The sequence below is a fragment of the Motacilla alba genome, chromosome 3 (genome assembly GCF_015832195.1).
Source record: "Motacilla alba alba isolate MOTALB_02 chromosome 3, Motacilla_alba_V1.0_pri, whole genome shotgun sequence".
NCBI lineage: Eukaryota > Metazoa > Chordata > Aves > Passeriformes > Motacillidae > Motacilla > Motacilla alba.
Window position 1 is genome coordinate 55,460,920 of NC_052018.1, and position 69,576 is coordinate 55,530,495.

General features: G+C 39.7%; 1 protein-coding gene across 2 annotated transcripts; it reads right to left on the bottom strand.

The window, feature by feature from the left end:
• Window positions 1-5,997: 5,997 nt before the first annotated feature.
• MOXD1 (monooxygenase DBH like 1) lies at window positions 5,998-56,026 on the bottom strand. 2 transcript variants are annotated; one of them, XM_038133812.1, is made up of 12 exons: window positions 55,929-56,026; window positions 42,644-42,790; window positions 41,079-41,246; window positions 40,641-40,724; window positions 23,103-23,282; window positions 20,753-20,855; window positions 17,886-18,052; window positions 16,278-16,469; window positions 13,580-13,639; window positions 11,699-11,841; window positions 9,065-9,233; window positions 5,998-6,487 (listed from the first exon to the last, which is right to left on the bottom strand). In XM_038133812.1, the coding sequence occupies exons 2-12, from the start codon at window positions 42,719-42,721 to the stop codon at window positions 6,323-6,325; spliced, it is 1,509 nt and encodes a 502-aa protein (XP_037989740.1). In that variant the 5' UTR covers window positions 42,722-42,790; window positions 55,929-56,026; the 3' UTR covers window positions 5,998-6,322. The 2 variants fall into 2 exon arrangements, with proteins under 2 accessions (XP_037989740.1, XP_037989737.1); XM_038133809.1 differs by lacking the exon at window positions 55,929-56,026 and adding an exon at window positions 55,350-55,886.
• Window positions 56,027-69,576: the final 13,550 nt, after the last annotated feature.

Genomic DNA, 69,576 nt, shown 5'->3' on the forward strand with positions numbered 1-69,576 from the left:
GATTTTTTGCCAAATCTAAGATTACCTGTCTCAGATAAAAAATTGCTAGGACTTCATATAGGAGAAGAGCAACAAGATGGACAGATTTCATAATCTGAAACTCTTTGCTACTTGTCTTTTCCAGCCTTACATAATTTTGTTTTGCCTAATTCTCCTCCCAAAAAAATCTCTTTAAGAATTTCTTCACTTCAGCACCAATACAGTCTCTGTACATTTCTGACAGTTCTCTGTCTCCCTGTGGTGTCCATTTTCACAGATTTATCCATCATCACCCTGTCTTGAATGGTTTGGAGACATATTTCTGGTAATGGCATGGATACACTACTGAACTTGGGACTCCTAAGCTCTGTTCAGCACCTTAGCTATGAACTCAGTTGTTCTTTCCATCCATCATGCTTTTCAAAAATACCTAAAAATTTCATATTCAGTGATCATCTCTTTTCTCTCTGTAGTTCGGTTCTTTCACACCCTAGCTAAAAAGCACTAACCTTTGGAGGAATGTTCAGTTGGACACATCTATCTGTATTTTTTCCCCTATGGTCTGGTTCCTGAGATGCCTTTCTCAACTTTCTGACCTACTTTTCTCTGTCTTGCTAACCTTATAACACTAAGTCTTCTACTGCTGAAGGAGGAGGTAGATTCATATAGCTCTATAATGGATTTGTGTCACCTTACATCAGCAGCGAATCCAACCTGTCAAGTCTAAAATGTGTCCAGGTTCAGTATTTCACTCAGAGTCTCCCAGAGAGGCACAGTCTGGGAATAGCTTCCCCCAGATTTATTACATGATGCTACAAATAATGGCCAACACTCGAGCAGCTTCTATGGTTTGCACAGAAAAGTGCAGAGTTGTTATATATAAGTTTACTGTATTCCCCAGAAATGCTTTGCAAGGTTTTGCACAGGTTATGAAAAAGTTTTCATCTTAAATATCCTCTTAAATACCTTAAGATATCTTCTAGAGACAAGCTAGTCATGCAATCTCAAGTCAGCCTGGGAGAAAGAAAAATATACTGCACAACATCCTCTTTTAAACCTAAGGGCATAAACTCTCCATGAAACCAACAGGAGACCCACATAAATTCTATTTGTCTTAACAAAGTAGGCATTTTTAATGTATTTTCTCTTGTACTGAGAATGTGTACTTATAGGCATTTCAAATTGTCACATTATTTTTATTTTTTCATAATGCAGAATGTTTCACAGTATTGTGTCAAGCCGTAAGAACCTTTTATTCTCTAGTTCACAGGTTAGAGCAGGGGAAGGAGTTAGCAGCTTGGATTTTGCCAAGTTTTCTCTCAAGAGATTAGAAATTTTTAGTGAAAAAAACACAGTTATGTTTCTTAAAAATCATTGCAAAGAGGGAAGTTTCAATCATTAAATAATGGCAATGTGCTTAGGAAACACTTGCTCAAGCCTCTAAAACTAAAAGAGAGAGCAACATTTTTTTTTTTCTTTGCCATAATTTTGTAACAGAGTTGTAAACTACAGCTAGTCTGGTCTGATGTCTCCAGTGAGAGAGGCACATTCAGCTCCCAGCTGGTTTCTTGCTTGCTAGGATGCAAGAAGTTAAGAAGCATTTACAAGGTAATGTGTATGCAACCCATGGGAAGCATCCATAGGAAAGGAGAGAGCAGCCTCACAAAAGGCAATTTACTTTGCCAATAACTCTCTGAGTCTCCAGGAGTATTTACACAATCTGTTTGTGTTTCACAAGCAGAGCTTTCTGTCTCTCAGAGCTCTCCTCCACACCACAGTGTTAGCTGCCATTGGTAGTGCAATTGCAATATGTTGCCCTAGAGCAGATGTGAAGCCCCTGTGAAGATTTCCTGTTACAGGAGTCTGTTGCATGCAGAGCAAAAAGACATTTGCTTGAAGTAAATATTTTTCTAGTTTGCCCAGAAGCAGACTGTAAGTCACATTTTTAGTCATCTTAAATTTCCTAATCTTTGCCGGATACCTTACCATTTTCCTGTAAACTGGAGACACCACAAAACTAAAAATTCAATCTAGGTGACTAGCCTCCTTTGCTTGATTTGATGTGCCAACATAAATTGTGCTTACATTTTTTTCCTAGGTTTGTACCCTAAGCACCAGGCCTTAGGTTTTGGTAGATGGGCCAACTGCACCTGCACCACCAGCACTTTGCAGGGGCTGAAATAGGGAAACTTCATGGCTGTACCCACCCCCTTTGGCACCCTGTTCCTGCCTCAGTGCACCTGCAGGACACTGGTGAGGGCATGGAAATTGCTTGTGAGTGCACCTATGACTTAGGGGGTGGGGGAAGTGGGCCAGAAGAGCTCTCTGTGTCACAGCTGTCATTTTCTTTTCCCAGCTTTAACCTCTGCTAAAAGGTTGAGGATGTTTGCTCTCTTTATCTCTCTCACCCTCATGGAAGACACAGATGTACCAAAAATCAGAAATAAGAGGCAAAGGGCAGAAGGAATGAAAATTCTTAAACATTCCAGTAGTAATAATTGGTCTGAAAATAGTCACTTACTGCTTGATGGGAGGAAAGAGGAGAATGAGGCCAGTGTTTCTGCTGGATTTTGTTTATTAAATTTGTGCCCCTATGGCATCTGGGATAATATGGCCAAACAGGCCTCTTTTCAACAAGCCAGACCTCCCCAGTGAAAGGAATTAAGCCGAATTCAGTTGCGCTCCCACCAGCTGGGATTTAGCCTTTCCCCCTTGCACTGGTCCACACTTGCACCCAGCCTTGATGTCACGCTATGCAGCCAAGGATGGGCTGACATGAGGTTGTATAGATGGGCCTCCAGGATAGCAAGTGAGATCAGAGAATGAGATTCTCCTCTACAGGGACAAATATTATAGCTATGTAAACTCCAATGTTCCTGTCTCAAACGTCCTGCGTCCTGTTTTTACTACTCACTGGCAAAATCCCAAATGGTTGTCAATATAGATGAGAGGAATATTTGAGGAGAGCCACATGTTTAAATGGAAGATCTGTAATGGATAAAAAATAGACCCAAAAGGGATTAAATACTATAAATAGTACATCTATAGATAGTCTGCAGGTGACAGGCAACTGGACCATTTTGTGAGGAAAATTATTAAAACAGAATGGGATTTTCAGCAACTATTGGAGAATGCAATCCACCAAATATTTAATCTCACTAAAATATTTGTGTATCTGGCTTCTCACCAGAAACTTTTAGCACATTTTTTCACACAAAAAAAAAGCATGAATGACATAATTGTTAAAATAATGTACTATGCGTAGTCATTTTTGGGCTCATCATCTACAAATCATAGATTTTCCAGTGCGTACACATCTTCTCGTCCACCATGGTTTGCTTGCTAATAGTATTTAATGTATATGCTTTTAACTATAACTATTATGAATGCTTTGGGTAGAAACACAAGGAACATATGCTTTACTAGAGCTCAATGATGAGAGAGAACCACAGAGACCTGTGTCTGAGAGCTTTTTCCTGTGCAGTGTGACTAGGTGTGTGCTTGCTACGTTTTTCTTCAGTGACATTGAGTTAGCTCATGGCATTTCTCACTTTTATCCTTGTTTGAATTTTCAACAATTTCAGACTGCTTTTTATTTGTTTTCTGGTTTTAAGTTTCTGTAATAATGTGCTCACATCTGTCTTGGATTCTTTTATTTGGAAATATCCCAGAACTCTATCACCGGTTTCTCTTTTTATTTACCTGTGAAGCAAAATTTTCCTTTCCATTCCTCCAGAAATCATAAAACACTTGTGGGTTAAACAAAAATGAGTGTTTAGTGTATATGACAGGTCTGCCTGATATGCTGGCAGCTATCTCTCACAGACATCCTTTCTGAGCTGGCTTTGCTTTACATCATCTCGTGCCATACTGGATAGCAGAAACAAACACCCATCTGTTCACGTGTTCTTGGGGTGGGTGTCCACGGAAAGGAAATCCCTGTTGATAAGAAACTGCATCAAATCAGCAAACAGACAGAATGGAAATTAACCCTAGATCTGATTTATATTTTTTTGCAAATCAAGTCAACCTAGGATGGATGCCAGTAGTAGCAGATGAGACACAACACTGCATGTGAAAGGGCTCCCCTATCCAACACAAAAGCTCTTTTCTCATTTCATTGCCTGTTATTTTTCCCCTTGCTCCCTGAAGAAAAGCTGTTAAAACATGCCCAAATTAGGGATGGGTTTGAGCATAAGAAAGGCCAAGGTCTCTGCCGACTCTTGTTAGAATAGGATGCATCCTGGACTTTATGATATCTTAGGTGGAGGATGGCCCTCACTTTTTTTACATTCAGAACAGATCTGTAAAAATAATCACTCAGAAGACTTTTCTGCCTATAATTCACCATGACTACTCTTTTCAACCAGTTCTATTTGGGACTACAACACAGAATAACATCGTTCTTCTGGCAGGAAGAAGACACCTACATAATTACATTTCTTTATTGAAACTTCTGGAGCTTAATCCCCCAAAAAACATATGCTCTTTGGCATACACTATTTCCTTACCTCATACAGGACCACAGGGAAGAATGACAGACTGTATCACAGTCCAGGTATATTTAGAGCAAAGAACTGCCCAACAATGATAAAGAATTTTAACTCCTACTCCATGTAGGAGTTTTTTCTAGCCAAGTACGGATACAGCATCAGGATAAAGCTGGCTCTATGAACTTTTACCTTCATGGCTCGTTTTAAACTCCCTCTATGCATAAGTTCTCTAATGAGATTGTTATTACTCCTAGAAAACTAATCTATCCTTGATTAAATCTTTCATCTCTACTTGAGACATCTAGCTGCTTCAGTGCCTCTCTCCTGTCAACTATCACATGCATTGTAATTTTGGCTGCATGCAGAGGAGCCCTACCAGTCTGTGATGCTTTCCTTTTTACTTCTCAAATTCAGAGAAGACAGCTGCTAGATCCTCTCCTCATCTTCCTTCTTATGTGATATTTTTTTGCACAAAACATCCCGCCCTGCTTAAGCAGAGGAGCTGCACAGGGGAGCTGATATCTGTTGTTAGCAGTTAATGAACAAAAATGGAAAAAGCAGAAAACCATTTTATCTCAGCTCAGGTTCTTGATCTGCTCTGGACTCACCACACTGCACAGAAGCGCCTAATGTCATAAAATGTACATAACAAAACCTGTGTGTAACTAAGCCTACAGAAGTTAGTTGTAGAGCAGGTGTTGGAGCAATCAGGGAAACACTCTCAGCATCCAGACTAACTTATTTTTACAGATACACTCCAAAAATGTTTATACAATACTGAAAAAAATTATAGCTAACTGTAACTGCAGTGTGGCTACAAAAATTAATGGCTTTTTTAAAATGTTCAGCCCTTTTCTACTGTGTGATGTAATTTTACTGGGGAGCAATAAATTTTGTCTCTTTCAGGAATCTTCCCTACCCAATACCTTCTGAGTTGAAAAGTTGCCAATTTCTGAATATAAATAAAACTTTGTACATATGAGACAGAAAAACAACCTCTTAATCAGCACTTTGGCCTATTGCAATGCTCAGCATGTGCTAACAAATAGCTCCTGGCAGGCTCAGTTCCCTGTGCATGGCAGAGCCTAAATGTGAGATAAATCTTTATTGCTCTGCAGTCCAGGTCAAATCCAGGAAAGGAGTGCCTGCTTCTCACCAAAGATTTATTCACTGTGCAAATATCTTAGGACGCAAGGAACACCCTGAACTACCTGGGATGGGAAAAAAAAAAAGCCAACCAAACCAAAGAATTTGGACAGGATTCACTATGAGGAGATTTGGGGTTCAGCCTGTGTTTTTCATCCCTTTCGCACCCATAGCTCCCATGTCTCAGGAGCTGAGGTGGTTTTGCAGTGTCTTGCTCCCAGAAATACCCGGACTGAAGGAATCCTTCCCATAGCTTTATGGCACATGTCAGCCAGACATGCCCAAATTTATGTTTGCAAGGCCTGTCCATACAGCAGCAATTTCATTACCTGCACATAGCAACAACCAAGGCAAAATAATACAACACAGGCCAGGCTGATTGTGGTTAACTAAGTTGCTTTTAGTTTATTAATTTTACCAATATACATAGATGACTTTGAAAGCACCACGTGAAAGAGGCAGGACAAAGTATAAGAAAATGGTACAGGGAAGATTTCAATATCCAATGTGTCAGTGTACCTACTGTATTTCATACATATTTTACACTGAAAACCAAAAACCCCACAGTTTCCAGAGGATGTACACGTTTTATTTTGATCCAGCAAATTTAGTTCATTAATAAGTAAAAAAATAAATCTACAATAGCAACAGTGCAAACACATCAGAACTCGCATGGCATACAGAACACAGATGAATAAAAATTATTATACAAAGGGCTCAGTGTTTCCCATGGTACTGGCTGTGATATATACAATACACAACAGGGTAAGGAATAAACTGCAACTTAAACAGGAAGATGAACTGCATATTACTGGCTCTGTCTTGTATGGTCGCTCTATTTCAGGAGGTAAAGCTGTCATGCCTTGGATCTGAAATTAAAATAGCAAAAAATTATGAGAGTTTCGTCACATAAGATTAGAAAATTCTTTTTGCTCTCAAGATAATTGGCAGCTTGCCTGATTGTCTATTGATAGTTTTGTACTTGGGCTGTGACTCTCACTGTAGAAACATCAAGCTCAGTAAAAATATGAATATATTGCATGCCAAATGATCAGCCAGTGTGCATATCCAACATTCTCAGCTCGAGAGCAGCAGTACACACTGGCATCCTCTCCAGTAAAGAAAGGTTAGACTTTGGTTGGTTGATTTGAATAACCTTATTTTGCTTTTTGGGGTTGTCTGGCAGGTTTGGTTGTTGTTTCCCTGTTTCTGTCAAATAAAAACAAAAGCTGGCAGTGTCACTCTGCTGTGGGGATGTAGGATGATATTTGAATGTGTTCATTTCTGAGCGCAAGGCTCACACTTGCACGTACAAAACAGCTAAAACTGTGTACACAGTTTTTGTTCCATGGAACCACAGAATGGTTGTGGTTGGAAGGGATCTCTGAAGGTCATTGGGTCCCATGTCCCTGCTCAAGCAAGGTCACATACAGCAGTGTCATATTGCTGTATACTGAGCATTTTTCACTCTTCCCATGGAACTCAGTGACATTTTATGGGATTTGATGTAACTATGTGTTTGCTATAGTTTTGACATGAAATTGGAGACATTTGTGTACACTGCTCAGCTTGCTTTTCCTAAATTTACTCTCTACATGTAAAGAAAATAAGCTCTGCAGAAAGTAAGCTCCGGGGCACATTTTTGAAAGTTTGAATGCCCACCTGTACAGCATATGCTTGCTTTGGGGATTTCATCTATGGTGTGATTATTCTGTAATGTAGAAAGAAACCCCAACTGAATATTGACTTGATCTTAGCAAACACAACACAAAACTGAAACTGAAATAGGGACCAGTTCTATAGAAAGATGAAGGTATTTTCAGCTCAGTTCCTCTGCTTTAATTTTTTCAGTCTTGTAACAACTCAGGGATTGTTTGGCCATTCAGGTTAAATCTGTCCCTGATTTTGATGAGGATGGTCATTTAAGTGTAATATCACTAATAAGGGAAGGGAAAGGAAAGAGTCCTAATCTTAGCTTTGAAGAATATGCCCATGTCATTTGAAAAAGGAAACTATGATTAAGGAAGAGCTAAGAACTCCCAGTTCCAGTGAGCTCATTCTTTGAGTTGTGTTGTTCCTTCATCCTGTAAGATAAAGAGCAACAGCATTTTCCAGAAAGTATACCATTAAAAAAATCTCAGCCTATCCCCTCTTCATAAAATTTCTGTGCTTTTCATCATCTTAACTTGTCCTCTGACAAATAATCAGTGAAAAGGTGGCTGTGCAATTGCTACCAGCCAGCAAAAGGCCAAGAAGTTTAACCAAAACTGGTGAACAATCACATGTACTGTCTGTCTACAACTACTTTTCACAGAAGGTCTACAATGGGACAAATAATACTAGAAAAAAACCAGAACCTGCATTCTGCACAACAGAATTTATAGCACACAGTATTCCTTTGACATGCAATGGCCAAAACCATCTGACCTATGCTGGAAAAACCCAAGAACGCTGCTGTAGGAGGGGCAATTTCTTCACCATCTGAAAGGACTGTGTGACACACTATGAGGAAGCATGGGCTATCTTCTAGAGTGAGAAGAATGAGGCAGAAGTCCTATCCTAGGAATTACTTCATCAGCAGAATTTCACAGCAGCTCTGCCACCCTGGACTGAAATCACAATAGGAAATAAGCCAGTACAATGAGACTGCCTCTCATTCTGAACAGAAAATCTCAAAAAAGTAAAAGCCTCCAATCTGGAGTCTGTAAAGGAGTTCAAAGAGGAATACATATTTTAAAGCATCCCTTTTAGGGATGATATGACATGCACTAGCCATTCTTTTTAGACACACATCAACATTAAAGATGATAACTTTTCTCAGAAGTGTCCTGGTAAAAGGACACAAAGGGAACAGACTATCCAGGTTTTTTTTTTGTGGCCCAATACTATTGACAATTCTAGGATCACTAAAAAAGCAAGACTTATTGCAAGAGTATTCATACAACTTTTGGTTGTCCAGATGCCCAAATTAAGAAGGCAGATTCTTGAGGCTTCCTTATGCAGCCAATAAGCTTCCCCTAGAAGGTGTCTCAGAGAGGAAACCTGATTTAGGGATTTCAAATCACCCATTGCACGACCCTAACATAAGTCTCTGAGCATGGAGGCAGCCAAGGTAGAACAGCTTCCTGGCATGGTCACTTCACCTGGACATACACGGCTGCTCTCTGATCAGCCCCAGCCTCACTGAAAGACTCCATCTTCCTATTACTGAGCCCAAGAGTTGATCAAAGTTTCAACATTTCTATTATTTTTAAACGCTTCTAGAACTCAAGTTAGATGAAAGCACTGGTAAAACATTCTCATCATTTGTTATTGTATGTAAATGAAATATAGCTGTGTAAACATCCTGAAGATGTGTTATCAGATGGTTATTCACATGCATTGAAACACAGTAAATCAAATTAGTTTCATGGCATCGTTGCCTCCTTTTCAGCACACAGACTTACCGACCATTCTGCATTGTCTGTTTTTGAGCATCTCACATTCACAGGTAGTTTAAGCACAAGTTGATTATAGGAGAGACCCTCTGATCTGGACCACTTGAATTTGTTCATTGCATCCATAAAAGACAGGTTTTTATATTGCTTAGGGCTCTTGATAATGAAAGGCCAAGTCCTAAAGAAAAACAAACAATTAATTAAAAAAAAAATAGATAAAAACTATCAAACTGAAATGAATGAGGAAAACTTTTGGGGAACCTATTCAGAAAAACAAATGCACTACAACTATGTATACTATGCCCAGCTCACTAAGTTCTCTCCTACTGAAAACTGATGCAGTTTCATTGATTTAGACAGACTTATGAAAGGCTGTCAGCAGTTTAGCACTTGCTGCCAGATGCTTTTAGAAATGAAGGACTTCAAGAGTTACATTGCTCTTTTCTGACCCACAAACTCAATGCACAAGCAATACAAAGCAGATCTTCTGCTGTAACTTCTGAAGAAAACAAAAACAAAAGAAAGCCACACCCTCTCCTAGGTTTGGCAGGCCAGGTTGCCAAGGAATCTTTGCCATTAGAAAACTGCTTCCAGCAGGTTTGAACTGAGCCTAGCACAGGAGTTGCTCTGTTATGCACTGGTGGGCAGCAGATAATAACCAGTGTTGTGGATATTCCCTTTGGCATATTCCTCCAAGCTGGCTGCAAGGGCACTTTTGGCCAGAGGTGGTTTAGAGACCTGCTGCACTGCTCGGAAAGATCTATGTGACCAAGTGTGGGAATCCTTCCCATGAACAAATGGGGACAACCTCATTTGCCACCAGCCACGTGGGAAGGGAAGGAATGAGATTTCATTTAGTAAAGAAAACTAAAAAAGTAACATAAGAAAATAAGAACATAAGAAAATAAGTAACATAAGAAAATAAGTAACATAAGAAAATTTAAATAAGTAACATAAGAAAATTTAAAAAAACCCAAATAAACAAAACAAAAAACCAAACCCACACACTTTTCAATAGGTTCTGCTATCTCCTTGTTTGACTTTATTGAGATGAATGGAAAAAACATGGTGGAGGAATCAAACTTTTACAAACACAAAATCAATACAGCTAGAGGAAGAACAGAAGTATCTAACCTTTATCAAGTAACCTAATTAATACTGTGATTGGAGCATGACTTATTTTTTCAGAACACATTAAACAGATCTGTGTTATCTTTTAGTAGGCTGTCTCCCACTTGCTTTGGGGAAATTGCCTATGCCAGAGTTCTGCTCCACTCAACATCTAGGCATAGAGACTGTGATTTTAACCAAGTATTTTGGTACTCAGGCCACTATTATGGCCCAATTGCTTTTATCTCTGTTCCTCATGATTTAAACTATTGTCTGTGCCACCAGACAGAGGAAAAATGTTTTAAAGTGAGCCACAATGCCTTGATCTTACTCCCAGTTTGCATTTGTAAGTCAAGAAAGACTTTGGAAGAGTCAGTGAAGCAATTCTAGTGTTAGACTGACACAAGAGAGATGAGGATCAGGTCACATATCCTTAGGCTGACAGAGTTTAATGAAACAAGAATTGTGGATTAGGTCATAAATACTAGAGGCATTAATAATCTCCTCTTCTAATTACTATTCCATTTGTGGCAGACAGTCTGCATACTTACTCTATTCAGAACATCTTTATTTCCCCAGGCCAAATGTGCATTTTTTTCCTTAAGTACAGTTATCATGAATGAACACTCAAGAGAGCATACATTTGTTAGACTATTTTCTTTCTAAGCTCAGAAAGACTCTTTTAGATAGGACTAATTTAGAAGCTCTGTTCTCCCTGTATTAAAAGAGGTTGTAAATGGAAATAGTGTGGAAAATTATGTAGACATTGATTGCACTGTGACTTCCTTCAAACTCTTCTTGAATATAAATGTCAGAACTAAGACCACTAAGCCTCTATGTCAAATTATTTTGCAATAATAGCTTTATATGGGTTGTTAAGATAAATGGTATAAGCAAAGACAACTTTTAAAATTTGTGATGACACACTATTAGACTATCCATTTGATTTTAAAATCTTTCTTTTAAATTCACCACAAAATGTTCGTTCAACTTTTTATTGTTTGATTATTTTTCTGCATTTCATTCATTTGGGAACATTCCACTTTTGACTGTTCTCACTGTTTACAATCTCCTGTTGAGTTGCTTTAACTTTAAGCACTATAAGGAACACATTTTTGTCCTCAGAATTCCTGTCAACAAAATTACCTGGGGAAATTCAATAACATGATCACAAACTCTTTTTCAAAATTACTTCTCAATATATGAAACATTGGCATGTTTTAATAAATTGATAGATTTAAAATATTGATATATAGCCTCTTTACAGATGTGTGTAGTGAAAAAAAAAAACCAAAACAATGTGAACAGTATATTTCCTTAAAAGACAAAACTGCTTTTCTATCAGAAGAAAAAAAGAAGCAAAATAATTTGGCAGGAGAAATGGCAGCACAGCATATTGACCAAAAGAAGTGGCCCAAGTGACTATGTCTCTTTTCTTTCTACCAGAAAGAAAGAAAAGTTGTATAAAAATGATCCAAGAATCCCACAGACAGAAAGAGAGGTGCTGCACATATTCATAAAGATTTTACATACCTGACTGGTCGATAGATTTCCTTAACGCCAATGAACTGGAGCTGTTCCATGATATCTGGAATACTCGCACAGCGGGTGAGGTTGATTCTCGGGTAATAGAGCAGGTATGACAGGCACATTTCATTCCTGGTGCTCAGACCACCCTGAAAATGGGATTTTTCTTTAATCAGGGTAGCACTGGAATCCCACAGATTAAACCACTGATTAGCATTTATATGCTAATGAAAGGTGTATCAGGAGGCCAAATTTGACAAGTTTATCTCGTACATGAGGTTATCAAGCAACAAGAGGTTATTACATAATTAATTACAAAATACTCTGGAAGCTCAAGCAATAGCTTCTGAGTTAAAAGACATCAGAAAGAACACCTGTGAGTAAAGTAAGGCTCATATTATATTGAAGTGTACTATCTGAGAAGTTCAGGTTTGCTTTCAGTTGCCCCCGAGGTACTTATATTTACCACATTTCAGAAAATTGGAACAGATAAAGAAAAAAAAATCTTGTAGAACAATTAATCTGTTTAATAAGAAATTAAGTGAGCTTTGCCTAGTAAAATGGAGGCTGGGATGGATATATGAATCTCTATGAACTTAGGTTGTAAGTACATATGCCAGTAAAAAACAAGAAGGAAAAGAATTATTTCTATAACAGATAATGTTGACTCAAGAAAAAATAAATATGCATTATAAAATCAATTATTAGAATAATATTTCTAGCTAACAGAAGAAACAGACTCCTAAACAGTCTTCCATTGAGAACCATGGGGCAAACAACTAACTTAAAATTAATCTTGGTAAACATGGACAAGATTATAAATTGCATGTTCCTAAATCCTGAGTGGGAACAGTTCCACAAGTCTCATGGAACCACTGGAATAGGAAAGGAGAAAACAAAACACATAAGCCAAGAGTTAGTGTGGTCACCACACAGGAAAACAGGACAAAAACCTCAAAAGCCTTAATTCTTGCTCTTTTTCTTTTCATTAAATAACTACTGCATATGCCTACATGCAATCCATTATTCAGGGAGAAGTATCCCTTTGCTCTCTGGATGCCAGGAACAGTTCTTCCCTGCAAAACAGACAGCCTTCAGGTCTCACTTCCCAGAGGTCTGGATCCAGCAGCTCCCCAGGAAGCAGCATCAGACCCTGGCACAGGCAGCTCTATCCCTCCCACAGACATGGTGGGTTTGGCATCACTCTGTGTGTTCCTAGACAACTGGCACAGTCCAGCCCATGTCCAAGTACCCAAATTTACTTCACCTCCAAAACCCAGTGACTGCATTGCAGTGGCCAGTGCCTCTGTTAACCTATCAAGCTGCCTCTGGGACACTGTGCCAAACCAGAGCTGGACGCCCTCAGTAGGGAGGAGTGGTTTCTGAACACCTCTTCTCAACCCAAAGGACCTTCATTCTGCCTGGATTCTGTGTTAGGCACAAAACTAAATGGTTAAAAAACCTCCTGATCACAGCTTATCTAAAAATCAATACAAAAGAACTGGCAATTACAACTCCAGGGAAAAATGCGTAACAAGTTCATAAAAATAATTCCTTAGAGTATGCAAAATTTGCATGTTAATACATGTTGTGAAGAAAGCACTCTTTATACCAGAAAAGTTTGACTTCCAAGGTTTTTTTATGAGCTGACGTTCTTATTTTTACAAACTAGTCATATGAATGCCTTAAGTAAAAGATCAGACTAAGATCACAATAGCTCAGATGGCTTTAAAACCTAAGAATCTATGAAAGGAAAAACAATAAGTAATTATGTGCACACAGGCATTAGCAAGTGAATTCACTTTTTTAAAACAGTGTTCTGTGAAAAAGGTTTTAGTCCCCAATATTATCTGTGTACTTATTTTGATCCACCAAAATATTGCTTACCCACGTCATGCGAATTCGGTCCACAGTACTGTAGTGGCATTCTGTGACTAAATTATCCCCCTGAAATACAAAATTTAGGAAATTCACAGTTCTGAACTTTATCAACACCAGTTTCAGGTAACCACAGATGACAGCAAGCATTTAAGTAATAAATATCAGAGCAGTGGATATGACTTTTTGAAAGAGTGAAGGATTAGGTAATTGCCATATGTTAAGGCCTTGGCACTTAGCATTCAGATTATCCCCGATCCTCAGGGATCCCTGTGGATTTAAACAGAGTCTTATTAAGAGTGTTTTCTGTATTTCTTTTAAAATAGCAACAAAGGTACCCAGTTATCATCCAATTTTCTGGGAAATTATATAGTAGACAATGTAAACAAATGATTCTTGCTCCAAAACTCATCCAGTGCTACTTTACCCAGGCTAATTTACACTGCCAACTTCAATAGAAATATTTGGCAAATGAGGAAAAGAAGGCTTTCCACATCACAAAAACAACTATACCTCTGCCAAGCCTGGGAGTAGAGGAGTGGCAGGCAAAGACTTCACTACATTGACAGATACATATGGGAAAGGCTGAATATTTACCTTCTTAAGCACATACAATTAACTTTTTGGTGTCTTGACAAACCGATCTACAATTTGGTAATAGTTTCACTCCCTGTACCTAGTCAAGTACAAATCTGAAAATCACCATGGTAATTGAGTGGATTTTTTTTTTTTTTGTATCATCATCTTCCCTTATCAACCATTATACTTCCCTAAAAAAAAACCAGATCACCCATCAAAGGCTGAGAATTTCTCCTTTCCTACAGGCTGTTTCTCCATATCAAGGCTAGCACAATTTGTGCTCCAGACAGCTGGAAGAAGGTGCATCAGCCTCATGTCAGCCAAATGGAGGCAGAGGTTTCTGAAGCAGTGTGAGCTGGCACAGTGTCACTGTTTCCAGTGGGAATACTCTGTTCCTGTCAGTGAGGTCTCTGGCTCTCGTATCTTACAGACTGGATAACATTCACTAAATTGTTCCTTCTGTGAGGCTAGACCTGCTGCTTCCAAATGGAGAAGAGTGCTACTATGTGAAGAAAAAAAAAACAACATGGACTCCACAAGCTGAAAGGAGGTTACACTCTTGGGAGAGCTTATAGAAAGAGAGAATAACAAGAACTTACATGAAAAATCATACTATTAGTTAATTGATTAAACTGTTCTCTGAATTACACCAGATGATGTATGTAAAGCTGCCCTGGTAGTTTTGCATAAGATGAAAATGAAAGGCATAAAAAAAGGTTCTCTTCAGAGAAAAAATTCCATCTTCTACTTCAGCTGGCTTTTTTTGTCAAGTTGTTGTTACTATCAAATACTCTTTATAGTTTTTCTGTTGTCTATTCCCTTATGTTACTGAATTTTAAGAGGCTTTCTGTTATAATTGCATGAATTTTCCTAAAAATATTACAGGTTTTCTCCGCAAACCTGTCATCTTCTGCCAGCCCTCTTCCTAAACCCTTCAACTTTCTTTCCTGAAGGAGGTAACTTTGTCTTTGAAGCCCCTAGACTACAAGCAATTTGACTTCAAAGAGTAAATTCTGCACTTGAACATCCAGATTTTGCTGTAGAAATTAAACTATAAAGTTAGTATTTTAGCTTCTTGTCTTTAAAGTACAAATATCAAAGTCTCACAGTGTGGGAGAAGAGACATAAGAGAGAAAGGGGCTTGAAGAGAAGCTCCTGAAGTTTAAACCATGGTGCTCCTGACCATACTTGAAGTTCAGTCATTTCAATGTTCATTTCACATCCGTCTCCCTTAGTGATTCCAGTTGTAAACAAATTCAATTTTTGACATTTTGCAACTAGCAATTTAAAAACATGCACGTTCACATGCACCAGGACAAGCTGCTCTCCTGGCCAGATCTGGAGCGCCCAGACTTTGCAGCACTAAAATTTCTGTCATCATGACAAAACTTAAAAATAGATACTGGGTGGAACAAAAGAAGAGTGAATAATTTTTAAATGAGTGACACACTAAAAATACAGATGCTTTTCTTGCAATACCTATGCATAGCTATTGCTTGGAATATTTCTACAAGTTCTGTTCCATTATTTTCAGGAATACAGTAAATAGAGTTGTATGTTTTTTCTTTCAAAGGGTTTTGTTTACTGAAAAACATCAGGTAGAACATGAGCATGGAGTTTTATTCCCAACAGGAAAAAGTGTGAAACAAACAGAAGACGTGACTAATTTTTAGACATGTTTGTAAGGCTGAATACTTGCTGTGTACAAATACCAAAGATATGCTACTTGGTCCCACAGCTCTGTAAAACTATACAGAGGCATTTCCATTATTCATCTTTCTGGATGCAGGTAGATGGTACAGCCAGGCACACAAGGGATTTTCTAATCTGCTTTGTTCAAACATTTGTGATAGTAAAGTTCAAGTTATTATGGATATCAAACATACCCAAAGAATAGCTTGATTTGCTGAACCAAGCCAGTTCTGTGGTGACTCATGTGGACACTTCTGAAACACTGAAACTTTAATGCACGAGTGACTCTGCGATAAGTGGAAAAATTAACAGAACATCCAAGAATTCTATGATGCTAGGCTAAGAAATTCTGTGGCAAATTTAATCCTAAAGGTGAGAAAATGTTAGGCACATGATCTCTTAGGCGCTTTCAGGAAAAGAACTAAGAGTGTCGTACTGGCAAGATGGTTCTTTCTTCATTCAGGTACTGAAACTCCTGGAAGTTGAAGTCAAACTCGTCGTCATAAGCAAGCAGCTTCTGCTCCTCGCCATTGTGGAAGTGGCGCATCCTGATAGCTCTGCCAGCAAGGTGAGCATGGAGAAGTACTGCAAACACTTGAATCCCAGCAGGTCTCTCAGCGCCCAGAGCCTGGCCAAGAGAAACCAACACCATCAGCATTCCCAAATGCAAAGTAATGCAATGTAATGCCATCTACAAACAGAGTGAAAATACATTCATTAATGCATTTTGAATTCACTCAGTTTACTGAAAAATGCAATCTGGAGCAAAACCAGAACTTTAAATGAAATTCAGGGTTTATGTATAAAAAAGGCTAGGGTTTTTTCTATGATTATTTTTTTATAACAAAAACATGTTTTTACTCCTAACGCACACATTTTTTAAAATGAAAATCAACTGGACTGCAAATAATTCTCAATAATTTTAAGACTTTCAAGGGAATCGTACTAAAACCTGCACATTATTTTGGTACAAATGGCTGACACTAATGAATGTGGATGTTTATTGTGAAAATGAATTTCTGTGCAGTTATGAATGATGCCAAGAGATACACTTTAAATTGAGAGGCTGTAGTTGTAACATCCTTTACTTTCCATCTTCAAGTGAACCAGTAGGGAAATACTGTAAGTTTACATCTAAAAGTTTTTTTCCAGGTCAAAAACATTTGCAAATTAACTTTTCCAAATTGACACAAATCTGACATCACTCCCATTGTAGCTGACATCTACTGATCTAAACTTTATGTTGAGTATGCTCAACTTTAATTCTTCTTCAGAGCTCAAGGTAGAAATAATCTGTCATCACAATACTTTTCAAGAACAGCCCTACGGTAAGAAGCCTCATGATAATGGATTACTCAAGAGTTTTAAGGCTGAAAATGCCAGGACAATACACAACATTTAAGACCACCAAGAACAAATCTAAATTTTGTATCTAATTTAGCCTTCATTGTCAACCATGTTATTAATTCAACCTTTCCCTATAGATGACAAAGTATATGAGAATCTCCCATTATACAGTTGCCACAGATTTTAGACAATGCTTCCATTGCCTGCAAAGATATTTAAGTTATCTTAATGAAACCAAGAACTTAATAAACGCAAAACTCCTTCAGGTCTTCAGTTCCTGTGGCTGGTGTAAGAATACCTTTCAGGCTTTCGTTTCATCATTAGAAGTCTTTTGCACATGCCTAGGTCTAAATTAGTCTAAACTAGGTCTAATTAGGTCTAAACTTTTTTCTAGGCTAGGTACTCTGAGTTATTAATAGCTTTGGCATGAAAAGCAGTGTATGCTTACATATTGAACACAAAATAAAAACATTGCAAGCCCTGTGCCATCCATTATTACTCAAATAAATAAAGCAGCCTGAGTAGTGAGCATGCCAAGTACCCAGTTCAAAAAGACAACATTTTGGAGGACAATATGTACCACCAGATGCCTTTGCTCACATCTTTTAACTGTAACTATCAGTCTTCCAAGAAGTTCAAGTGACTTTTCCAATTATTTCCATGAATGAAAACCAGTGGATTCAGGCAAGGGACATACCTCTTCCAGACATTCCAGTGTGCAGTGACCCTCTGACACAAATTCAGGCATGCCCGGTGGGATATTGTGGAAGAGGCTAACCCAAAGACCAGCTTCAATAACCCCAGCATCGTATTTCCTCAAAACTGGAGTATAAATTAGCCTCAAACCAGAGTTATCTATCAAGCCTGCAACAAAAGAACACACTTAGCCATGGCTAAAAATCAGGTTTTTAAAGAGAAAAGAACCAAACCATATTGCTTCATGTTTTTCATGCTATGTCGTAAGTTTTCTACATGAAAATCAAGTAATCAATCTCAATATTATGGAAATGAGTGAAACCATATGCAGGAAGTGGTTTTTCCTCTTTAAAATTTTCAATTTCATGTGGATACATGTTGTCTTCTAGTTGAGAAGTTTGTCTATTTCTTCATCTTGAGTTCTACCATTAATTATATTTTCCCTTTGCTTTGGATTGCCTGTTACATTACGGACTACCTGAGATGAAAAAATACATCCCTTTTACAATCTCTCCAATTAAGAGAGTGTCAATTAAACATGAAAATTGCCTTACTAAATCCCAGACTTGTAGACAATACCCCCACCTTGAGTGAAGTAGACAAGAGAATTACAGAGTACTTTAATGTTTCTCTGACTCGAGGACTAATCTTGATTTCAAAAACTGGTTTAAAGAACCAAAGCCTGCTGTTTGGAGGCTGTGTTTTGAAGAGTCAAAATAACACAAATCTATTTTGTTCACCCACATATGTTTAGCCATATTTTTGTTTGTGCAGCTATTGATAATTTATGTTGCCTTTATCAACTAAAAGCTTAGAATACTTGCCTTCTTTTAGTCATTTTTATTTGTAAAGATAGACACAAAAAATGATTAATATGAGTTTGCACAGGAAGTAAATTCTGTTAGTTCATCTGTTCATCTCTGTATTTTTGAATAGTAACTGAAATAATTTCAATTTTGAAAATAAAAACATGCAAAAAGTATCAAATATCTCAGAGAAGGTAAGATGCTTCCTGGTGACCTATATTAGTCTTCAGAAAAACAAAACAGACATAGCAGTGCCTGAAGCCAAATTTTACATCAATATGATATCAGCAGTCTATTTTAAGATAAACAAATGGCAGAGGGACAGAGTAGAGACTGTTACACAGTCACAAAAATACCTAAGATGGAGTAGTGCACATAATTATTAAGGAACAAAGGATATGAACTGTGCATAGCCAATTAAGAATGGTAATCAGCCATGAGACCTTCTGCAACATACAAATCACATTTAAGGTGATACATTGTGTCCCACAACATCCCAACTTTAGCATTTGGGAACCCCTACTCACTCCCTTCCTGGAGAAATTTGTACCACCTCATAAACCTGACTTCTTTCTTTTGGTATTTCTGGTTCAGAAATTGTTAGATGTTGTTAATGTCTAAATGTCAGACACTCTTCTGTATGACATAACACTGGTATGTCAGAGTTTCTGATAAACAATCTCTAAAGAGGCCACCTTTCAAATGAGAAATGAATGCTAAGGACTACAAAACCAGAAACAGTGAAACCCATCCATGTTAAAGTAAAAAATGTTTCAACTCCTCCTAATTGGGAGCCAAAAGCCACTACCAATCTGAGTCACTTAGGAAAACATTACCCCAGGTCACAATGTGAGGCAAACAGTGCAGCATTTCACCACAGGACCCAAACTGGGAAAATGCAGGTGCCAAAACACACAAATGAAGGTGACCCAGTGGCAGGTTTGCTGTTGTGTCAGGAGAACTCATTTGTCCCCACCTGAAGCAGATGGAGCACCCAGGTCTGCTCTCTTGCACTCCTGGCACAATCTTACACTGTGTATTTTGCCAGGGAGGAGGAGAAGCATGACCTGGATTACAAACACTCTGCTCTGCTTGTGCTGTCTGAATTTTCCCAGGTCTTTTGGGACTGTCCCAGCAAGGCACAATTGTTCCTACTGCTTAAAAGGAAACAAAACATTACCAGTTTCCCAGTTTTTTGTATGTGCCAGTTCAGCTAAACCAAGACTATCATACAGCACAGTCAATTAAAATGATGGATTAAGGAACACAACCAAATCAAAGAGACAAACCAAAGGGACACAGTTTTTCATCATGTGACTTCCTGGACTTTCATGCAACATTTGATCAAATGCATACAATATCAAGGATGCAAATGAAGTTTATTGTATCCCACATGCTTAAAGCACAGAATCTGTCGCTAAATTAAAAAAAAAACAAACTTAATTTAAAAGATGAAGATGTCAAATGACAGTAAGGCAGAGTGCCATAGCCCACATTGCAAATTTTATTTTAACACATGGGGGTGTAAAGAAAGGCCAGTATACTATGATGCATTGGATTTTACTCAATTCACATGTAGCAACCACCACAATATTCTCAGGTATAGTAGGTTAGTAATCTTCTGTTTCAGAACAAAATAGTATCTTTCCCATAGGCATCTTCAAAGTTCTCCTGATTTTCCTGAGATTTTTTGTTTCTTCCTTTTACTTCTTCTAAATATAAATTAAATTCAGGAAGAACAATTTAAAAACACTATTGTAAATTAAAAGCTTATCTTTTAAGATAAACTGATTTTACCCAGTGAATGGCCTAGACACCTGAGTCTATACTTCTACTGCATAAACTATCCCTGTTCAGGTAGATGTAGATCTAAAATAATACAGCAAAAATAAAAAAAAATCAATGGCAGTGGGAAAAACACTGTGCACCAGGAACTATTGATCAGGAAAAAAATAACCTTCAGCTTTTTATTTGCTCTGCTTGCCATGCAGTGCAGGGATGAGCACTTGTGTGTAGTACATTTTCCAGTCTGGCATGCTTTAAAGCCTGTGAGGCTACAAACCTTCTGTCTCTGATGGATTGTCATAATGCACCTCCATAAGGACAAACAGAGGGTCGGCTGCTGTGCCGATGGATAAGCCAACATGAGGAGGGTAGGTGAAGCCCTGGAAACCAATACACACACAAATCAATACAGAATTAAGGTATTTTTTGCCATAGTTAAGAGTTAATTTCTCTTTGTATGTACATTGACTCCTTCTTGCAATGATATCATCATACTAATGATGAAATTTACAAATATAACTTCTTTTACAGCTTTCTGAACATGGCATTGTAATAAAATATACCTACTCTGTGCTCAATAAACTTAATAACTATGTCAATATAAAATAGTAGATCTAATGCTTCCCAGTGGACAAGGCTCTGGGCAAACTAGTCTAATTTCACCTCTGACCCTGCTTTGAGTAGGAGGCTGGATTAGAGACTTCCTGAGGTCCTTTCCAACCTGCATTATCCTGTGATCTTATGATTATTTATTCTGTATTTATTTGAGCAGAAAAGGAAAATTCCATTTTAAACTTATAAACATTGCATCATCAAGCACTTAGTCTGACAATAAAACCCTTATGAAGAAGTGAATCAACATTTTAAATGTTCCCAGCTTCTAAAAGCAGGAATTTCCAGGGAATACTGAGGTTGCATGTAATTAACCTGCTTTTTGTGCACAAGCAACTGTATTCTAAGTAAAATTATTTGAAGAATAAAGGTGATCTTTATGGCTGTGTTTCCACTAGGAAGCCGATAAAGAAGTAGCTCTGCATGGTGAAACAGCTTGTGCTGGACCCACTGCCCCCAAATGATGCTCCTCTGGACAAGCTCTGGTCATGTCCCATTTATTGCAAAAGGTGCTGGGTTCACCCCTGCATGTTTATTTTAACTTCATCCCAGAGAAGCCTCTGCAAATTCTCAAACCACTCATGATGATAAACAAAGCTTTGTAAATGGGGATAACTGGGAGATTCACTTCAAAAGCTCACTCCTGATTCAGCCCAAAATACCAGTATCTGCTAAGTGAGCTCATTTACCAAATTCACTTTAATTGGAAATAATTTGCGCCATTTTATAGTATATAGCTAACATTTTAATATGCAATTTGACATTCTAACTTTCTGAAATGTGCCATTTGAGATTTCAGCTTTCTGATACTTGATAGACATTAATGAATTAATTGTAGCATATATATAAATTACTATCACCTTTATTCTACATAAGGGTAAGCTAAACTTACTGAAATGGGTACTTGGGCAAACTAGAATGTAACCCAGATCTGTCAGATTCCTCTCTACAGATCTTTAACAGCAGGATCATTCTTGCAAAAACTTCCATAGGGCTTGTCAAATTATAACTTATTTATATGAGTTTTTAATTTCACTTAGATTAAGACAGTTAAAAGTACAAATACTAGGTCAGAGCATAGCTGATGGCAAAAATGCACAAAGCATGCACCAGGGATAATGCTCCTAGTGGATTCAACATCTTTTGATGGGTCCATGTAACAACTCTTGCTTCTTCACACTGCAGGATTTGCAAATGGTTTTGGACTGCAGGCTGGCAAACGAAGGTTCCAGAAAGCATCATCACCACAGTCCCTCTCTGTGCCCAAACCATCATTTGGGTGTAAAGAGCTGGGATTCTTTTGGTAGTCATGCTGTGTTATGTCAGCTGAAAGCATTAACTTTAATGCAGCCTAAATTAACATGAAATAAGCTGCGAACAGCCTGGGGTGAGCATGGCATCACAGCCTGTATTTTCAGTAGATATGCCCCATAGATATGTAAAATGGACCTAATGCTGGCCCTGCACTGACACAGGATCTCTCCTTCACTGAAATGATGCTTCTTTGGACAGGAAGGAAACTTCAGAATGATATGCCTGGATGGGGCAACAGTGAAACCAGGTCCTGGTGAGGCACCAAATTCCTGTAAAACTTCATTTGGAGAGTTGTGCCTCTGTGTCTTTTATGAAGCCACCTACAGACACTGCTTTTCTTTCTGTCATTATCCACAGGTAGCAGATACTGGTCAGTGCTGGAGGCACTGTATTTCCATGTCAGATGAGACAAGCTGATACAGCAAGAGATTTCCAAAGCTATCCTTCTCCCCTAAGGCATCAACTCCCTCTCTGCTATTTTCATTATTTTGTGTTGTCACTCAGGATGACCACTGCACTACATACTTGGAAGGCCAAGAGGAGGTTGAGGACTTATTGCTGAGGCATTTAGGGACTGTGATCCCATACCCTCAAAAACAGACAGGTTAAGTAATCACTAATATACTAGGAAGAAATTTCATGATGATACACACCCTCAAAAGCCCCACTGATGAACCATGCTAGACAGACATTCATCCTACCTCTCCTCCAATGGCCCAAGCAAAAATGACCGTCTCACATGTAAGAAAAGAGTCTGGCATGTTGGGGTGGTAACACTCATGCCCATAGTCCAGAACACTGTCATTCAAATTGCTGCTGCACTGGTACAGGAGGATATGGTGCACCAGGTTCTCATGGCCTTTCTGGATCAATGGCTTAACCTGTCAATAGCAAAATTAAGAGGAATAAAAAAAAAGAAAACATATCTCAATGTGACTATTTCAACGCAGGTATTAATACAGGACTAAAAATTCTATGGCACTTTCATTTTGAAAGAGGAGACATGATGTTAGATTGTACTTAGTTTGAGATGTAACCCCAGCACTCTGCAAACTCAAGGAGTGAAGTTTCCAAAATTTTCATTTTGCCCAAGTGTATCTATGAGGGTCAGGAAAAGCATTCAGCATCTGGACAAAACCTCTGTTACAATCTTACTTGTTCTCTCTTCTGCCATCCTAGTCTTGCGCTGTCACTTTTCTTTCTCCCTGCCCAATCTTGTTCAGCCACATTCCAGCAGGAGGGGGGATATAAACCAGCTTGTTCTGCTGAACCAGCTTGGTGTCTGAACTACTCAGAGGTTTTCATCCCTGTTTCTGCCTCATTTGTACTATTTCAAATTACTGCTGCCCATAAATTCTGTATATCTAGGATGAGCCTAGAGGTATACCCCACATTCCTCAGCAGCTCAAAATGGACTTTAAAATTTTTTTGACATCTACAAGAAATTAGAATTTTTTTTTTTTAATCTGCTCAGTTGTAAAGACTTTATTAATATGAAGTCATTCTTGAGAGGTTGGGTGCTCCAGCCTGTTTATGGCAGTGATGAGCTGGAGGGCTCTCAGTGGCGCTCCGGTGCCCTCAGTATAATTACACCACAGAATTTCTGTATAGGCAAAAATTATTTAATTTCCATGTAACTGTTCACTCCCTGTTTGGATGGGTGATGTTAAATCATCTCTGTCAGAGATGATGTCCCTGGGGCAAATACGAATACTTCTGAAAATAATTATTTTGCATTTCAGAATGATCATATTCCACAAAATATCAGCATATAGAGGACAGTATTAAAATGAAAGGAGTTTTCCCCTTGCTTTTCCTTTCAAAGATTTCATCCCAGTCTATCATATCTACCTTCAAGTTCAATAAGATAAAGATTAATATTTTCACAAGAAAAGTAAAGCTTTGACAGTGCAACTCTTAAGATGAAGGGTGCCATGCAGTATTGCATTTCAGTATTTATTAAGAAAGAGAAGGTTACTTCAAAGAAGTATATATGAAAGAATATATATGCATCCTAAATTTGCATCCATTTCATTTTGCAGGCACATTCATGTGCTGCTGGAGGACAGGAACAGGGTAAGCAGGAGGAGTTTATTACATTATTAAAATACTGTCAACACAATTTCTCTCTCTGCATTTTGTTCAAACCGCTACATCAGTTACAGAAGAGGAAGGGCAGGAGGCAGCACCCAGAGCCTGTGTGCATCAAGGCCACCCTTGCTGATATGAATCTGCAAAGTACATTGGAGTTGGGCTCTTGGAGAGGTTAAGATGTTGCTGAGTGTCTGCATGTCCACCAAAGAAGAGCACAACCCACTTCACTGCACTTAGAAATCAGTGGAAGGATGCCAATTGATTCAGATGCACCAAAGTTTTATTCTGGAGGGAAGACTGAAATACTCCATAGGGGATCATCTGTACTGTTCTCAGTAATCCCTGTTTCAGTTAGCATTACCACCATTGTGAATTACTGCACTGTGGAAGTAAAAGGTATTTTTGAAGAAGATGAGTTAGTTTTTCCATGAAATAAGAATGGATTCCCCAATATGTCAAACTGAATGACAAAGATTCAGAAATCCATTCCAGCTTGATGTTGCTTCTTCCCTCTTTCCATCACACACCTGCATATTTATCAAGCACTGCAGAGCCCAAACACAGTCATAACATGGCAGCTTACACACTAAATACCAGAATGTGCCTCTAGATTTTTGGAGCTCTGCATACTGTATATGTTAGTCTAGAAAATGGTTGCGGGAATATTATCCCTCTATCTACCAAGAAAAAAAGAGAACTTTAGTCCCAACATGTGATAGTTCTGCCTGCTGCTACAAGATCCCAGCACCTGCTGTGCATACAATCACTACTTCAAAACCAGCTTCCCCTCAAAACAATGGGACATCGCCAAAATTAGAAACTCACATCCTGTCATTGGTTTTTAGTGTCAGTTACCTAAACAATTACAGCACTTGAAAGCAGCTTTGTTCGGTTTTCTTTAGTGAAGAAAAACAAAAACTAGAACAAATCCTTACACATCTTTCCAATGGATCTTGGTGGAAAACTTATATTCCTCAGATGCAGAAATTAATAGTGAAGAGCAGCAGTGAAGTTATCCTTTTCACACATTCTTACTACAACCTAGTTAAAGAGAAGTTTCTTTTCCCCCTTTTAAATATAATATAAATAAGAAAGAAAGAAAAAATATTAGAGAGGTCAAAATTCTATTTTAAAAAATCTTAGGAAAATCTCATTAATCCTGCATTGTTCCAAAATGCATGGAAATATTTTAATGGCTAGCTCCTTAAAGCTCACAGCATTTCTGCTAAATGAAACAAGAAAAGGAAGAAGACCAGAGCTCTTAGACACTTCTCTGATCTGAAGAATAACTAACTGTATTTGCATACTAGGATAACTTCAGCAGAAAAGAAAATCAAAAAATACAATCCCATACTCCACTGTATTGTATAACTGGAGCAGGGGTTTCAATATGTCATTCTACATCCCAGCTGAGTGCTGCCCTATTTACTCAGCTATTGGTCATTTTAGCTTATAGAATAGATTGATTATTTAGGCTGCCTCATACTTCCTCTCTGACTTTCCACAAAGTACCTCAATATAGATAACTTTTTTCCAAGACAGAAAGAAATTCCAAAATCTCATTTTTTTCCTCAAATAAACAAAATCTTATTTTCTAGTCAGCCTTACAAGTAATGATGAACAACAACTGAGTTTGTCAAATAAGGGGCCAAATTCAGGAAATCATAAATGCATTCAGAAGTGCACATAAGTAGTCCTGGGTGTAAAATTAATTGCTAAAGTAGGTATCTTTAATTAAGTACTCAGATCAGGGTGGCCAGTTTACCAGAGTACTCGTAGCCTCAATGAATGATAACACAATTTTCAGAGCTCTACTTTTCTGGTCTCCAGTCACCACAGGAGACCAGCTCTGAAGAGTTACCAGGACCGTTTTGTTAATTTGTGCAGCTTTTAGGATACTTATGGAAAGAAAATAATTTGAAGTGGCACACTAGCGCCACTTCAGGAGTCAAATACACACAAAATAAGTGATAAAAACAGGCATGGTACATAATGTTCATTAAACTCCGCAGATTTAAGTCAACAGCTAATTTTTATTTGGATTCTTATTTATACACAGCCTTGTTTGCTCTCTTACTACAAGGGGACTCTAAAACAACACTTGGAGCCAAGCAGTAAGATAAACAATAACTGAGTAATTTAGATGAGATGTAGTGAAAATGGGAATCCACCTTTCATTTTCCTTAATTATGAAGAAACCTGTGACTTTGAAATGCATTTCCTTCCTCTGTCCTTGCCACTTCCTACCAACCTCTTGTTAGCTAAAGAAGTAAAGAAAGAAATTGAAAGGAGATTAAAAGGGAATAGGCAGACAACTACCTATCTGTTCCATTTTACCTCATGCTTTGAGGATCATCTGTGGAATTTTCACTGTTGCTGACATGCAAGGAAGACCCAGCTGTCAGGGTTCATCTCTTTGCCGTGCTGTTAATAAGCCTGCAGAGATACTGCACCACTGGGCACCTCAGTGACTTCTGCCCCTGCAGGCAAAGTGCATTTTCTGCTTGACATTTCCTAACTGCCAGAGGCATGGAGAACAAAAGCCCTACATCCACTTTACATCAAAATGCCCAAAGTGTTTGGGATTGCAAAAACATAAGTGCATGCAACAAGGCACAACCTCTCCTGTTTTTCATGAAACCTGCAGGAAGAAGATCATGATTTATTATTCATGATCATTTGCTTTCTGCTTCTTTCTCTCCACCCTTCTTGAAAGCTTGGCCAAAAAGTCTTTCAAACTGAGCATTTGACATACATGAACCACAGTTCCACTAACAGAGGTAAAAAATAATAGATGTACTATAAACCACCCACACTTCGAATCAGGGCTCCGAGGGAAGGAGGTATTTAAAATATATCATATTCAAATGCAAGGGAAAAGTACTGCCTTCTGCAACCAAAAGTATAGTTTACAGTCATGGTTCTTGGTTTGTACTCATCAGGCAGGCTGAGAGGTTTTACAGAGGTAAAACAAAGGTAATCATGATACTGAATGTCAGGACTTGTGAAAATGCTGACTTTCAAAAAATACAAAATAAAAAAATTTCTAGTCATTATAATGTTAAGCCAGATGACACGTGTGCTGTTCACCTCTCATTTTACCAGAAGCCTCCTTTTAGTCAACAGGCTGACATCACATGAAAAATGAAAATGTTTGTATCTGCCAGGTCTGGCTCACTCATCCTAATTTTTTCTTCCTCTCTTCTCTGTTTCCTATTATCACTTTATCTATTGCTCAGTCTGAACCTTGTCATGTGTTTTGGGGTTTTTTCCTTATAAAAGAAACCAAAATTTTAACATAACAGTGCCTTGCATCTCAAGCTGATGATAAGCAGGGTCAAGATACTAATGTGTGATGTATTGAACAGGAGGAAAATGCAAGCAGTCCAAGTGGTCCAAGAAGTTAAATTTCCTACAAGTTAAAAACATCTCCAGAAACCTGGAAGTCTTTCTTGCTTATTCCTGTTTTTCTACCTTTTTATTTGCTCTGATTTCTTTGATGGTAATAAACACCAAATAAATAAAGATTTGTTCTTTATGCCTGCTTGTGCAAATGATGCAAGTTATTCAAATATATCCATTGTCTCACCACAGTGTCCCTATTTAGAAAATACGGCCCACCGAATGTCAGAAAACAAAAACCTGACTTTATTTTTATATATGGAAATAACAACAGGTTTCTGATCTACTTGCAGCAATGTTTCTACACTAGAGTGTCAAAGAAAATAATGATTTTTTTTTTCTGGCTCAAACAGCTAATTTGAAATTGATCTTACATTTTAAAGACATGGTGGTATGATATATTGCCATGTAAATCATTCTGAATAAGGCCTTACACAACATCTCACGTAGGCAGACAGTGGTGACACAGGGAAGAAAATGCAATTCTTTAGTCTCAAAATGGAGAGTAAAAATTTGATTTTTATGCTAGCACTACTACATCTAGAAGAGTTTCTAGTCTGTGGTTGGTTAATTCATTTACATGAATTAACTTTAAATTTGTTAAATTAAATTTAATATTAATTAAATTTTGCTCTGATTAACTCAGAGCAAAAAGTGATGGCAGTGAAACTGAGTACTGGCTGAGTTCACTTAAAAATTTTTGCAAAAGACCAAGTTATAGGGTATCTGCTTCCTGTACTCCTCATCAGGAAGAGCTATTACATGCTCACTGATTACATTGGTCTTTGTACTTCTTTTGAAAATGTGTAACAAGCATATTTATTGAAAATTATCTGACTTAGAAAACTTTTTCAAAGGGTGACACGATTTCTTCTCATTAGAATTCATCAAGATTTTTTCTGAGTTCTTTAAAGTGTAATTCTGAAATTATCAAATATTTATCTAAGACATCACATTTAGGGTTTTAGATTTTTCTTCAGAAAAGCAAATACTTAAAATATTTGGCTTTATCAAGTTAGGTCTTTTTCAGAAAAAATCTCTCAGTAATATGGCTTTATTTGCCTATAAATATTCTGAAAGAAACCCACCAGACATTTGTTGCCTAACACTGCTTCTTGCACAGAACCCAGAGGTGTGCTGAGCTAAAACAAGAGTCGGAGACATGCCTCTAGGCTGGAGTAGATGTTGAAGTCCATGACTGCAGGGTGGACCAGGATTTTAGCACCAACAGCTGAACAGCTATCTCATATTACCAGGAGAGCCTGCCTACACCAGTGTCACATCTGGGCCACCATTCTGCTGCAGACTTTCAGCCCAGAGTTAAGGCATTCTGGGGTCAGGCAGGGACCACCCTCCCCATGCCTCCACCCTACCCATGTCTGTCAGAAAGCATTAAATTAATGCCACAGAATAGTTAGAGCTGAAAGAGACACTTCCAGTGCTCAGCTGGCTGCAGTCTAGTGTGGACTAGCTGCTGTAATTTTTCTTGAGATGATTTGAACATACACAGCTTAGTGCTCATTTCTGTTTTCCTCACTGTACAATCCAGATCCTAAATTCAGTCATCACCTCTAACAAATCCCTTTAAATCATTCTCTGTTCCAAGGGCTTCTGAGTTTATACTGTGCCATTAAGAAGGGTGTATATTTTGGTGAGTTAATTGCAGGAAATAGAGCAAAGCCACTGCTTCTGGTTCCCTCATGGTCATCAGGGATGATTACATCTGAGGTACAACAGGGAACATTACTGCTTAACTTGAATTGCCCTTCAAAGGTAAAAATGTTAAACCAAATTATTCTCATCCACATTTTTCATACCTTCAAGCTGGAGAAAAATCTAACCTGAGCATTTAGTGACAGCTCTTGGTTTTTGTTTTTGAATAAAAACAGAGATGTAGACAAGAAAAAGGCCCAGGCAACAGAAACCATCCCCAACCCTAATCTCATAATGTGATTAGGTAAGGTTTCCTTGGAGGATGGAAGTTTTCCAGACTGAAACTTCTATGCAATCTAAGGCATTGAAGTTTGTGTGATTTGTACTTAATATGTGTGGAGGGGTTTTTCCTCACCAAAGTGAGATTCAAATAATAATTTTAATTTGAAATAACAGTGTTATCTGGTTGACTGATTGATTGATTGAAGCTGTATTGTTGGCATTTGGGCTTACCTGGTTTTGGGTGCTCTTTTAAACGTAGAATAAAAATTCTAACATAACTGAGGAGGAAAGGTCCTTACCATGTGAATGGAAAATCTTATTCAAAGTACAGATATTTCCTGCTCTTGGCGTAAAAAAAGGATTTGTTTACTCTGTGATTGTGTTGTTCAATGAAGGCTCCTATTTAGGTTTTATTTCTACACAGCATTAAGAAGTAATTACCATACCTCTGTTTTAAGCTTTAGAATTTTATTGGGAAAAAAATATGGACTTTCAGGTAAAATGTAAGGGTTGCTGTGCTTTTAGCTTGGAGAGAAGGCTATATATCTAAATTTACATAAATCTTTCTATCCCCATATAGTCCTATTAATAATTACACTGTATATCCAGAACTTCTGCAAAACAACTTAAATATTTTAATTAAGAAAGAGGACTCAAAAAACATAATAAACAATGAGCCCAAACATTTAAAAATGAGTTAGAGATGGTTTCTTGTTCTCTCTGTTATCATGCCCATTCTTAAATTTTTATTCCTAATTAATTATCTGGAACTCTGCCACTCATAAGGAGTTTCAGACTTTAAAGACTTGAAGTAATTTAGACTAAATCCAAAAGAAGTTTAGCTCAAAGAAATACCAATAAAAACATTGTTTCTGCCTGACGTACGCCTGAAGATTTAAGATAATGCATTTAGTAATAGTTAAGAAGTATAACCCTGAGGAGCAATCTCCTAAAAAGCTCAGGTCAAGCACAAACATGTTTCTTTTGATTAAGCAGTACACTCATTGTACTCCTAAGCAGCAGAGCCACTGGCAGTGGTTGTGGTCTTCAGGATCACCATATTCTCTCAGCACATTTGACACACTTCAAGCAGAATTGTTTGGCAATTAATCATGAACATCGTTACTTCCTTATAAAAACAGTATCATAATAAAGTAATATGTAACTAAATATGTTTCAGGTCTAAGGCCAAAGTGGGTAGCCAATAAAGAGTTTATAGTTATTCAAGAGGAATGTACAATTTGAATAGTATAAATAATAAAGTCGGAACCACCATTCTTGCACAGCAATGTCTATTTCTTTGAGGGCAAAATGACAGAGGTTTTGATTCTATTGTAGAACTGCAAAACAATCCCTCCATCATGCAGCTAAAATAACATTACGCTTTTTCTCCTCCTGCTTCCGAGTGAGCACACAGTTTTGCCTGAAGACAGAACACATGAGAATTGACATTGTGTCCCACTCTTGTTTTGCACATGCAGAAGTACACTACCAGGAAACACGTTTTCTGAAAATGACACGCTGACTTCTGTGAGAGGCTACCAAAAAGGACCATATGTGAGAAAAACCTTAGGTGTTCGGATACTGAGTTCCCAGAGGAGCCACCAACCTGCACACCCTGGCACCTTCAGTTTGAAGGGAAAGCAGGGGATAAAGTAAGCACAAGGCTCCTGATTTTGACATGACAGCCTCCAGAGCAACACTCAGGAACTATTCCTCATAACTGTCTAAAAATTTATATCTGCAGGGTTAATATAAAACATAAGAGGGCTTACAAATAAGCAGTTAAGTAATGATCACATTAATACTATTTCCACATTTTATCACCCAGAGTCAGATGCTAGTATACCCTTTTGCAGGACTTCATCACCCATCAACACATGCAGGAAGTCACACAACAAGGGCTATTTTCAAATTACATGGTTCTTTTAAAGTATGCATTAAAATTATACCATAGCAATTCTCTAGAAACCAAAACTGTGATTGGCACTTCATAAAACAGAAAGACACAGTTTCAGTCCCAGCAACTTAAGGCAAAGTAGTGGAAAGGTCACAGCAGTGCAGGAAGAAGGGGAACAGGGGTTATGATCAGTTCACCACACCTTGTTTCTCCCACTTCTCAGGGAGAGGAGTCTTCCTCCTGCTCCAGTGTAGGGTCCCTGTCATGGGTGACATCCATGAGCTTCTCCAATGTGAGTCCATCCCATGGGCAACAGTTCTCCACAAAGTGCTCCAAGGTGGGTCACTCTTCCACAGGATGCAGTCCTTCAGGCACAGCCTGCGCCAGTGTAGGTTCTGCACAGGATGACAAGTCCTACCAGGAAACCTGTTCCAGCATAGGCTCCTCTATCCATGGGCCTGCAGGCCCCTACCTGGAGCCTGCTCCAGCACATTTTCCACAGGGTTACAGTCTCCTCTCAGGCATCCACCTGCTCCAGCATGGGCTCCTCCATAGGCTGCAGGGGTTCTCTGCATCCCTGTGATCCTATGGATCCTCCATGGGCTGCAGGGGCACAGCTGCTTCACCATGGTCTGCACCAGGGGCTGCAGCAGAATCTCTGCTCCAGGACCTGGAGCAGCTCCTGCCCCTCTTTCTTCAGTGACATTGGGGTCTGAATAGTTCCTCTTCTCACTCTGCTATTCACTAGCCACAATTACATCTGCACAATAATTCTTCTTTTTCTTCTTCTTAGATCTGTTATAACAGAGGCATTCCCACCATTTCTGATGGGCTCAGCCTTGGCTGGTAGAACATCCATCCTGGTGCCACCTGGGATTGGCTCTGCTGCGCACGGGGCAAGCTTCTGGCAGCTTCTCACAGAAGCCACCCTTGTAGCCCCCCTGCCACCAAAACACAGCCATGCAAACCCAATACAGTCTGCTATGTGTGGACATGGTGGAGAGGCCTTTTCTGACCAACGTCTGTCTATTTTTCCACTGTTACCAATGTGGAGTTTATGAATCTATGCTTTGTTCATAGCTCTGACTACTGTGCACTGCAAGTGAAAGTAAAGAGGGAGAGAGTCATAATATCATTTTCTGAAAACTACCACCAGTAGCTGGGGTTGCAGATCAAAAGATTGGTACTGAAGGGAAATACTTCAATTAGATGGGAATAGAAAGTTCTGTTCCATTTACATACCACTGGAGCAATTTAATTTGCCTTATTGAAAATTTGTTTAAGATGCTGCTACCATGTGATTTGTCTGAATTAGAAGGTTTATCTTCAGAACCAATGCCAAGATGCTAGCAGAACCAAGCTGGGTTTGTTTTGTGATCCATCCACACAAGTCCCACCAAGAGAGATTTTACTACCTATGAGCCCACTGTTCTGATATTCACACAAAAGATGCTTTGTAACTGCTCATCTAAGGCCCGATGCTGTTCTGGAGTGTTTTGTTGCCTGCCATGATAAGTGCTGGATGTTTGTCTGCAGACAATTTTCTTATCTTTTCAGTGCATCACCTAGTCATAGGTTTACTTTAAAATCATATATAAAGCTAAGGATAAGGAAAAAAAAATAAAGACATGGCACAAGACAAAATGGGGTTAACCAATAGCAATGGTCTCCTGAAGATCACCCCACAAATTCTCTCAGAATTGGGAGATAAAACTGAGAAATCTTCACAAAAATTGTACTTCCTCCTTTTCCATGCTTACCTTTGGTCACATTTCAAAATGAGGCTGCTGTTATCTGACTTTTATTTAATCAAAAAATCACATAGCACACATATTTTCCTATCACGTGCTGGCATGGTCAATACGTTGCCATAATAGATGACGTTGTTTTTATTTAGAAAGCAAAAATCGAAGAAAATTGATTAAATTAACTAGACATTCAACTTTGCTGATGACAGAAGTAGGTTATTTTTGCATGTCAAGTATGGAATAAATAATACAGCAATAACTGCATAATTTAATAATTCTTTTAGTTAAGATACACAAGTGAAATGAAACAAGACTACTGCAAAATAAAAATATGTAAGAAATATAAAGTTTGGTAGGACAGCAAAATCTGTGGTCATAGATAATTTAATCTGTGGTCACAGAATGAAATAATACCTTAATTTTGTATGTGAAATAATTTAGCAGAATATGAGAGAATAATGCATTTCTGTTATTTCCTCAGACAGTGCTTGGGAAACTTTTAATTTTCAGCTTGTTCAGTTACATGAATCTTAGCACTGCAAAGCCTAATGGGCCAATTCAGGCTTGCACCAAAGAGCCAGCCCTGCAGATCAAAGGGCAGATAGCTTACAAGCTCTGCAGCGTAAGATGATTGTTTGGTTGCCAATCTAATTTACTGGGGCTGAAATTGCTTTGCAGGGGAATGCATGGGAAAATATAGAACATTTGTTTATGTCAGGCTGCATGATGCAATTTGCTAGAGTTATCACATTTAGCAAAATGTGAAAGTTCAGGCCAGAGAGTAACAAGCAGTTACTGTCCGCTATCACTCAAGTTAAAAATCAGTGCCCTCATTTAGGTACTGCAGGCTACAAGCTGCCCTTCTGGCTTCCAATCAATCAGTCTCTTAAACTGGAGTCCCTTTGTATTTTCACACTGGGGTCTTTGGTATTACTAAAGCATTCCACTGTCAAAAAGCACAGTTACCCCTGGCAACAAGTTTTTTGGAGTTTTTACTTCCTTATCAGTTTGCCCCAAAACAGAACATGAAGATTAACTGGCAGCTGCTGGTGTGTTCTAATACAGGCCTCTCTTTAATTGAAAAGAGGCTCCCTCTTCTAAAGACATCAGCAATGGAAAACTTTAGTGCTGATATAAAAATATGCCTAATGTAACACTTCTCAGCTAATGCTAAATAATTAGTGTTTTTTTTCTGCTTTTACAATTAGCCTGGTTCACTAGTCACATCATAGGCTTAGTGCCAAAAAAATTACACAGGGCTGGGGTTGAGAGAAGATCATTTTTCCCACAGGCAACTTTTTTAAAAAAGTATTATTTTGCAATTCTTGCTTTTATTACAGTCTCTTCTCTCCCCTGACCTTTTTGGTTGAGATATATCTCCCCTGATTCATTCATCTGGGCGTTACTTATCTAACACAGGCTGGTGGTCTGGGTTCTCTCATCCATCAGTGGAGGGAGAGATTGAACCATACACAGGATGCTTGAGCTCATACATTTCTGATAGCTCCTCTAGGATGACACAAACAGCGAGTTTTGCCACTGTAAGGTCAATTAAGCAGCTGGCTCAGGCCCATAGATAAGTCAGGTTAGATGAGAGGAAGCCCCTCTCCATGGCTGAAAATTTACTATCTTTAATATGTTGCCAGAGTATTCATAAGTTGTACTGAAGAGATACTGGATTTTGACCACACAGCTTAATCCCCAGTGAGGGGCTTCTTCCCCATTTCAGCGGAGCTAAACCTGCTCACACCATTCTCATAAGCAGGTTCAAATAATGCTCGTGGAAGGACTACTTCATACAAGAACCAAAACTTCTAAGAGCTTACAAAATGCAACTACTATCCTCCTTTCCAATGCCAAATGCCCTCTAATACTAGATGTCCCATTTAACATATTCTCTTCCAGAATCAGAAATATTTTATGCTCTTGGGCACAGCCACATCACAGCATTTCTGCTGGTATTTCTCTGACTATACTAGCTTTGAAACAACCTATAAAGTTTAGAACTAAGGAAAAATGAGTTATTCTTAGAGAAAAGACATGCAGATACAACTAAGTGACCGTACTACCCAATTTTGGGGTTTATTTTACACAAAATGTTTTTCCTAATCTTGGAGTAAAATTCAATATTTGACATGTTTTTGACTTTGTAGGGGATTTTTTTTTTAGGGGATTACTACTAATGAAGCCTGAGGAACTATTTTTCCTGAGGAAAACAGAGTGTTTTTAAAAGAAATTAAGAAAACATAGAGGGAAAATTTACAGTGTTGGAACTAGCACAGGCATGCCACGCTGAAAAGTTTCACACAAATAGATTACAGCACGTCTGGCATGTAGGATATCCATACTAGTCTTTCACCAGTACATACTCTAAATTTGCAGTTTACACACAGCATTAAACACTTCGTCAGGTGGAGAGGGAGACCACAGCTCTAGAGGCTTCACAGAAAATCTAGACAGTAGAAGAAACATTGTATCTTAAGGTCTTTTAATTGCAGCAGAAAAAACAATCAAGCACATGGAAGACCTGATGTAAATGTGAAGACAGAGTCATGAATCCTTAGCAGATGCAGTTATTTGAATAAGCAATACAGTCAAATTGAAGTGACAGAAGACATGGAATATTGAAACCTAAACTAAAGATAGTAATAAAAAAGAGCTGCATCTGTAGAACCACAAGAAGAAAAAGCTTAGTTAAGAATAAACTTTGAATATAAAGAAAGACCTGTGTTTATTGAAACACTGGGGAGTATTTCTCATGAATGTGAAACAAATTTTCACTTTCTTGCTGCTGGTAAACATCTTCATGATGCCTGCTCACAGCAAGGAAAAAATAAATTCAGCAAATAGGCTGAAAAAATCTGTCAGCAAATAGTCTTAAAACTTGTCAAAATAGAGAGATGTGTGCCAGCGCACACATATCCACACACAGTGATAAGCATGAAAATTGGGCATCTCAACAGTACAAAAATGACAAGACTTCAAAAGATCCAGTCGACTGTCACTGAATAACATTTTTTTTTTTTCAACTGAATGAGCAAAAAGAAAGAGACAAACCAGGTAATTTACAAGGGGCAGCATACTGCAGAAACCCGTTTTCAGGGTGTGCTCCCTGGGATGATCGCCTCTGTCAGCTCTGCTCCCAGCCTGGTGCAGTGGTGTCTCTGCCTGTGTGGGCTCTTCACACTCAGGCACCTGCCCTCAGCATGGCTTTAGCAGGGAGACAGAAAGACATTTTCATGCAAAGGTAGCTGTGTGGACCTGCCTGGATGTCTGCTCTACCAGTGGATCCCGCTCTCCCTCCTTCTAAGCGATCCTGCTGGAGTGGAGTTTCTTCCTGAGGTGCAGTTGGTGAAACCAGAGAATTTTCTTTAGGAATGTGATTAAAGGGCACATTCAAGACCAGTCAGAATAATGACATTTACAGAGAACTGCAAATAATCCCAGCAAGACATAGTCTTAAACCCATCGCCAGAAAGTCTGGGCTAATAAGTGGAATGCATTTTTCTAAGAAACCTACTTCTGAGACAGCTCCTAGCTAACTTCTGCATGGGAGAAAAGTGAAAATCCCTTGGGTAGCGAGCCTGAGGCACACACCACTGCCTGAAGCTCAGAGCAGCAGAACAGGTCAATGCACACGCAGCTGCAGGAGGAGTTTGCAGACAGGCAGCTGTGTGCTCTCCATGTGAAGAGCAGCCAAAGTCCACTACTTTGGGACTACTGCAGGGCCATCCTGCAAATATCTGATTTGAATGCCTGCTATTACCTCCAAGCGAGCCCTTTCATCTGTTCTGCCTATATTATTTTCAACATTTACCTATTACCCTTATAATTGGTTCTGTTAATAGAAAATGCTCTGTGGGGAAATCCTATAGAAGTTTAATAAATTTTTAAGGAGCCACAATTCAGCCAGGTAGGCAGCTTAAAGCTGAGGAGTGATGTAAACCATTAGAGCTACAAAACCAGCTCAGTGCCTGGTTTTGGTTGTTTTCTGTATCACTATTGTCACTATTATGCCCAGCTACTGAGAAGCTGTCTTATTCTGTTTCACTTCTTAGCAGGCATGTTATTATGGGCTGTCTCTCCAGAAGTTCCTGGCGGCATTGGAAACAGAAGACATTGTAGGAACATGTAAGAAGACACTATCTCTTCCCTGAGGAGAACGTTGCAAGAAATGTGAAACAAAAGAAGATTTAACAGAGAAGTTCTAAACCTGGCTGGGTGTCCCTGTACTGCAGTGAAGATCTGTTCTCCATTGGTAAATGCAGCATAAGGAGAAATAACTTGTCCATGTCCTTAATCTACCTCTGAAATGAACAGAAGATTACAATCTTATCTGTTGCACAATTTACATATCATGTAGAGCAGCTTGATCAATGAAAATATGCTGTTTCCCATTACCTGTGATTCCTGGAAAGTAACATGAATATTATCTAAAGAGAAAGAAAAGGCCTAAGGTCTTACATAATTTATCTTTGATTAATACTGAGATCTCTTGCACTAGTTATTTCTTCATCTTGTGCAAACAGAAGAACCTAAAACACTACTGCAGGTGAACCCTAAGATCCATGTGTTATCCAGCTTTGGCACCATTAGACTGTATTTACAAAACATATTTGTAAATACCTTAACTATATTCTGGTTTAAAGATAATATTTTTTAAATAATGCATCTTTAATAGACATTTAAAAATCCTTTTGAATTCAGAATCTGAATTCAGAATCTGGTATTTGTTAACCAGAGACAATAAAAAGTCTTGATCTCTACCTTTAGTGACAGGTTTAATTTTTCTTCAGTTTCCTTCATTAAAACACCATGCTTTCCAGATGAAACTGATATTTAAGAAGAACTTTGTTATAAAGTGCTCAGAACAATTTTCAAGAAGGAAGAAATGACAGAGAACAGTGGAACATAGGAAAAAAAATTCCAATTGTGGCTGTTGCACCTATTTGAGACCCCAGATGACCATCAGATTTACACATCAGTGCAGCTAAGTGCACGCTGTTGATGGCACACATTTGTCCAGCAAGTGCCAAACTGAGCAGTCCAGCCCTCCACAAAACCATACAGGAGCACAGAAATGGCCAAAGCCAGCTCACATCTACACTACTGAAGTAGACTAAATTATACCACAGACAAATCTGTACCATGTCTACACCTTTTTTTTTTTTTTTTTCTGTCTGCAAAAATGAGATGTGCAGGTTTGTGTGAAAACTGTGCCAGAGAGGGAATGCAGAATCAACATCTATGTGAGTATTTAACTAACCCGGACAGTTTGATCAGGGCAGAGAGTTCATCTGCCCTCCCCTTTGTGAAACTCAAGCTCTGTTTGCACAGCTAATATCTTCCCCAGTAGCCATAAGCCCCATCCTTTGTGTATCAGTAGGCTTTAGGAAATGTTTAATCAGTTTGCAAGAGCACATAGATACAATTCCACAACAACCCTCTATGTGGCATCTGCAAGTGTCACTTACAGGAAAACATAAGTGGTGCCCCTGAAAAGAAAGGCTAAGGAAGTGTTCCTACTTAAATCTAATCTATTTCTGTATTCTTTTTTTCTCTCTCTAAAAATTTTTAAGCAACAAAATGGAATTTTCTTGCTTTTGTGAAGATGAAAAATCACTGAGGGTTCTACTCTAATTTTTAACTTTATAAAATATATGCTGATTTGAAGTTATGACTTCTAAAACTTTATCCATTATTGTAAAAATAAAGAGTATAAAATTATCCTGAAAAATCAACCAGTGTATTTCTGAGCTAAAATCCTGTTTTAGCTTCAATCAAACACTACTTTTTAAAGGCTAAGCAACTGTATGAGCAGTCATGTAAAGCATTTAGAAAATAAAATCAGAAATTATAAATAATGAATACTTCCAGCAGAACTTTTTTAGCAGAACAGCAAATACCTACAACTTCCACCAAATTTAACATGGGAAGCTTGATTCTGATACTACCATTTTGAAGGTCTCTCACTTCAAAGCAGAAAACTAGGGGTCTTGACATACATATTATAACACAAACAAATTCTCCATTTCATACAGTGAAAGTAGCTGCCACAAATTTCAAATGTGATTAAAGATCAAGTACCTGAAGGCAGAAATTTGGGCGTTGCAATTGTTCATCCTGATAAAGTGTAGAAACATGCAATATTTCAGAGTAATTATAGGTATTTATCATACAGACATTGAGATCACATGTTAAAGTTCTCTGAATTAATTAAAAATTTCAGTCTTACTGAATGCACTGAAGAAATATGACTGACAATTGTAACAAAACAGAAGAAATAATAAAATTCTCCACAATGCATTTGTGAGTTCAAACAAAGATAAAAATGAGGGCCAGAACTATCTCACTGTGCTATCTTCAGCATATTAGAAAAGTAAGAATTTGTTGTTTCATAAGGTCTTCAGTATATTGCTTTTGGGGAGAAATGTGAGAATCATCTTCCCCTCAGCACTCTTAAGCTTTCAATTTAAAACAGAAAGAAAAGTTACAAAATGTGTTGCAGGAAAACATGTTGATGCATGTGGGTTTTCAAGTCACCTAGGATCCTGCTGAGCCTTGTGTGAATGTTTATTCATACATTTTCATTATTTTTTAAATAAACAACCATGTTCATCTCTTTTTGAAATAATATTTAGGTTTTAAACTGCTGAAAATACTGGTGTGTGTTCTTATGTGATGTACCCTGGCTCCACATCGGTCATCACAAGAAAGGTGACTGGAATCAAATAAGAACCTGGCCCTTTATTTAAACAAACATCACCATTTAATTATTTTTTCATTTATTAAAAGAAATTCATTAAATTCCTACATAAAAGTAAAAACTTGATGTAACATGCTTTTATACAATTTTACTTAGTCCTTACCAGAAATATTTACAGACAGAAATAATTTTCAACCTCATTTTCTTAGGGGAGAGAGGATGAAGGAGAGAAGAACTGCAAGAAAGAGGCTCTGTCATTGTTCAGGGCAGTTGGCAGGGCACACCTGAGCCAGGTTCTGGGCACACACACACAAACACTTGATCCATATTTGTGAATACAGAAAGAGGTCTTGTTTTCCCTCCAGTAAGCAGGGGAAAAAACTTCAAAAGTGCAAGAACTGAAGTGTAATTATTATCTAATTTCCTCTAAATTTTCTCAGTCTGAATCACTCACCTTTGTCACATGATGCTTTTCATGTTGTACAGGAATCTTAAACATTTGGCACCAATATGTTGTGTCCTTGTCTGGTACAGGCACCTGTCTTAATAAAAAGGGCACAAACACGGTATTATCATAGAATCACAGAATGGTTTGGGTTGGAAGGGACCTTAGAGGTCCAGATCCAGTTCCAATTCCCTTGCTTTGGACAGGGACACCTTCCACTAGACCAGGTTGCTCAAAGCCCCATCCCTTGAAAACTTCCAGGGATCCACAGCTTCTCTGGGCAGCATGTTCCAATGCCTCATCAACCTCAGAGTGAAGAATTTCTTCCTTATGTTTAATCTATACATAAAAGTCACACTACAAGTCAAGGCTTTGGCTAGCACCTTATTCCCATCTCCACAGAACCCTACAGCATGTAGGTTTCTACAGCATGCAGGAGTAACTTACGTCTTTGTTTCTCAAGTCAAAGTAGGGCAAAGAGGCAGATGAGACCTCCTCTCTCTCAGGGTTCAGCAAGCGCAGACTCTTTGTGCCACGATTCGATCCATGGTAATTTTGACCTGCTTCTCCCATATCTTTGTGGTGGTAGGCCCATATTACCCTCACTGTGCTCTCCTGAAAAAACCAAGCAGAATGTCCACAAGGGAGAGGAGCAACATCTTCCTTACACAGTTCCTATAATTCCTACAATAGCTGTGACACAGGTGTATTTAAGCAATGGCAATGTATTCCAGAGGAGCAGTCATCTGCCTACACAATTTGGCCTTTGAAATAAATAATGTTTTATACTCAATGGGTTCATTGGAAATACACAGAAATTAAATTGTTCTCTGAAACACTCCTTCCCTAATGTTGTGAACTGAAATCATATCCTCAAATGGCAGAAAAGACTCATAAAGAAGTAACCAGCTAAATGCATTACAAACACTTCTCTAGAGATGTTACTTATTTGATCAGCAACCAGAATGTTCCCCCCCTGACACCTTCCAGGCCCAGGTCTGTGAAGATGTGAATACCTTCAGTGAATTGTTGTCCTTAGATGTTATGGAAAATTAACATTCAATTACGGAACAGATTTACGTCTTAAAGATCAATTTACAGTCACTGCACAGATCAGTTCTCTGTAAACCATTCTCAGGTTACAATAATGACCCTTGAGACAAAGTGCTATATTAAATCCTGAAGTGCCTCAAAATGCTAAATTATACTGAGAATTTGGAGCAGGTGTGCAGAGATCTACTGACTGCCTGGGAAACTGGTGGCTTACACAGGTGGGGTTTGCTTCCTGCATTTTCAGCCTCTCATGTTGCTATAATTGCATATACTGTAAAAACACAGATAATGAATGTAGCGTTTTACTCCTATAGTAATGCTTCTAAAAGAAGCAGTAAACAAACCAAAGCAGAGAAAACCTTGCAAATCTCTCTAACCTTTCTGTCATTTCCAATACTGAAGTAATCAGCTTCAAGTAATTTAAGATTATGTTTAGGAAAGAGCACAGCAATCCCTAGGGCAACAGAAGAATTTACCATGAAAATTATTTTACCATGGAAAATTTTACCATAAATTCTTTTCACTTTTAGTGTCAAATAAAGAAATAAAACAAACAGACCCTTTAAATATATCCTCTCCAAATTTTGTAAAGAATCTGTTTCTAAGATCAATTACAAGTTAGTGCAGAATCTTAAAAGTATTTCTCAATTTGGCCCCTCTTGAATGGTTATAACAATGGCATACACGACTTGATGGCCCAGAGGTATCTATTTCAATCCTATGTACACTTGTTCGAAATGCATTAAAGTATAAAAACAAAGAAAGCTGTAATTTAAGCATAATAGTTTAATAAAACTAGCACAAGCATTTTACCTGAGCAAACAGATATTTTGGAAAGTGAATTTCTCTAATTCGGCCCGTTTACTAAAAAGATATTTTAATTACCAGCTTAATAACCACACACACATTTATCCTGTGTTAATTACTTCATCTGTCTACATATAGTCAGAGACTCTTACCGTTATGCTCTTGTCATTTGTGTCACAAGTGTGCAGCTCTCTGCTAAAAGCCAGTATTGTATGTGTACTGTTTTCCATGGCATATTCCAGATGGTAATCCTGTTGAGGGTCCTTTTTTAGTACTCTATTTTCATCTGTAAAATAATCCTGTTATAAAAGAAAGGTGGCCCATTATTAAAATCTGATATTAAAAGTGAAACTCAATGTTCAGTACTGAACCCTTTTTCAAAACATGTAAAATTCTGCAGTGTCAGTTTTGAATTAAACAATAAATTTGAGGTGGCACTGAACTATTTTTTATACAAAATCTCAAAGAAAGAGACCCTCCTCGAAAACAGCTTAAAGAATGCTTTAAGTAATTTTAGCAACATGCTGCCTGTATGCAACTGCAGAAATAAAGGTTGGACCCAGCAACCAAAAAGCTTTATTTATCATAACTGGGATGTCATGAACTGCAGGAAAAATTACACAGAGAATGAAATTCACTTAATATTTGCATCAACAATAGTGTCACTCTCTTTTTCCACAACTTTTCCTATGTTTTTTTCTTTCCCACAAAAAACAAACCTCTTGAATGAACATTGACTGGAACCAGAAACCCTACGGCTTAACTAGCACGAAAAGTGCTCATTTCATACAAAAGCTGCTGGGATTAGGTTGAGGTTTTGGAAGAGGCAAGGGAGCTGTTTGTAAGAAAGATGCTTCCCATCCAGGGTTCTGCAGAGGCCCAGCACAAAGGAGTAGCATGGCAGCAATGTCAGGTCATTAACCTCCTCACCCTGGATTCCTGCAGCCCCGTGCAGCTGGGACCCGTCCCTCCCTCTCTTCCCACCCTGGCCACCAGGGAAGGGCTGGCCACTGCCTCAGATGCACCTCCTCTGGTCACCCTCCTTTGAGTTTGAGGCTGTTTCTGCCTGGTTTGGGGAGGGAAGGGTCTTTTAAGTAAGCAATGTATTTCTTATGCCTAACAGGCTACTGGCAGACACCATTAATTGTGTGGTGTCTTTGCAAAATAATGCAACACTGTCTGGTCCCAGCAGGCATTTATTTCTGTATCTGCTTGGATCTCTGTTCACTTTTGGAGATTTCTAACTTTCCCCTTTCATTAAGGTTGAGGTAACCAATCTGAAAAACAGTAAAAGGTTATGCCCAAGTATTTTGATAGCAGTAAAAAAAACCCCTGAAACTTCATTAACTCACTAAAGGGTCATTTAGGAGCTGTAATCTTAAACTTAATTCCACCCGAGAAATCTGTGTGTGGGCAAGACACCAGAGAGTTCTTCTTTTCCTGTCACCACTTCTTACAAATAGAAATGATTAAGTACATACATGAGAGAATAGGCAAATGGAAAAATAATCACCAAAAAGAGCAAAACACAGGCCTGGGACCTGAAAGAAAGTGAACTGATGAGTTGTATTTGTTTAGAGAAATAACTTGGATTTGCTGTTTTCCAGACAGAAATAATAAGACTTGTTTTGTGATGGCTCTTTGAAGATAGATACTTTATGGGATCAAACCCCTCCACTTTTACCATGCATCAGAACTTGGAAAGAGGCAGTGTATTGCCTATACATAATACAATTTCTGCTCTGAAAATACTCTTCTGTGGAACCTCTCTTTCCATCTTTTGGCAAGTGTTTGCCTGGACAAGAATTGTAACCTTGTGAACATCAGTTTTTATTGAAGTGGGATATCTTTGCTTAAATGTTACCTTAAATTGGAGGAAGATATTCTTAGTGAACGCACCCACACTTTGAACTATTGAGGAATACAAATTCAAGAGCAGCTTTTGCTCATGTGAACAAAGTCTCTGCCTGAAACCAGTGTGAAGGGAAGCTGAGAAATGTGAAGAAAAGATGTGCACACTCAAACGTTTTGTGGTGAACTTCACCATTTCATCAGAAGTCTAGAGGACACAGCTCTAACCAGAAATAAACCCCTTGTGATATAGTCCTGATTTCCATAAGCCTGAGGCAAGAATGCAACAATAAAGCAAAGAAGTTCTATGATTAAGGTATAAGCTCAGATATGCCTTGATAACGTGGTTGTCAGTGTAATTATCTCACCCAGCTGGATGACAGTCATAGACAGGTCACAGTTCTGGCTCACCAAGAGGGGCACATTTTGTGGCTGCTGGTGAATGCTTTGGGGAAGGTGGCCCCAAATCCCAGACCCCAAGAGAGGACCAGGTTGCTCCCCATGGGATGAGAACTGTACTGGGCACTCACACTGCTGCCTGCTCAGGCACTGGCTGCCCACCCCTGCTGTGAAAAATGAACAGAACCTTACTGATTTCAGTGATTTCACCTGAAATTATTTGGTGGCTCAATGTAGCTAATGCTATTTTTATTTCCTTTGTTGAAAATTATCCAAATGTTCATCATAAAAATAAAATCAAATTATGTCACACAAAAAAGCCACCAACAAAATCCCCCAAAACAAAACAAAGAACAACAACAAAAACCAGCAAAAACAAAAAGCCCTGAACAACTCAAAATTTGATTGCTCAACCTCTCACATGAAAATGGTTTGTTTCCCACATTTAAAACAAAATAATGCCACATTGTCCAGGAACCATATGGATCTCTCTCTGTTCACACAGAAGATTTTAAGTCAAACTATGCAGACTTTGCTCAATTTACTCATCAGAGCTTAAAAGCCTTTAAGATCTGTTTGTGTACAAAACAGAATGAACGAAAGGTTTTCAAAAATGACAACACAGTGACAATCTGTGAAGCTACATCTTTTTCAGACACAATTTGGAAAAATCTGCAATCTGGAAAGGTAAAAAAATGTTACACATATCTATGTAGATATATGTCTGTACTATTATATATATTCTATGGTTCATTTCAGAGTAGAAAAATAAAGTCCTGCTGCCAAAAGTCATGGTGCAAATGCAATCAAAACCATTACATTTGGACTGCCAACACTCTTTTGTTTAGTCAAGGGAAAAAGCTGTATAGCTCTGAAAGCCTTTGAAATGTGGCAGTACAGAGGATGGATCTACCAGAGCTCAGAGATGGTAAACTGGGCATTTGGGCTTCAGCTAAACTAAGGGAATATAAATTTAATTTGAAAGTCTCTCAGGTCCAGACTACTATAACACATCCGAATTCACAAGTTTCAGTTATTTAATCCTGTAAAGAAAGGAGTGGGATGTCTTAATCCACAGCATTACAGTGCTTTGATATCTATCACAGATAGTTCTAAAATGGGCTTCATACTGGAACAGTTTATCCTTCCCAACAAGCAGGAAAAGGCTCTAACATGGTACAATCTTTTCCTACACAGATCTGATTTTGCTACAGTTAGCTAGAAAATCTGTGACTTTTGTAGGGTAAATCATACTGATACAAGTCCTCTGAATTTCATGAAGTCCCAACAGATCTACAATAATTGCCAAGTCCTGAAAACTGGATTTCTAAAACACTCACATGTATGTGGAAAAACCCACAATATGGTTTTATGTACTGATTCTGTACTTGCATCCAGATTCTCCAGTTTCTTATACACACAAAAAAAATATATGTTTAATGAAGATAAAGTTTTCAAATTACACATCAGCTTTACAGAAGTATAATCATTAGTGAAAGAGGATGAAGTAATTATCTTTTTCTACTATGAATATCTTTGCTTCTTTAAAGACTAAGTGTTTAAAAAAGCTTCAGTAGTGTTATTGGTCATGCTACATGATAACAAAGATGTCTGTTCCAGGATTTACGTCTGTAAATTGCTTACATGTGAAACATTTAAATTTGTTGTCCTCCCTTTGATAATATTGCAAGAAAATGGCATATTGAGCTCTGGACTAAGTTGTGCAATCCGTCAAATAATTAAGTATCTCCTTCCTCACATTACCTAAAAGTTGAAACAACATATGGAAAATGAAAAATCTTCCTGACATTACAAGATATTTTATGCTCTTTTCCAGATGTGAGGCAGATCATGTTATACTGTTTTTCAGATACCATTAACCACTCTCCTTCTTAAAAAAATATTTTGTGGTATATATGGTTTCTGATTTCTGTTCCACAAACAGGCAGGGAGAGTAATTTCTTAAGGATGTGAAAAGACACTGGTTTCTCCTTGGAGAATGCAAGCACAGCTGCAGAAGGAAGCCTGACCCCAAAAGCCCTAGCAGCTGTCATCACACACTGAAACAGGTGTTTATGGGACTCTCTCCCCAGATCTTTACAATGCACAAGATTGTTTTGTTTATGATATCAATTTCCTGTCCTAAATTATATACATCACCTTTCAACCTCAAGGAGCATAAAATAATTCTCAGATTGTGGCCCCATCCAGCAATCGCCTCATGGGCTCAGCTTGTGAGAAACTCAGCCACCCCAATTTATGTCCGCTGACTTTCTCTAACTGGGCCATCACTGCTGTTCCAGCAGAAGTCTTACACTTAAAAGTGAAAAAATGGGCAAGTCAGGAATGGGAAATGACAGGAAAACAAGCTGTGTTTCCGCTTGTCCTCACTGATATTCTGTAGCCAACCCATGGAATTTGAAACATCCGTGTCCTGATTTAGGGCAAATGTGGGAGGAAACTTCCAAAGGGGTTGGCCACTTCCAAGGCCACTTCCAAGTGGCCTCCAGAAAGCAGATTCAAGCCTCAAGTGGCCTCTAGAAAGCAGATTCAAAAAAATTGAATAATGTCAGACAATTAAACCTCTTGCTGTTCTGAAGAGATGGCACATTCAGGAAGTCCTTCTTGTGGGGTGTAGCTCGGTTCACTCAGTCTCTTATCAGTCTCTCCTGTGCTGGAAAACTCCATGTCCCAGGCCCTGGTAGGCCACAGGTATGAGCTCCCGGTGTTTTTCTGGATTTCTGGGTCCAAAGCAGGCTGATCAGTTCTAATAAAACAGTCCAGGGAACTTCTCTGCCTCAGCTAGCTAAAAACTAGTTAAAAAGCAAAGGAGAGCTCTCTCCCACTCTCTCCATGCTGCAGACACCACAGTGAGCAGGAGGGCTGAAGCTCTTATCTCCATGCTTTTGAAGACAGCTGACTCAAACATTCCACCCCTTCTCCTTCTCCCCACTTCACTCTCAGATCTAGTCTTAAAGGTGCAAAAATTAATATCCAGCATAAACAGAACAGACGATTGGGGATACAAGCATCAAGAAGTCACCCTAGGACAATCCCCAAATTACCAAGCTGAAGCCAATGACAAGGACCAAAGAGAAGCTTGGCAAAAAGGATCGTGAAGCTGTAACAAAGATGAAAGTTGGTGTAGGAGAGGATTTATCTTAGTATAAATAGGCTGGATAAACTGCTACGGTAAGGAAAAGAATGGAACCAAACATTTGTTTGAAATAAGTACCAAGTTATGCCTTTCTGGGTTTCCAAAAAAATAACTGTGGTTAACATTGCTCTTTTTTTTATTGTTGCATTCAATTTAAATGGAATCCTGCTGCTCAAGGTTCCAGTACACGCTAGATGTTACCACCTAAAAGAAGCTGGTTTTACACTGTATTTGGCAAGAACCAAACAGAGCATGAGTTTACAAATAAGCAAACCAAACTGTTTTGCAACCTCAAATAAATTTCAGCTTTAGTTTCAGGCAAAGATCTTACTATGCTCTTATACTGGGGAAAAGCAGAGCCCACTCACAGCAGTCAAACATGAGGCAGGAGCCTGAAAGCATCGCTGCTCTGTATAAGAACACCTTGAGAGCATTCCAGTTGACTGAACCAATCTTGAGATTGGCTGCAAATGAAAAAATAACCATACAAAGGGTACAGCAACAGCAATCAAGTAGTTGCAGTAAGTTCCTAAAGTAACTGGGATCAGTAAGTTCACAGCCACTGTCCCATGGGCAGTCTGTTTATAATTAATTTATTAGTTTGGGGGGGGGGGGGGTGGGGGCATGTTGCATTGATTTTTTGTTTGGGGTTTTTTTGTTTGTTTGTTTGTTTGCTTATGGTTGTTTGGGTGGGTGGGTTTTTGGGGATTTTGGTTTGGGTTTTTATGTTTTGCTTTTTTACCTACAAAGCAGATTAGCAGAAGTGATTCAGACCTTGCTAGGAAGCCTGGATCTCGCTCATACAGGCAGTTTTGAGAAGCTGTACACAATTCCTGGTACAACTCCAATTAAACTGGCTGACATACACTAGAGTGTGGAATATTTACTTCAGGTACACTACTAACTCTGACATGAAAGTTTTTATCTCTAACAAGTAATTGTGTGTGTATCTGTACTTTAAATGCAGACATGAACATACACACAAAGACACACATGTCCATTTGTGTATTTACAGAAACAGATAATGCCTGTGTATGGGTGTACATGTTCATATATTTTCTTCACAAAAAAAGGGCTTGTATTTTTTCTACATGAAACACAATTATTTACTTAGAAATATGCCTTTTCTCATTCGGACTTGAATACACTTCTGTATATTTCTTATACAAGAGAACAGAAGAATATCTTCTTACATTTCTTATACTTCTTATAGAAGTGTATATCCACTTGAATACACTTCTGTATATTTCTTATATCCAGTTAAATGCTGCCCAGGGTGGCCTACAGCTGGCAGTGGCATCCTTTTGTTTTTGTGAAATTCCTGAGAAGTAAAACATATCACTTTCTCGACACACAAATGAAAACACTCAAGTGTGGAGATTTGTCTAACTTAGCACAAGAAGGTATAAGAGGCACTAGTGGCAAGAGGTTGAAATATGACTGTCCTGGTTTAGGGCAAATTTGGGAGGAAACTTCCAAAGGGGTTCCTCTAGAAAGCAGATTCAAGCCACCAATCCCCCAACTGGTTCAGGAAAAGATTTCCTGAGAGAAAAGTGGGAAAAGCTTCTTTATTTAGCAAACAAAGTATTCACAAGCATGAAAAATTAATAATATCAAACAATAAAACCTCTGGCTGTTCTGAAGAGATGGCAAATTCAGAAAGTCTTTTTCGTGGAACGTAGCTCGGTTCGCTCAGTCTCTTATCAGTCCCTCCTGTGCTGGAAAACGCCGTGTCCCAGGCCCCAGTGGGCCACAGGCGTAAGCTCCCGGTGTTTTTCTGGATTTTTAGTCCAGAGCAGGGCAAATCAGTTCCAAGAAAAGAAAAGTGACAGTCCAGGGAACTTCTCTGTCTCAGCTAGCTCAAAAAAAAACTAACTAAAAGCGAAGGAGAGCTCTCTCCTGCTGTCCAGGCTGCAGGCAACACAGTCTGTGAGCAGGAATGCTGAAGCTTTCATGTCTGTGTTTTCCAATACAGTCACCTCAGACAATCCAACACTTCTCCTTCTCCCCCCCTTGACTCTCAGATCTAATTTGAAAGGTGCAAAACTTATTTCTGGGCTGAACAGACAAATGAGGATACAATTCAGCATCATAAAGTCACCCCATGACAATGACATTGCATATTGACATGGATAATTTGACATTGTGGTGGAGTCCCAAGGCCCTATACAAGTCTTTACATCAAGAATAAATGTTAATTTAAGAGTTTATATTCCAGTTATATCAGAAAATACAAAGCTAGATTAAAGGCTGTCCTAACAGAAAGAGACTAGACAAAACATGTAGCAAAGTGTTTTAAGGGAAAGAAAATCAGTAAGGAGGAGATACTGCATGATACAATCTTAGAACTGCACTTTATCACAAGGAACATTCCTTACATAGGAGCCACATTTATCCAGTACAAGTTTTCTGGGTTTAATTATTTTAATTACTTCAATTATGAGGAAGATTAAAAACACTTGGGGGATTTTCAAGCACAACAATTAGGGATACTTGTTCCCAAAATTTCTGGATCTGCCTTAGAAAATCTCCCTTCTTTCCTTTCCTACTTCTGTGGTACTTGTTTATATTGGGAATTAAATCATCCCCCCATTACTTTAAGTCTTTGCATCACACACAGTGGCTAAAATTCCACATTTCTGGGGAGATGTGAGAAAATATCATTTTCTTGGTGTTTCCAAAATCCAAAGGAGAACAAAAAATATGACAAAGGAAAAAAAAGGAAAAAAGAAAAACAGTCCTAACCAAACACTTGAAAACAGTCCCCTGAAGGCCTGCAAATTACAAGCTTCAAAATTCTTCTCATCTTTTGTTCACCAACTGTTGCTTCCTTGTCCTAACTATTGTACCTCTCAAAGGGAACTACAAAGCACCCAGCCAGCAGAGATGTACACTGGAGTGTCTCTTTATGCCCCACATTGAAGCCAAGAGGGAGACATTAGTCATCTGGAGATTCTGCCCCAACGCCCACAGGCATGAAATACCTCCAGCAAAACACCGACTGAGATATGTCAGTGTGGCACTCGCTTCGCATCTCTCTCTTGGTGCCTTTCAAGTTGTTTTCTAAACACTTCTTTTGTTGCTGTTGGCATGAGTGCACTTAAAAGCGGCATATCGTTAACTACTGAAAATGCTCACTGTTTTCTGTCCTTTAAAATCTCTTCCAAGTACTTCCCTGTGAGCAATTAGGCTAACTCTATGGGATACATTTGATAACAGATATTCTTTAGTTTGGGTGACAGTTAACAAGCAAGGCTCTAATGAATAATAAAGTACTTTTTAGTGACATACAGTCCCTATTCACCCTGAGTAGGGACTATTTTTGTGTAAGTTCAACAGAAGATTCTAACAATGCAACCCTCTTGTATAACTTGCACAAAATAGGCATTCATCAAGGAGGATTACTCTCCCCAAAATGGGGCTCTCAGAAGCTACGTGCTGTGGGTGGGGATGCACAATTCCAGACAGGGGTGGAGACCAAGGAAAAGGCATGGGTCTAGCAAGAAAATGCATGCTGTGTCAATTCATAAGCACAAAAGAGATGCATTAGGAAAAAAAAAAAAAAAAGGAAAAAAGAAAAAAAAAAGAAGAAAAGAAAAAAAGAAAATAATGAAGAAAACTAGATGCAAAATCTAAGGCTGCCCCAAAATCTTGTATGAAGAGTAACACATGCTGCAAATGACCATGGAAATATTTCAAGGTAACATTTTGCTAAGAATGAACTCTCCTACATCCAACTCCTCTGTACAGAGACAAAGACAGCTCCCAGCCTTGCAATACCGACCCCCATTGGCATCTTCTTGTTCTCAAACATGCTCAGCCAAACGCCACACAATCTGCTGCTCTGACACCACCGGCTCTCACTAATGTGTGAGAACAGTCTGTTCACTGATCTTCTTTTTCTCCTTCTGCACGGTGGAGGTGCCTCCCTCACGACAAAGCACTAAGTCATGCATGTATGTATACACATATCCATCTATGTCCTCCCAAAGTATGTTAAGGTTCCCAATTCAAGTATCAATCTTAAATGTTAGGATTGTAAATGTATAATTCCCTGATCATTCCAATGCTCTTCAAAAAACTTGTTCTTCCTCTTTCATGACATCATAACACTTTCCATCTTGATACATTTAGACAAAACTAAGCCACAGGCTTCCAAATTGTTTTAGCCTTTCCTTATGGCAGACACGCTTTCAGATTGAATACAGCTCCAACACGGAAAAGCAAACCAAAACAAACAGCTCATTGCACCCAAGTTCAGGATACACTGAAAACTGAGAAAGTAAAATCCAACCCAGAATATCCAGGACTTTGAGTTTTTTCAAGGCAAACACTGCCTGCTGATGGTGGGAATAGCATTTACTTGCTCCGAGAGGATGAGGAATAAATACCAGAGGAAACATTTTTTCTCTTTTCTCTGAAAACTATCTGGCAGTTTTCCTCTACCCCAATACATGGATCTTCCACAGACAGGATTATGTGCTTTTACCCTAACTGGCAGCTGTAGTCTAACTATATTTACAAGTTTATTCCCAGAAGAGAACTCTTACCTCTGAGAACACTTTCTATTTTTAAAGAAGGTGAGAGAATTTGGGGGGGGGGGGGGGGGGGGTGAAAGGCTAAACTGACCCAAAGGATTAGCAATTTCAATGCCCACTTGAAAGGCTATAAAGGTGTTTCAGAACATCTGAATGTCAGGCCACTAACAAGCATCTCAAAACTTTCAAAGAAACCAAAAAATGACCCCTCTAAGAGTTTAGACCACGATGCACATTTTCCAACGGATGGTCATGGAATAAAAACATATTTCTAAAACCAAAAAGAAAAGTAAGTTCATTCATTATAGGGTGTACATATTTCATGGAGTTCAGCTAGGCATAAAACCACATACTTTCAAGGGTGCTATCTATGAAAAAATCTTTTTCAGTAGTAATAATCTAAATTATGATGGTATACACTTAACACAGAATGTATTTTTAAAATATTAACTGTATTTATTTGTCCAGTAAACTGAAGAATTGGATATTATTGAAACAACATCCTAGAACAATTTGTTCGTTTTCTAGCAATCCCTGCTGCCTGACCAGAAAAAGCCTCTAGACAAATTTTGTTTATCATCTTTGTTTCTGGCTCTTCCTTGTTGGTGCAAGTATGGAAAAATTTTAACCGATCAACTTTTAAAAAACCTCAGTTCAGTTTAGAAAGAAACCATGCTCCCTAGAACTGAAGAAGGAACGGGGATGGAGCAAGCCTCAAGTGGCAAGCAAGCATAACAAAAGTATTTCTTCTTACCTGCTCAAAAATGCAACAAAATAACTCATAGCTCTTAGCATAACAATTTATGTGCTAAGTAAGTGTTTCAGGAAAAATATCAATAGGTTTCTTTCGGCAAGCATTTGCTACAGTCCTTTTCTATTTGTACCAGAATGTTGGTGGATAAAACCTGGTGGCAGAATGGAGTTAGCATGGGGCCATTTTTAAAGATATTGAAAACTTGTGAAGGGTTCTGAAAAGAGCCACAAAAGTGCTGTGAGTGCTGGGGGAAATGTCCTGTGATGCTAAAGAGCTCAATCTATTTATTTAACAAAAAAGAAAATGGAGCAGTGACTTGATTGTCTCGATTACAGCATATAAATAACTTTGTGAAGGCGGTATGTAGGGGGAGTAGAGTTTTTAATATAGAAGAGAAAGTATATAGCTGAAAGCTAAACCAAGACAAACTAATCCTGGCAATCAGGAACAGCAGAGACTTGTTATTGCCACAAACTGTCAAGGGAAGTGATGGATCCTCCACCACTGGATGTCTTTAAACTAGGTTTGGATGCCTCTCTAAAATACTTGCTTTACCCTAACAGGATCTAACAGGAAAAAAGCTGAGGTTTCTTTTAATGGTTAATAGGTGTGTCTTCTGAATTGCAAAGCCTTTCAGAAAGCCTTTCATTCTGAAATGAAGAGCTCACTGCTCAATGAGCAGCCTAGAGTGGGTTTTTTTTACTATTATTAGTCTTTTATTTATGCTTCAAGAAAAATTATCTTCATTTTGAAATATGGAGAAAACAATATTCTGAAAATCACTGGTCTGCACTTAAGGAAGACAAATATTTGCCTAAACTTCATACAGCAAATGAATGGAGGAAAGAAAAATTAAAAGAAATTTTTAAAAGGAAAATATTTGTATTAAAATCTCAATTCTTCTGGAAAAGTTTTGGTTTTATAAATCCTTGACAAATAGTAGGGAGATCATATTATGCATTTCACTTTCTTATGGTAAATTGTTAATAGAAAATTCATACTCTTATGGGAAAACCTCTTAAATTTAGACAGCAGCAAAAAAGATCATCTAGCTCTAACATAATGAAGGGAAGACAGATGACTTCTCCTAGACCATACTCTAACAACCACTCTATTCTTAAACTGCATCTCTGACTTATCATTCAAGCATCTGGGGGTGACAACATGTCGTTCCAGTCCTGACTGCCCTTTCACTCATCCATGGGACAAGCTGTCCCCACTCCCCTGACCCCAGAGCAACTCCTGCCGGCTGAATCCCAGGTTGATGAGATGGGACAAAAGGTGTGGGTCCCCTCCCCTCTCATGGCTCCTACTCCACCAGCCACCAGTGCCTCTTGGAGGGGATGACTTGCTGTGAGCAGCAGCAAGGCCTCTGTTCCACACTTCTGCTCCCAGACGTAGCCCTGACAATATCTAGACTGCTACAGAAACATCCCAAGGAAATTATGCCAATGGAGTTGGGCACCTCTGAGGTTGCTTTGCCAGAACAAGGACATGTACCAGGAGTCCTCCCAGTGGTTACTCTGCAAGTCCTTTCCAACATCTGGGTCAAAACACTGGGTGAGGAGAAGAGGAACACCAAGAACAGGAGCAGCACCGGCTGTGCACCGGCAGAAGGGGACGTCAGCAGGCTTGGAAGCTGGTGGGATGTTGCCCTCATGCCGGTGGGATTAGAAAGAGCAAGCTCAGGCGGCACCAGGAGGCCAAGCTCCACCAGCTGTTGGCAAGGCGAGGGGAAAGGTGCCACACCTCCCTGGGAGAGACTCTGTCCTCCCGCCCTTGTCCTCTGCGGGTCTAGGCTCAGCGAGCAGGCAAGAGAGAGTGCCCAAAGGAGAGAGAATAGGGCTGTTACATCTTCTGGATAAAGAGCAAAGAAACCTGACACCTCTAACGAGATCTATGTAGAAGTTTAGAGGGAAGGCTGGCAAAGAGAGGATCGCAAAGAACTATCTCCTCCAGGGGAAAGGAACGCAGAAGAATAGGGATTACCCGAATGGTGGAAGAAAGAAGTAAAGAGGTACAAGGATGCAGGACAAGAAGGCTGCAGAAGAAACGTGGGGCCGGGAAAGAAGGGCGTCCCGAGAGAGGGACAGCGCGGGGAAAGTGGGGGGACAAGGAGGACCCGCCTCGGCGGCCGAGGGGAAGGAGCAGGGCCTTACCTGCAGGTAGGGCTGGCCCCTCTCCACGCCCCCCACCACGATGTCGGCCGAGGCCATGCCGCCGCTGGCCGAGAGCCCGAAGCCCACGTAGCCGCGGGTGCGCACCTCCAGGCGGAGGGCGAGGGCGCTGCCGCGGCGGCCCCAGCGCAGGCGGTAGGCGCCCGCGCCGTCCAGCACCGCGCTGTGCGGGTAGCTCCGTGGCGCCGGACCGGCCCCGGCAGCGGCCCCGGCCCCGGCCCAGGCACACAGGAGCCCGCCCAGCACCAGCGCCCAGGGGCGCAGCCGCCGCATCCTCTCGCCGCCCGTGCGTCTCGGCGTGTGTCCGGGCGCGGTGTGCGTGTGCGGGGCGTGTGTGTCTGTGTCTGTGTCTGTGTGTCTGTGCGTGTGTGTGTGGGGAAGGGGGGCCGGGTGCCCCGGTCACCCCGCCCCCGCTGCGGGCGGCACCGCGCCGGCCCCGTCGGGGCAGCACGCCCTCGGCAGCGCTTTGTTCGCTCCCGCCCCGGCCCGGCGCTGGCGGCCGCCCCCGCTCCCCCGCGCCGCCCGTCGGGGCCGGGCCGGACCCCGGCACGCAGGGAGCACCTGCCGTGCGCTCGCCGCGGGGGCTGCTCGCCGAGATGCTCGGAGTGCGCGTTAGCGACCCAAAACCCTCCTCCTGACCGGGGAAGCGGAGGGAAGGCGGTGGACGGGAGACGTCCCCGGCCTCCCGGCAACTCTAACTCGGCTGGAAGAATTCCACAGGAGGAAGCCCGGAGGCAAAAGAGCGCTTCCCCACTCTCAGCCGCCTCTCCGCTCAGTGCGAGCGCACGGTGCGGCGGACGGATGGAGCTAAGCAGCAGATCTCCCGTCGGGAGAGTTCTTTTTGCATAAGTGGAAAACGAGGATCCCTCCCCCCCAGTGGTTTGCACTGAGACGGCTACGAAAGCACATCTCAAAACCGCACTCGCGTCCCTTGACACCCCCACAGCCGTGCCCGGCGGCATCGCCTCTCGGCCAGCCCGGCCATGCGGTCCCCGACGCTCCCGCAGCAGAAGCTGCCTTCCCTTCCCCTGCTCACAGCACCACCGCCGCGGCGAGAGCAACGAGCAGAAAGATGCTTTTGGAGAAATGTTCCCCAGCCCTCTGCAAATCTGGACGGAAACAAAAAATAGCGTGGCTTTCCCAAAATGGGAAAGTTAGGGACCACAAGAAGTCATGTTGACCCTTGAAAGCTCTGAGCTGTATGAAATAGGTTTCAAAAGGAAGGTATACTATTTGAAATGTGTTTTCTTCACATTTAAATGAAAGAGAAAGAGCCTGGTACTCAACCAAAAATACATACTAATTCAGTAAAAACCAATCAAATTAGTACATAAAGGAAATTAGTAATGCTTCCCTTTTTTGGCTTTTGCATGACAATATGTCACAAGTGTCACTAAGGTTCCTAGAATACAACCACCCGTTGTGATGTCTGGGATATCTCAAACTACAAAACAACTTCTCAAAAAGAAAATGCTTATAAAAGGATAAGCACCAAAAATTACTTTTACCTAAGGCATCATAAGAAATTAGAGGAAAAATAATTAAATACTAGTGAAATGAAAGCAATCTATAGAGGGAATAGATTAGTGTGACCATTCTTGCAATTATAGCAGTAACTTCAAAGGTATAGACTCAGATTACTGACTAAACAGAAAATTGTGAGATGCTGAGTGTTTAGATTCTCTTCTACAAAATTGTTAACATCTGCAAGTGGATATGGATTAATTAAAGGAGAAATTGCAGGTGTGTGATAGGCCCTGTCAAGGCCAAAGGTGTGATCTTGGCACCTAACTGGGGGCACTCAGCCCTTGTAAAATTGAGTGCTAAAGAAAGGGTCCTTAGGATAGTTCCAGAAGTGCACATTTATCTTTCCTGAGGGCAAGAATGATGAAGGAATGAAGAATGTTTCTTAAATGTAGGCTTTTTCTTAACTTTCTAACAAGACTGTGCATTATGTTCTTAGATGACAGAAACTCCAAGATAAAGTTCCAATCACACAGAGATGACAAACTCACTCTTCAAAAGAATGATTGAATTACACATCTAGTACTGCTTTTAAAATTGCTGCCTTTAAAGCACAATGGTGGTACTGAAGTCCAGCTAGTGCTTCCCAGAGCATGCATTGTGTAAGCATTTGTACAAAAGAGTGCAAAATGCTCACTTTGAAGTACTCCAGCTCTTCTCAGTTTGGTAAGGGTGGTGCTGATGACATTTTAGGAGCCTGTACACAGCATGGGATGTTGTGATACAGGGAGGGATGATGGGCTATCCCACACAGCGTGCTGAAATAGGGTTTCCCAACTAGCCTGGATGCAGATGCCATGAGGGAAGCAGAGCTGGAGATAGGTGTGCACTGCAAAAGCCGTCAGAGGAACATCTGCGCACCACCCCATACAACCCTGCCCCCTGCATGTCCAGCCCCCTGCTCCTCTCACAGCAAACAGGCACAGAAAGAAAACTCCAACGCACACAAACTTGTGGTTGGCTGGGATCTTCCCAGTCATTCTGCCAAAAGCCGAAGCAGCAGGACCAGCTAGTGTCTTGGACACACTGCAGTATGTCAGGCAAGACAAGCCAGAGTTTTGCTATAACGGGTTTGGTAGAAGTGGTAACACTCACAGGAAACAGCTGTGCTATTTCTGGTGAGCGGCAGTGGCCATGGAGCCATGGGCCATGGGCCATGGGCAGTTCCACCCAGCCCAGCATGGGAGTCCTGTGTTGGCAGAGCCAGTGGCCAGGGCATCCCTATTCCGTGGCTCTGGAGCTAGTGCCAGATTGCTCCGGAGCTTTACTTTCCCTACGCGGAGAAAATTGGCATTTTGGAGGCTGAGAGTTGGAATGGAAACAATACTTGAATTCTTGAAATCTCCTATGGGACTGTATGATTCTGTCTGTGCAGAGCTCAAGGGTCAGTCTGCTGCTTCTCTGAAGTTCTGAAGTCTGTACATCCCAAATCCTGGTGACTTTCTACCAAAACCTGGTGGCGATGCTATCCTGTCTTCCAGCATTACACCACATTCAGCAGCACTGCTCATGCCATCGTGATGGCAACGTTTTGACTAGTAGAAGTGCAGGAATAGCAGTCCTATTGCTTTCCAATTTCCAGCAAATATTTTTCCATTAAAATAAATCATCCAAACAGTTTTACAGAGCTGCACACTTGATCTACAAATACTGTGACAAAACCAACCTTTTTCAACTTGCTGCTATTTATAATCCCAAGAACAATGCTCATGTAATAAAACTTTCCTAGTAGAAGAGGCACTTTGTGGGTAGGGCTGCACAATTCCCAAAACTCACATTAAGAGACTTTGGCAACTTCACCAGAAATTTTTTGCATTACTAGAAGACCAAGCTAATGAAAAAACACAGTCTATATCATTCTAAATCTGATCCTGGCCTATAAGTAATGCTGCTGGCAGGAGCACAGGGACCAGGTTACCACCTTCTCTGAACTGAACCTCCTCTTCCGGAGGAAGGCAGTCACCTAACCAAGGCCAGAGGGATTCAGCAAGTGGTTTTCTTTTTTAAAAACTCTTACTACCATTACTAAATATCAGCTTGTCCATTGCTCCTCAAACCATTGCATGACGTGGTTCACATATTGAAGTACTGATTAAAAAGTCGCAGAATCTTAGAATGGTCTGTGTAAAAGATTGTCTGGTTCCAACTCCCCTGCCATGGGCAGGGACACCTTCCACTAGATGAGGTTGCTCAAAGCCAACCATCAAACCTGGCCTTGAACACATCCAAGGATGGTGCATCCACAGCTTCTCTGGGCTAGCTCTTCCAGTGCCTCGCCACCCTCACAGGGAAGAATTTTTTCCTAATATTTAATCTAAACCTACTCTTTCAGATTGAAGCCATTCTGCCTTGTCCTCCCGCTACATATCCTTGTAAGAGGTCTCTCTCCTTCTTCCTTGTAGGCTCCCTTGAAGTACTGGAAGGCCAAAATTAGGTTATCCCTAAGGTGTCTCTTCTGTAGGCTGAACAATCCCAATTATCTCAGCTTTTCTCTCATAGTAGAGATTCTCCCTCCCTTGAATCAGCTTGGTGGCCCGCTCTGGACTTGCTCAAACACACTGATGTCCTTTTTGTGCCGAGGACCCCAGAGCTGGATGCAGCTCTCCAGGTGGGGTCTCACCAGAGCAGATAGAAGGAAGGAATCCCCTCCCTGGCCCTGCTGGCCACTCTGCTTTTGAGACAGCCCAGGATACACCTGGATTTCTGGGCTGTGAGCGCACATTGCTGGGTCATGTCCAGCCTCTCACCCACCAGCACCCCCAAGTCCTTCTGCAGGGCAGCCCTCAGTCTCTTCATCCCCCAAACTGTGTTGATACCAGGCACTGCCTCGAGCCAGCATCCTGTACCTGGAATTGTTAAACCACATGAGATTCCCTTGAGCCCACTTAAGCTTGCCCAGATCCCTCTGGATGGCATCCTGTTTTTTAAGTGTGTGCTTCTCTGCTGTTCCTTAATGAGTCAATTAATTGTGAAGATTTGGCCTGATCATGGGTAGTGGCCTATCACCTGGTTTATCCCTGCTGGTGTATCCTGGCATTGAGTGTTCTTGCTAGAGAGAAGTCCAGCAAGAGCTGTGTGTCCTGTCCATTTGCAGGCAGCAGGATTTCTCAAAGGCATAAAAAGGTTAGGTTTCAGCCCTGTACTTGATTTTATACTAATAATTAATGCAAAGTCTTATAAAATTTTTTTGTAAAGTAGATAGCCAATAGCTACATCATCTCTCTAATAGAGGGCAACAAGAATTCTGCTCTCACCTGTGAAATGTAAATTAATCACCTTTTATTTACCTTTTTAATGTAATGATTTTTATCATTGGAATGATCTCCATGAATCCAGATTTTGACATCAATGCAATGCAAAAGGGTTAGAGAAGCATCTTGCAGATCCAGCTGGAAGCTTTTTACATTGGGGTAATGCCTATGCAGAAAAAAACCAGCTTCACTGACAATCCAGTTTGTGTTCGATGTGAACAGGGAACTTAGAGCAGGAAAAGTTTTGGGTTGAACTGGATGTTGCCTTTGGAATGCTGAGCCAGCAGGATGGGTTCCTAGGGAACATTACTGCCAGCACAGGTAGAAGGGGTTAGAAAACTTTTCTGTCTTGATCGAAGTCCAATGCTTCAAGAAAAGCAAGGTGGACACATTCCACCCATGCCTCTGTCAACATTTCCTCAGGCACACATGATAACCTGGCTGCTCTTAAATATGTTTTAAAGTATATATCTTAAAGAAAAAAAACCTCAAATTTTATTTGTTGTCTTAACCTCCTTAACTAATGTGAAAAGACAAAGCACCATACTCATTTTATGAATGTTGATTAAAGATGCACTGGGGAGAATAGCAATATAGCCATGTAAATGTAGCAGAAGTTGTGTATTGGTTTTTCAAGCTTTATTCCCATGTTGGCCTTGCCCTGCTCCATTTTCCAAATACTTGAAAATTGTTTTTACATTTTAGAGTGGAAAATGCCTACAATTTAAGTGATCACTGTAAACAGAGTAATTGTATGAAGGTTTTTAGAAATTTTAAATTCTCATTCTATGCATTTTATGTACTTGTTTTGAATTTTTATTTTCTTTTGCAGGGAGTAGTAAAGAAGACACAGTTGGTTTTGCTTTCAGATATGCATACTAAGGAGATGCAAAATTCTTCTTACGAAGTGATACACACTAATCAGCAGAGCTGGAAGCAAAGTTTGAGACCAGTGAGTACAGAGGTGAACCATTTCCACCTTTCTTCCTTGATTCAGCCTGACTTTGGCTCAGGTTAGGATAGTTTTGGAGCTTTGCTGTGCTACCTACAATCTACATTTTAAAGGTTCTGTTAATCTCAAACTAGTATAAATTAAGACTAGTTTGCTTTCAGCTATTCTTATGATGAGTTTGGAGTCATGTCTGTTGATGTTTTAAATTACTTGCCTGAGGAGACAAAAATAAAATCATTGTTAGAAAAAGAATATTTAACCAGCCCTGTGCTCAGGGCAAAAGCAGACTGATTGGGCTTTCTTTTCCTCATCTGCAGGCTGGTTTCTGCAGACGTTGCCAAATTTCCAAATACCTTGACTCAAGTTCATAAAACTTCTTCTCCTGGGAGAGAAAACTGGAGGGCAAGAGTTTTATTAGACCAGTTGGAAAAGCCAGAAGGCTTTACAGCAAAGAGTTTCTTGTTTCCCTTGGTTGTGGTTGTTGTCTTTTCCCCTCTTTTATGAGCACCTCTGCAAAAGGAGGCACTTAGGTGCAGTGTAATCCTGGGTACTGATTCATAGGAAGTCCCACAAGCAGATACTCAGTAATGGCATTTCTACACAGGTCTCCTAGGGTATGGGGAAGAATTAATTCCCTTCAGTTTGAATTTAACCTAATTTCAGTTTTTTTACTTTTCACTGAGTGTATCTGCTCTGGTGCTGATGTTCTGTGAGGAGGAATAGCTTTTAACATATGTACTTTTAAGGATAAAGTACCATTTTAAAATGGTTGCTTATGCCTCATATATATCTTTGTTAAGTTAATTACAATTCTAGCTGTCTGTCAATCTGCCACACAGGACATAGTTTAAATGCTTTTTAGCATTAGATACTAGATACATAGATCTAGATATATAACACTTACATACTAGGAAAAAAATTCTTTATTGTGAGAGTGCCGAAGCACTGGAACAGGTTGTTCAGAGAAGTGATGAATGCCCCATCCCTGGAAGTGTTCAAGGCCAGGTTGGATGGGGCTTTGAGCAACCTGGTCTAGTGGCAGCTGTCCCTGCCCATGACAGGGAGGTTGAAACTAGATGATCTTTAAGGTCCCCTCCAACCCAAACCATTCTATGGATCTATGATCGTTGCTGTTTTCTCCTCAGCTCCGATCAGCATCTGGGAGCACCCTCACTCAGGTAAAACCATGAAGCTAAGCGCATTTCATACTTCCAGAACTTACTAGAAGTCTTTATCTGAGTAATGCACTTCCCAGGTAACAATTTTAACTTTCTGAAACCACCTATGCTAAGCCCTGACTCACAGGCAGGATCCCCCTTTTCCTGTATCAGAACTGAGAGGTGTCTGCCTAGCCTTCCAATTATGAGGTCTATCAGTGCAAATTTTTTTTTCTCTTCTCCTTTCTCCTTTTCCCTTGGGGTAGAATTAACTCTGATCCATCATCATTCCTCCTGTTAGAAAGCTGTGTTAGGTGGCTGATCTTGGAAGCAGCAGTTTAGGCCCATGACTGCTGTGCTGCACCTTATGTATTTATTTGACTGTGTGAAAGACAACACGGCTGCTTTTGGAGGGGAGGAAGTCACTTCCTGGCCCCTGCCTCTCCCTGCCTTGTTTTCTGTCTTGATCTTGTTCAGAAAGCAGCTGGTGGATATAGGTTTTCAGCCTGTGTGATTTTTTGCAAGAAAATGAAGAGCATCCTTCCTGTGCAGCCTTCACAAAGCTCAATAGGCATCCAGTATTCTAAATCTAGATGAACAATCTCTTGAACTTTTTTTTTTTTTCCTAATTGGACAGATGGATTCAGAGCATAATTGACCTTTGGGTTTAGTTTTCCCCTCTTGTTTATAATGTTAAAATTAGCAGAACAAACACAAAACAGAAGGCGAGCAGGAGGAGGAAGTTGGTGCCTTTGGGGACATGTTGCTCTGCAGAAAGGGAGAGCATCCCCATGCTCTACCCTCTGTGCAAACAGCCTGCATAGCCAGTCAAGCCTATAAATGCACACAAAACCCAAAAATATAGCAGTAAGAGGATGCCAAAGCTCTGCATCTTCTGGACAACCACAGAAACATCTGTCTTTCCCACAAATTAAGATTAGCTTGCAGTTACTCCATCTAACGAAAATGTCTCCAGAATTTTTTGACACAGCAAAATTTTGAACCCAAACCTGTTTTCACTGGTCAGTGGTAAATTCCTAATGCAAACAGGAGAAGTAACCTTTCTTTTGAGAAGGAGGACGTTTTTTGGTGGAAAAAAAATACCCATATCTAAAACTTTTAAGCATTTTGATGAGCTTTATTTTTACTTTGAACTGATGCAATACATTTTGTTCCTGCATATAAAATGCTCCCATCCAGCCTCTAGGCACTTACGCACACACAAGATGACTTGTATTGAAGCAAAAAAATTCTGTTGAAATGTGGAGTTTATAAATAAATGTGTGCATAAAAAGTGTACACAGGTTGAGGGATGAGATTCTTGCCTGCTGATTCAACAGTGAATCTAACATCAGACTTCCAAGAGATGATGTTCAACATGGCTGTCATGAGAATGTCTGGACATTTCTCCTGAATTTGTTGAGCTGCTTGTCATGGTCATGGATGTTTTTGTCAAGGTTACAACCTAGAATGACAAGCACTCTTATTATGAAAGTGAAAGGAATATGACAAAAAGCAATGAAATTTAAGTCCCTAAAATTAACAAATGATATCACCTATTGGCATCGGATCAATAACATCCAGGGATACAAGAGCCTTGAGAAGGAATAAAAGAATGCAGGACCAGAAGATCAAGTGTAAAAAAAATGAAGCCACAGGTCTATGATATAAAAAGTAGCCTGAAAGCTGTGATGCTAAAAGAGACTGACCCTTGGTATTAACCCTTGGTAAAAAATCTACTGAGCAGGAACTTCCAGTGTAAAACAACAAGACAAAGTAGAACTGGCTCTGCCACCAGGGAAGAAGACAAGCATTGCTGTGCTGTGTGCCCTCTGCCAGGATCCACACACTGAAAAGGCAGTTTGATGCTCAGTCTGGTTATTTAAGAGTTACTTTAATAGAATTATTTATACATTTGTGTTCTTGTTCTTTTATTAAAAAGCTATGTTGAGGATACAGTGTTACCAATACATATTATTTTACAAATCAATGGCATTTTTTAAAAGACACTATGCAAGTCCTGCAGAAAAACAGTAGGTATGATGGACAGATTTCTAGAGTTTTTGAGAAAGTTGAACTCCAGACTACTGCAGATTTTTCTTCTAAACATCAGGAGAAAAGCAGTTGCCTGATGCTCCCATATGAGCACTACAGTACAGATTTGCAGCTGCCTGACATTCCTAGGCACAAACATTTTCAAATTAGGGCTCACTTCACCAAAGTTGGAGTATTCCAAACTTAACTAAACAAATCTTTGCTTGGAGCACACAATACGAATCCAAAGTGTGAATACATGTTATTTCAATTTTTGGTGATGACAGGTTTGTTACTATACCCATGAGAGTGTAGCCTGAAACTCAGACTTATATAAGCAACCTTTAGACATGTGGCTGTACCAGCTGAACTCAATAACCACAGACTATTTGTGGGGACTTTTGGGAGGAGCTGTAGTCAACACTTTCTGCAGGTGATACCGTTTTGGTGTCCTTGCTTAATTTATAAGCACCTTGTAAATAGAAAGTTCTTCCCCAGCACATGATTTCTTTAGGATACATTTTGAAGACAAGTGATGTTTTTATACACTATCAGGAAAAGAAGCTTTTTTTTCTTTTTCTTCTTCTTTTTTCCCTTTTTCTTCAATCAGCAGGAGAAAAATATCACCATAGTGAGATCAACATTTCTCCTGGCAGCATGACACTCCAGAGGTCACATATCTGGACCCATAATGGTTCTGCTTTAGAAACTCCTCAATGAGTTTTAGTGCTGTAGAGCTCCTGAAGGAAAAAGTGAATTCAGCATCTTTCCCAGACCCTCTGGAAGCTGGAGAAGGCAGTCACAGTACACATCCATCTGTGGTCACAACCTCAGAAGATTCATTTGATACCAATGTTGTTGTTGACCTCTTCTTTCCAACCTAGATACACAATGTGTCATTTTCAGTAAGTAGTGGCATTTCACAGACTTTAAATCAAAATGACTTAGTTTTTTGTTTAGCTTCATTCATCTCTCTGTATTCTTACAAGCCTGACATTGCAATAGCCAAAATGTCAGTTTTCAATTAAATAGAAAGTCTACATGTGATGAATTTTAGTTTGTGGGTGCTGTACTGCAATTTCATAGTGCTAAGTATAGACCAGAGTCTGACTCCTCAGCATTTTCAGGAGCATCTGTGTTATTTTAGCACCATACTCCTGTTATCCCTGGTAGGATGTGAGGTTGCCGTCCAAACCCAGACTTCCCTGTAAATTACTAGTTTATTGCTCACAGCCTCTTGTCAGGGTTTTCTCAGCGATATCCCCATCGCTGCCAGCTCAAGGGTTATCCACAGTCACCTGTTTATTCTTCCAGAAAACCTGCATCTGGACTAATAATTTAAAAGTTCTTTAGGGTTTTCCAGATAACATCTGCAGCTCTTGCCCTGTGTGTCACCAAACCTTGCTTTTACATCTTGTGGAGAAAAAGCCGTCAATAGAGTGATTGGTGTGGAGCTTGTCCAGGTTGTTCTGATTCTCTTTGAGGGAGAAGACAGCCTAAGCAGGGATGCCACAGCATCTCAGGCTTCAGACTCTACTGCTAGGCTGTTGCCTGAGTTTCAAGCTGATACTCTGGGTTTGTTGATTTGCCTTCTTGGTTTGTTGGATTTTTAAAATAAATGAATTCCCCATCACTACCTCAGAAGCAGCACAGTTCAGAGGTGCAGTTGTCACATACTTGTTCTCATCCAAGATGACTCCCATGCTGCAGCCCAGACTAGCCCCAGTCCTGTACCATCCTGTTAAGTCTTCTTCATCCCCTTGCCCACAGCATCTTTCATGGAATAAACACTCAAGTTACCTTGGCACCCATTAAAAGCAAATCAGTACTATTAGCACCATAATGACTAATAGTCATTAGGCACTTCTCAGCACAGTGGGAAGTATTCTGTAATGAGTATCCATGGAAAATTTTGCAACCCTGCATAAGTAGAAAAAACAAAACAAGCAACTCCTAAAAGGAACTTGTGTTAGAACTGGGTTAAATGATTTTTTAAACAAATTGCGTTCTCCTTTCTCATTTTGATTTACAAACCCCATAGGTTTTTTTTTTTTCTTCATCAGTCAGATAAAGGAAATTTTACCAGACAACTGCTTTCCTGGTAAAGTGTTTGATAATGTTGTACTTTTTTGCCTTACTTTAATGCTTTTGGTCTGATTTTGTTAAGGACCTCATCAAAAGATCCTCTGTGTACCTACATGGCAAAACCTAATGAGGAAAGACACAGCACTTAGCTGAAGAACCTTCTCCCTTCTCCCTTTAGAAATATTTTTTTCTGAAGGCCAGCTCAAATTTGTGTTTCAAAAAAAAAAAAAAAAAAAAAAAAGAAAAGAAAAGAAAGAAAGTTCTGTTGCCTGATGAAAATATTCAAGGTGTCCTTAGCATCAAAGAGCATCAAGACAGATTAGCATAAGATTTTACTACCTCTTCCATACCAGCCATAGTATTTTGTACACACCTTTCAAATTATATCAGTCTTGAAGAGTCATGTCCTTGCATTCCTTTGGGGATTGGAATTGTTGCATACAAGCAGAGAACACAGCTTGGGGCAGAGTTCGTGTTAGAAACATCCCAACAGAATGGAACAGGAGTATTGGAGATATGATTTTGGAGCAAAGGAAACATGTTGAAAAGCACAAATGAACAAACTTGCATAGGGAACAACTCATATTTCAACAGCACCTTCCTGGCAGAAGAGATGAGGCATAAAAGTAATGATGAACAAAAAGTAATTAAAATACAACACCCTCTGACTTTGCAACCTCAAGGATGTTATCAAGGCAAAAATATTTATGCCTTCTTTAACTTTTGAATATGATTTAATAAAATATCTGACTTGTTAACTGTTTAAGTTTTTGAGACTGACGTACATTTGTCTCATAACAACTCATGCATAGCCAAATTGAATTACGGCTGTATATCTCAATTTCTTTATATTACTATAATGCCACTATTTTTGTTTTCTTAATCCTTTTGCAAACCTAACTCATCTTGCTTCTGCTCCAGCCCTCCTTGCATTTTTACTCCAAATGCAGCCCTCCCAGGAAACAAGAAAATAACTGGCAAGTCAATAAAAGTTCAGGGAATTGACCACTTCCCTAGAGTCATAGCCAAAATGACTCCACCAAACTACTGAATTCTCAGGAATCAAATGAAACACATCATGCAGAACAGCTCCTGTTTTTCCCCTCCCAAAGCCATAAAACAACAACAGCAAAGATGGTTTTTCTGGCTGTAGAGAAGGCCAGCTTCAGAAGACTATTCATAGAAGAGTAATTTCCAAAATTTGAGACATCTGTACAGTCAGCCACCATTTATTGCCCAGAACAATGTTGCATAGAGTTATTCAGTACAACCCTCCACAGTCACCTCCAGTTTCTCAGACCTACAGTTGTGTAACTTTGTTTCTGCCCTTCTCTGGAGCACAAGCTATAGAAAGATCCTTTTCTGTCTCCCCTACCTCATCCTGTCCTCTCCTCTCAAATATTTTTCTTACTTTCATTTAGTCTTGTGGTCTTTTTGTAATATTTCTGGGTTTTCAGAACTCTTCTAGTCTATGTACATGGCTTACAAAATATCCCTTTAGCCTTTTTTTTTTTTTTGTAGAGCTGTGTTTGCAAATGGATGAGTCATAAACCTCATAATTTTCTTTCTTTCTTTTTTTTTTTCTTTGGAGAAATAATTTCTACCTAAAATGCAGACGAGTTGAAGTTTAACTAGAGCGTTTATGCATATCTTATGTCCAAAGGGAAAGAAACTTAAGGTCTAACTTCTATGATCCTAACTTCTATGGTCCTTCTATGGTCCTATGGTCCTGGTTCAGAAGTAAATTTGGAACTGGGGGTGGGAAGAGGAGATGACAGGAGGGTTGTCTTGCAAGGAAATGCTTGGCTTACTGGGCACTTGCCTTTTTTCAGGTGCAGCTCCATCATAAAATTAGAACTGCAGGGATTAAATAACAAAAAATCTCACTCCAGTATCTGCTAGAATCAACGATGTGAGTTTTTCTCTTTACTGGGAAGACTGTGCTAAGATCAAGGCTGTAACTGGTTGAGAAGTTCATGGAAATTTCCGAATTGATTGTGTCAAATTGCTTCATTACTGAATGCCTTTGACAGTAGTGAATAAAATGTTTGTTCCCAGCCTAGAACTACTGACTTGTACAGCAATCATGTAGCCAACCTAACTGACCTTATTTGCAGAGAGTCATCACAGTGGGGTGGCAGAACCAACTCAGCCTTAAAGTAGAGTTGGTTCTGGCCTGTACAGGCTGCCAGGCAAAGGCTAGAGCAGAGGAAAAGTTGCCAGTACAAAAAGCAAGATCAGGAAAGTCATGTAGTGTTGCTTTATTTAAAAAAATTACTTCCTGTTTGGGTGAATTGACCCAATGTTAAGATCTGATTATGCTTATTAGAGAGATTCCTCTGCCCGAACCAAAGTGCAGGTGAGACCACGTGCCAAAGTCAATAGTATGGATTTTATTTAACAGTAAATGTCAGGTGGAGAGAAACAGAGAAATAGAAGAGAGGAAAGGGTGAGAAACAGATTAAGTAGGAAGATAGCCACCACCCCCATGGATCCTGTGGCAGTCTGTTGCTCCTCTTCACCCTGCTCCCAGTGGGGGGCCCAGGAAACATGGAGTTCAATGGATTATTACATGTTCAGATGTATGCAGGAATGCCCAAGCACTTCCTCCCTGGCAGGGAGCAGACGTCTGGTGGAAGGCCTCAGGAATGAGTCTGAGGGTCTTTGATGGTTTATGACCCCTTCTAAGACATGAGAAATGCCTCCTTTTACAACTGAGCCAAAACTCCCCAAACACCCCAAAACCCTCCTCCTCCACCTCAGCTGGCAGGAGAATGTGTACACCTGGCCTTAGCAAACCAGTCTGTGAGCTATGGCCTCCCCCCACCACAACCAGACAGAGCTGATTTTCAGGACAGCTGCTGAACTGACTTTCCTTGTGGATACATTCTTCTCCCCTGGCTTTGTCTACTTCTCCTTGGACCTGAGATAATTGAAAATTAGTGATGCCCTGTTCTTTTGACTGACTGCTCAGGTGCCCAATCGCCCTAATCCAGGGATGCCACTGTGGGGCAGATGAATGGTAGTGGATCACTGCTGCAGACATCTCTCCTTCCCTAGAGCTTCAAGCCTTGCAGTCCTTGCTTGGGAATTTACAGACTACTTTGTAAACTAACAGAAACAAAACAAATCAAGGACAAATGGTCTAATTCTCTATTTAAAGTTCTCTGATTATTTTAAATAATGATTTGCTGAAGACATCAAAA

What these genes read in the sequence shown, in the direction of transcription:
- MOXD1 (XM_038133809.1), bottom strand. Translation starts at nt 55,640, where the DNA reads ATGCGGCGGCTGCGCCCCTGGGCGCTGGTGCTGGGCGGGCTCCTGTGT. An exon ending in CTTGGGCCATTGGAGGAGAG is followed by an intron (nt 20,856 to 23,102) that starts GTAGGATGAATG and finishes ATTGGTTTCCAG; the next exon opens with GGCTTCACCTACCCTCCTCA. An exon ending in CAATCCATCAGAGACAGAAG is followed by an intron (nt 18,053 to 20,752) that starts GTTTGTAGCCTC and finishes CTTTTGTTGCAG; the next exon opens with GCTTGATAGATAACTCTGGT.